The sequence below is a fragment of the Nicotiana sylvestris genome, chromosome 8, assembly GCF_000393655.2.
Source record: "Nicotiana sylvestris chromosome 8, ASM39365v2, whole genome shotgun sequence".
Taxonomy (NCBI): Eukaryota; Viridiplantae; Streptophyta; class Magnoliopsida; order Solanales; family Solanaceae; genus Nicotiana; species Nicotiana sylvestris.
The window spans coordinates 153,072,138-153,144,226 of NC_091064.1; the positions used below are offsets into that span (position 1 = coordinate 153,072,138).

At 37.4% G+C, this 72,089-nt stretch overlaps 2 protein-coding genes across 4 annotated transcripts; both read left to right on the forward strand.

The window, feature by feature from the left end:
- Nucleotides 1-26,430: 26,430 nt before the first annotated feature.
- LOC104227367 (uncharacterized) lies at nucleotides 26,431-30,678 on the forward strand. Of its 2 annotated transcripts, XM_070153385.1 has the most exons (7): nucleotides 26,431-26,604; nucleotides 26,725-26,934; nucleotides 27,371-27,463; nucleotides 29,554-29,661; nucleotides 29,742-30,112; nucleotides 30,196-30,229; nucleotides 30,420-30,678. In XM_070153385.1, the coding sequence occupies exons 2-6, from the start codon at nucleotides 26,911-26,913 to the stop codon at nucleotides 30,203-30,205; spliced, it is 606 nt and encodes a 201-aa protein (XP_070009486.1). In that variant the 5' UTR covers nucleotides 26,431-26,604; nucleotides 26,725-26,910; the 3' UTR covers nucleotides 30,206-30,229; nucleotides 30,420-30,678. The 2 variants fall into 2 exon arrangements, with proteins under 2 accessions (XP_070009486.1, XP_070009485.1); XM_070153384.1 differs by lacking the exon at nucleotides 30,196-30,229.
- A 1,884-nt stretch (nucleotides 30,679-32,562) lies between these two features.
- Nucleotides 32,563-58,067, forward strand: LOC104212130 (carbon catabolite repressor protein 4 homolog 6). Of its 2 annotated transcripts, none has more exons than XM_009761321.2 (16): nucleotides 32,563-32,757; nucleotides 32,840-33,377; nucleotides 42,527-42,693; nucleotides 44,132-44,197; nucleotides 47,381-47,433; nucleotides 47,934-48,015; nucleotides 48,131-48,177; nucleotides 51,032-51,113; nucleotides 52,467-52,559; nucleotides 52,737-52,769; nucleotides 52,894-52,988; nucleotides 53,982-55,086; nucleotides 55,230-55,321; nucleotides 55,600-55,684; nucleotides 57,417-57,543; nucleotides 57,717-58,067. In XM_009761321.2, exons 1-15 carry the CDS (start codon nucleotides 32,665-32,667, stop codon nucleotides 57,504-57,506), a joined length of 2,721 nt encoding a protein of 906 aa, XP_009759623.1. In that variant the 5' UTR covers nucleotides 32,563-32,664; the 3' UTR covers nucleotides 57,507-57,543; nucleotides 57,717-58,067. The 2 variants fall into 2 exon arrangements, with proteins under 2 accessions (XP_009759623.1, XP_009759625.1); XM_009761323.2 differs by having other exon boundaries at nucleotides 55,236-55,321.
- The last annotated feature ends 14,022 nt before the right edge of the window (nucleotides 58,068-72,089 follow it).

Genomic DNA, 72,089 nt, shown 5'->3' on the forward strand with positions numbered 1-72,089 from the left:
GACTCATAATCAATATCAAATGTTTCCTCACAACATAGGACCTCGGCCTTACTCAGTCAAAAATCCTCACAAGCCACTCGGGCAATAGTAAAACATGATTCTCAGCCCAAAAATATCATTTAAAAGATCATGTAAGTGTTAAAACAGAGTAAACATGGCTCAGTACGAAAAGTAGTGAAATATAACATGACTGAGTTCAAGTATAAAGTCAAAATACTGAGGAAATACCAGTAAAAATCCCCGAAGGGTTCAAATAGTTGGCACGAAGACCAAATATGACATTCAACCCAAATAATGATGATAGCAAATAGATTTCAGTCAAATACGCGGTAAAATAGTCATCCGGGATGGACTAAGTCACAATCCCAATAGTGCACGACCCCACGCTCGTCATCAAGTGTGTGCCTCACCTCAATATAGCACTACGATGTGCAAGTCCGGGGTTTCATACCCTCAGAACATCATTTACAATAATTAGTCACCTCGAACCGGTCAAATCTCTAGCTCGCGACGCCTTTGCCCCTCGATTCGGCCTCCACTCGCGTCGAATCTATCCCAAATCAGAACGAGGACGTCAAAATATGCTAAGGGAACGAAGCCCAAGCGAAAATAATCAATTTACAACATAAATTCCGAAATTACCAAAACCCGACCCCCGGTCCCACGTCTCGAAAATCGATAATTTTTACATCAATAGATTCCTTATCTCCCCACGAGTTCTACATATCAAAAGTTCTGAAATCTGACCTCAAATGGTCTTTCAAATCCTCAATCAAATGTCTAAATTCCCAAGCCCTAGTTCTTCAATTTTTGGCTTAATTTCCATGATTATTTAGGTGGAATTCACATTAGAATCAAGTTTTAAGTCCAAGAATCTTACCTCCAAGTGATTCCCCTTGAATCCCTCTTCAATCTACTTCAAATAGCTCCAAAAACGACCAACAATGGAAGAAATAAATCCCACTTTCGCGGACAAGACGACCTTTTAAACCTTCTGCCTAGGCCTAATTTCCTTCTTCGCAAATGCGGTCAAAGCCTCGCGTTCATGAATCACAAAAATCCCGTTGACCAAAACTCTTCTTCGCGAACGCGACCCTACCATCCCGAACGCGATGACTCAGCTTCACCAACCTACGCGAACGCGACCAAGCCTCTCACGAACGTGATGCTTACAATTCCGGCCCTTCGCGAACGCGGGACTCCCCTTCGCAAATGCGAAGGCCAAACCTGACGCCTCCCTTCCTCACCCTTCGCGAACGTGAGGGTCCACTCGCAAACACAAAGACCAAAATGCCTGCAACTGTTGGAACTCAAAATGTGCAACTTTCTTAACTTAAAAATGATCTGTTCAACCCCTCGAAACTCACCCGAGACCCCTGGAACCTCAACCAAAGGTACCAACATATCCCAAAACCTTATTCAAACTTGTACCAATCTTCAAAACACCTCAAACAACATCAAATCAACCAAAACACATCGGATACAAGCCAAAGTTTCCAAATTCCGCTTTTGATCAAAAATCCAACCAAACCACGTCCGAATGACCTGAAATTTTGCACACAAATCCCAAATGATCCAACGGAACTACTGCAACTCTCGGAATTCCATTCCAACCCTTATATCTAAATTTTGCCTATCAATCGGAAATCGCCAAAATATCAACTTCACCAATTCAAGCCTAAATCTACTCCGAACCTCCAAAACTCATTCTGATCACACTTCTAAGTCCCAAATCACCTCCCGAAGCTAACCGAACCATCAGAACTCACATCCGAGCCCTCTAATACATAAGTCAATGTCTGGTTGACTTTTTCAATTTAAGTTTCCTCAAAAGAGACTAAGTATCTCAAACCTTACCAAAATCATTCCGGATTCGATCCGACCAACCCGATACCATAAAACACGGATAAACAAAGCATAAAAAAGCAGAAAAGAGGAAAACGGAGTGGTAACTCATGAGACGACTGGCCGGGTCGTCACATCCTCCCCAGCTTTAACAAACGTTCGTCCTCGAACGAGTCAAGAAACATACCTGAAGCCTTAAACAAGTGAGGATATCTGCTCTGCATCTCCCACTCGGTCTCCTAAGTAGCCTCCTCCACGGGCCGACCTCTCCACTGCACTTTCATTGAAGCTATATCCTTTGACCTCAACTTTCGAGCCTGTCGACCCAAAATAGTTACTGGCTCCACATCATAAGTCAAATCATCATCCAACTGAACCGTCCTGAAATCCAGAACATGAGACGGATCCCAAATATACTTCTGGAGCATAGAAACATGAAATACCGGATGTACACTCGACAAGCTGGATGGCAAAGCATGCTCATAAGCCACATCCCCAATCCTCCGAAGCACCTCAAAAGGCCCAATGAACCGCGGACTCAATTTCCCTTCCTTCCCAAATCTCATAACACCCTTCATGGGTGAAACCTTCAACAGAACCTTTTCACCAACAATGTAGGACACATCTCGAACCTTCCTGTCAGCATAACTCTTTTGCCTCGACTGCGCTGTATGAAGCCTCTCCTGAATCACCTTCACCTTTTCTAAGTCATCCTATACCAAGTCTGTCCCCACTAGCCTAGCCTCGCCGGGCTCGAACCAACCTACTGGAGATCTACACCGCCTCCCACACAAAGCCTTATATGGAGCCATCTGAATACTCGACTAGTAGCTGTTGTTATAAGAAAACTCCGCAAGCGGTAGAAACTGATCATATGACCCTCCGAATCAATGACACAAACGCGTAACATCTCCTCCAATATCTAAATAGTGCGTTCGGACTGCCCGTTCGTCTGAGGGTGAAAAGCTGTGCTTAACTCAACCTGAGTACCCAGCTCTCGTTGCACAGACCTCTAAAACTGCGATCTGAAATGATGGAAACTGGGACACCATACAAACGAACAATCTCCCGAATATAGATCTCTGCCAACCGCTCTGAAGAATAGGCAGTGCACACAGGAATGAAGTGCGCGGACTTGGTCAGCCGATCCACAATCACCCAAATAGCATCGAACTTTCTCAAAGTCCCTGGAAGTTCAATAACAAAGTTCATAGTGATCCTCTCCCACTTCCACTCTGGAATATCTATCCGCTGAAGCAAGCGACCCGATCTCTGATGCTCATATTTCACCTGCTGACAATTGAGACACTGAGCTACAAATCCCATAATGTCTTTCTTCATTCTTTTCCACCAATAGTGCTGCCTCAAATCCTGATACATCTTTGCGGTACTCGGATAAATGGAATGCCACGAGCTATGGGCCTCCTACAGAATTAACTCCCGAAGCCCATCCACATTGGGCACACAAATCCGGCCCTGCATCCTCAACACCCCATCATCACCAATGGTCACATCTCAGACATCATCATGCTGAACTCTGTCCTTAAGCACAAGCAAATCCAGATCATCATACTAGCACTCTCTGATGCGATCATATAAGGAAGACCGAGAAACCACACAAGCCAATACCCAACTGGGCTCCGAAATATCTAACCTCACGAACCAATTGGCCAAGGCCTGAACATCAACTGCAAGAGGTCTCTCCCCAACTGGAATATATGCCAAACTCCCTATACTCACTACCTTTCGGCTCAAAGCATCGTCCACCACAGTGGCCATTCCTAGATGGAACAATATAGTGATATCATAATCCTTAAGCAACTTCAACCATCTCCGCCGCCTCAAATTTAGATCCTTCTGTTTGAATAAGTGTTTGAGGCTACGATGATCAGTAAATACCTCACAAGACACACCATACAAGTAATGCCTCCAAATATTCAATATGTGAACTATGGCAGCCAACTCCAAATCATGAATGGGGTAGTTCTTCTCATGGGGCTTCAACTGACGAGAAGCATAAGTAATAACTCTACCCTACTGCATCAATACACACCCAATACCAACTCTCAAAGCATCACAATACACGGTATATGAACCTAAAGCTGATGGCAAAACTAACACTAGAGCTATAGTCAAAACTGTCTTGAGATTTTGAAAGCTCTCCTCACACTCGTCCGACCATACAAATGAAGCACCCTTCTGAGTCAACTTGGTCAAGGGCGATGCGATAGATGAGATTCACTGAACAAACCTGCGATAATAACCCACCAAACCAAGAAAGTTGCGAATCTCTGTGGTTGAACGGCCTGGGCCAACTCTGAACCGCCTCTATCTTCTTCGGATCAACCTGAATATCCTCACTGGACACCACGTTCCCCAAGAAAGCCACTGAACTAAGCCAAAACTCACACTTGAAGAATTTTGCATAAAACTTCTTCTCTCTCAATCTCTGCAACACAACTCTTAGATGCTCTACGTGCTCCTCCTAACAACGTGAATATACTAGAATATCATCAATGAAGACTATGACAAATGAGTCAAGATAAGGCCGGAACACACTATTCATCAAATGCATGAACGCTGCTGGAGCATTAGTCAGCCCAAAAGACATCACCAAGAACTCATAATGACCATACCGGGTCCTGAAAGTTATCTTAAGAATATTTGAGTCCCTGATCTTCAACTGGTGATAACCTAAGCGGAGATCAATCTTGGAGAACACTCTCGCTCCCAGAAGCTGGTCAAATAAATCATCAATGCGAGGCAAAGGATACTTGTTCTTAATTGTTACCTTGTTCAATTGCCTATAATCAATGCACATCCTCATAGTGTCATCCTTTTTTTTCATAAATAGAACCGGCGCACCCCAAGGTGACACACTAGGCCGAATGAACCCTTTATCAAGGAGTTCCTGAAGCTGCTCCATTAATTCCTTCAACTCCGCTAGTGCCATACGATACGGCGAAATCGAGATGGGCTGAGTGCCCGACATCAGGTCAATACCAAAATCAATATCCCTATTCGGTGGCATGCCCGGTAGGTCTGCAGGAAACACATCGGGAAAATCCCTCACAACTGGAATAGAATCAATACTGGGAGTCTCAGCACCGACATCCCTCACAAAGGCTAGATACGAAAGACAACCCTTCCCAACCATACGATGGGCTTTCAAGAATGAGATCACTCTACTAGGAACATAATCAGTCACACTTTGCCACTCGATCCGTGTATAGCCAATATGACTGTCTTAGTATGACAGTTTAGAATAGCAAGACACGGAGATAACCAATCCATGCCCAAAATGACATCGAAATCCACCATGCTCAATAATAATAGATCCACTCGGGTCTCCAAACCCCCAATAGTCACCACATACGACTGGTACACACAGTCTACAATAATAGTATCGCCCACCGAGGTATATACATGAACAGGTAAAGCAAGAAACTCATGGGTCATACCCAAATAATGAGCAAAGTATGATAACACATAAGAAAAGGTGGAACCGGGATCAAATAATATAGAGTCATCTCTGTGGCAGACTAAAACAATACCCGTAATAACAACATCTGAAGCAATAACATCGGGTCTATCTGGAAGTGCATAGAAACGGGCCTGACTGCCCTCTGATCGACCTCCCCATCTAGGGCGACCCCTAGCTGACTGACCTCCACCCCTAGCTGGGTGGGTGGGTGGTGGTGAAGTAACTGGCTCTGAAGCCGATAATTGACCCTTCTACTGAGATGAGCCCACAAGATGACGAGGGCACTGCCTCCATATATGATCCGTCTCACCACACTCATAACAACTCCCAGGTGCTGGAGAGGGGGACTGAAGGGAACCCCTCGTACCGGAGTGACTAGCAGATGTACTCGGCATAGAAGAGCCCTGAACTAATGGAGCACGGGACGAACTTTGAGCTGGAAGGGCACTAAGTGATGACTGGCCCTGATGAGAACTGTGGGAACCATGACCCGATGACGCCCCACGATAACCTGGGCGAGCTGGTTGAACATGCCTGAATGGACGACCTCTACTGTGCTAAAACTGACCTCTCGACGGAGTACCACTATAACTACAAGATCCTCGAGGCCTCTTGGCCTCCCTCTTCTCTCACTCCTGGCAACGAACAGACTCAATCTCACATGCAATATCCACAACCTCCTCGAAAGTAGCACCAATCACCCTCTCCCTGGTCATGAGAATACGAAGCTGATAAGTGAGGCCATCAACAAACCTCCTAATCCTCTCTCTATCTGTCGGAACCATCCAAATAGCATGACGAGCTAACTCGGAGAACCTCATCTCGTACTACGTCATAGTCATTTCTCCCTGATGCAACTCCTCAAACTCCCTATGCAGCTCCTCCCTACGGGACTGCAACACATACTTTTCCAAAAAGATAACGGAGAACTGCTGCCAGGTAAGGGGTGCTGCACCAACAGGCCTACGCCTCTCAAAAGCCTCCCACCAAGTAAAGGCAGCTCTAGAAAACTGACAAGTAGTAAAAGCGACCCCACTAGTCTCCAAAATACCCGTTGTACAAAGCATCCTCAAACACTTATCTAAGAAACCCTGGGCATCCTTGCCCTCTACGCCACTGAAGGTCGGAGGTTGCAGTCTACCAAATCTCTCCAACCTACGCTGCTCATCCTCCAGCATGGCAGGAACTACATAGTCCTGAGCAGTTGCAACCGGTCGGGCTAGATGTGCCCCCTGCGTCTGAAGTCCCTGCACGACCTTCTTAGGTGTGCGAGCGGTGGGAGTCTGATTGCCTCCCCCGGCCTGAGAAATAGCTGCAGCTGTAGTGGCTGAAATCGCCTGAGTTAGGCCAGTGCAAACTGATAAGGTCTGAGCCAAGGCCTCCTGAAGACCCGGAATCACAATGGGCACAGCTGGTGCCTGAGCTGGTGTTGTATGAGTGTCCATAACTAGGACTTGATCCTAAACTAGGGCAGCTGGTGGATCTGCAGGTGCTGCCCTAGCTGCTCTGCCCCTACCACGACCACGACCGCATCCTCAGCCTCTAGTGGCCACAACTGGTGGAACTGGTGGTCGTCCATCCCGACCAGTAGCGCGTGTCCTCACCATCTATGAGAGAATAGAATAACAAAGTTTAGTACTCGGATCAACAAATTCGCGCGACAAGAATTTCAAGAATATGATGTTTTTCCTAAAGGTTCTGCAAAGCTGCTCATGACTCGTGAGACCTATGTAACCTAGGATCTGATACCAATTTGTCACGACCCTAAACTTGAACTCGGTCGTGATGGCGCCTCTCGTGAAGACAAAGCCAGCCAATTAAACCCAATTCACTTTTTAAGTAGTTAAACAGTAATAAATAGTCTAAGCATGAGCTAATAAACCAAAGTCTAAGCAAAAGATAGTATAATATGCAGAATACAGCCCAAACACAGTCTGATATGGGGTGTCACAAGTCACGAGCATCTAACAACACAGATTACCCCAAAGTAACTACAGAGTTTAGTACAGAACTAAGGACATAAAGGAAAAGAGATAGGGAGGAGCTCCGGGCTGCGAACGCCAATAGCTACCTAAAGACTTCTCGGATCTGCCTGAAGCTGGAAATGATCAGCACTCAGGAGTGGGATCAGCTACGCCTGAATCTGCACATAGGGTGCAGGGAGTAAAGTGAGTACTCCAACTCAGTAAGTAACAAATGTAAATAAAGACTGAAAGCAAGAAAACACGTAAGGCACAGGGCATTCTATAATGAAGTAGTAAAACCATTTAAAAATAGTAAATCAGTTAAAAGATAAGTAAAATCCTTTTTCAACAAGTAAGCAGATAGTTGACAGGCAATTACGGAAAAATAAACACGTAAAGGTTCGCCCCTCGGGCAATGTATCAACAAAACCACCCCTCGGGCAATATCTCAGAACAATACCAGCCCCTCGGGCAATATCTCAGAACAATACCAGCCCTTCGGGCTCATTCTCACATCACAATGGGTACCCACACTCACTAGGGGTGTGCAGACTCCTGGAGGGGCCCCTTACGGCCCAAACGCAATAGCAAGCCACCTCGTGGCATCATCACTAAGCCCTCGGCCTCATATCAATCAAGCCACCTCATGGCGTACATATCTCAGGCCCTCTGCCTCATAATCAGTATCAAATATTTCCTCACAACATAGGCTCTCGGCCTTACTCAGTCAAAAATCCTCACAAGCTACTCGGGCAATAGTAAAACATGATTCTCAGCCCAAAAATATCATTTAAAAGATCATGTAAGTGTTAAAACAAAGTAAACATGGCTAAGTACAAAAAACAGTGAAATATAACATGACTGAGTTCAAGTATAAGGTCAAAACAATGAGGAAATACCAGTAAAAATCCCCGAGGGTTCAAATAGTTGGCACGAAGCCCAAATATGGCATTCAGCCAAAATAATGATGATAACAAATAGATTTCAGTTAAATATGTGATAAAATAGTCATCCGGAATGGACTAAGTCACAATCCCCAACAGTTCACGACCCCACGCTCGTCATCAAGCGTGTGTCTCACCTCGATATAACACTACGATGTGCAAGTCCGAGGTTTCATACCCTCAGAACATCATTTACAATCATTACTCACCTCGAACTGGTCAAATCTTTAGCTCGTGAAGCCTTTGACCCTTGATTCGGCCTCCACTCGTGTCGAATCTATCCAAAATCAGAACGAGGAAGTCAAAATATGCTAAAAGAACGAAGCCCAAGCAAAAATAATCAATTTACAACATAAATCTCGAAATTACCAAAACCTGATCCCCGGGCCCACATCTCGAAATAAGATAATTTTTACATCAATAGATTCCTTATCTCCCCACGAGTTCGTACATATCAAAAGTTCTGAAATCCAACCTCAAATGGTCCTTCAAATCCTCAATCAAAGGTCTAAATTCCCAAGCCCTAGTTCTTCAATTTTTGGCTTAATTTCCATGATCATTTAGGTGGAATTCACATTAGAATCGAGTTTTAAGTCCAAGAATCTTACCTCCAAGTAATTCCCCTTGAATCCCTCTTCAATCCCTTTAAAAAAGCTCCAAAAACGACCAACAATGGAAGAAATAAACCCCACCTTCGCGGACAAGACGACCTTTTAAACCTTCTGCCCATGCCTAATTTCCTTCTTCACGAACGCGGTCAAAGCCTCGCATTCGCGAAGCACAAAAATCCCGTTGACTAAAACTCTTCTTCGTGAACGCGACCCCACCATCGCGAACGCGATGCCTCAGCCTCACCAACCTACACGAATGCTACCAAGCCTCTCGCGAGCACGATACTTACAATTCCGGCCCTTCGCGAATGCGGGACTCCCCTTCGCGAATGCGAAGGCCAAACCTAACGCCTCCCTTCCTCACCCTTCGCGAACTCGAGGGTCCACTCGCGAACGCGAAGACCAAAATGCGTGCAACTATTGGAACTCAAAATCTGCAACTTTTTTAACTTAAAAATGATCCGTTCAACCCCTCGAAACTCACCCGAGACCCCCCGAGACCTCAACCAAAGGTACCAACATATCCCAAAACCTTATTCAAACTTGTACCAATCTTCAAAACACCTCAAACAACATCAAATCAATCAAAAAACATCAGATTCAAGCCTAAGTTTCCAAAATCCTCCAAATTCCGCTTTTGATAAAAAAAACAACCAAACCACGTCCGAATGACCTGAAATTTTGCACACAAATCCTAAATGACCCAACAGAACTACTGCAACTCTCAGAATTCCTTTCCGACCTTTATATCAAAATCTTGCCTATCAACCGGAAATTGCCAAAATATCAACTTCGCCAATTCAAGCCTAAATCTACTTCGAACCTCCAAAACTCATTCTGATCATGCTCCTAAGTCCCAAATTACCTCCCGAAGCTAACCGAACCATCAGAACTCACATTCAATTCCTCTAACACATAAGTCAACGTCCGGTTGACTTTTCCAACTTAAGCTTCCTCAAAAGAGACTAAGTGTCTCAAACCTTACCAAAATTATTTCGGATTCGATCCGACGAACCACATACCACAAAATACGGATAAACAAAGCATAAAGAAGCAGAAAGGGAGAAAATGGAGCGGTAACTCATGAGACGACTGGCCGGGTCGTCACGATAATCGACCGTTTCATAACCTTGAATTGAGGTGTGACTTGGATGAGATCAATTAGCAGCTGCTGGAAAAGAAGTAGAATGGCCGAGGAATATGTTACTTGATATAAAGTTATGGCCACAACCTATGCCAACCATTTCCATGTTCTGTGATAGTGAGACTACAATGTGTGTTGCTCACAATAAAATGTACAATGGGAAATCGAGACATATAAGATTGAGACATGCTTATATAAGAGAATTAATTACAATTGGAGTTATAGCTATAATATATGTGAGATCAAATAAGAATTTGGCTGATCCACTTACGAAGCCATTGGGTAGAGATGTAGTACAACAAACTTGTGAAAGGATGGGGTTGAGACCCTTTAAATTAAATACAAGTAATGAAATCCCACTTTGAGTTAGTATACACTTTAATAATATAAGTTCAATGGGTAATAACAAGTTACTTGTATTGTTTAAGCATTGATCTCCTCTTTAGGAGCCCTAATTCTATTGTATTACTTACTGTTATGTAAGGAGTTAAGGAGTTGTTAAATTCTTGTTATAACAGAGGCATAAAGACAAACTCCAAAGTGCATACTGTTACATGAAAAGGTTGATTAATCTTAATGGAATTATTAATTTCTGGAGTAATAGGGACATAGTACCTAATTCCACCTATATGAATATTGAAGTTGTGCCGCTTCTGGCAAGATTTAAAGGGTTGATCTTGTAAATATTCATGAATTCATGATGAGCACATGGCCGTAAACGTGCTAAAGCGAATACTGAATTTTCTAAGCTAATAAATAACGTTGTGTGTGTGTTATTTTCGATTTTAGCACAATGAGTTGTAGTTCAAATCCTAAGATACCAATAACTTCATCAAAACTTTAAAGTACTTACACTAACGAAAAGTTCAAATTTATATAAGATACTATCTATTATTCACAAGTGTTATAAAGTGAAATAACAAATTAGTAGGGGATTGTAAGATAGTTTGTTATTTTAGAGTTGGGAAGTGGGATTGTTCCCACATTGGAAGAGAGAAGGCTATTTTGGAGCCTTTTATGCACTTGTCTCTTTCATGTCTTTGATTTAGGACACATACTTTTAAGTGTGTACAATTAAGTACACGATATATTTATACATCATATAATCAAAGACTTGGACTTGGGGCTTGGGCGCGTGCCGGGTCGGATCCTTAAGTTAATTATTTTATTTTGTGACAGAAAAATTAATTTATTTGAATTTTAAATTCAAAATTCAAATAAACAGTTATGTCTGTTATGAAAGGATCTGTCCAGATATGTCTGTTTGTGAAACAAGACATCTTTTCTTAAAGGGTCTGTTGGTTGCCTATAAATACACAAGAATTCCCAGTGAAGTGGTATAGAAAATCACAAGTATTATTGCAGGTTTTGTTGTATCATGAAGAGAATCGTTTTGAATTTCCCTAAATTAGTATATAGGCGATAACTCTTTAAGGACAGTAGATTTTCACACCTCAAAGCCATTTTATTTGTTATTTTTTAACACCGGTGATCCAAAAGCATAAAATAAATGTTACTCCACGATAGTAAGAGTGGAGCCTCACCAAAAATATCAATTGGAAATGTGGAGCTGTCCTATCCACGAGGCTCGCACTGCTTAGGACCGGTGCCTGAAAACAGAAATGAAAATTTGGTCAAAGGGCCTAAGCTCCACACTAGTATGAATTATGAACCGCTCAAAGAGTGGGACAAGATAGGAAAAGAAGATTAAGAGATATGCAAAGCGTTGATATGACAAGGGAGCATTTATATCAATTCATAAGTTAAACAAGAAGATGAAATAATAATGTAAAACGTAGTTCAAAGTCATTTCATTTAGCCTTTAAGTTCAACTAAAATCATATGAGGTTTTACTTTTAACGGGAGCACTATACCGACATTGACATAATAGAAACAACACTAGGTGTTTAACCTAGTCACAAGTATTTGACCCTGCTTATCCGGGCGGTTTTCCGTAGTAACATACGAGTTGAATTATCATTACATTTATTAATGATCATTTGCCCACAAATTAGGGGATTTTATCCCAGAAACCTCGGGTTAATCGTGGAATGTGTCCCTACATCGATACATATAATTCTATGGTAACAAATCAAAATTCGAACTAATTTCGATGGTCTCCACTAGTAACTCCCATAATATTTGAATTTCTAAAATAGATTCATAGCTTATAAGCCTCAAAAAAATCTACCTCAAATTAATTTACAATGTTCATAACTGACCCAACCATTTGAATAAGAATCAAATGAAAACCTTCTTTAATTTAATGTAATAAAAAAAGAATTAACAAGATGAGAATCTATCTTTTAGTTGAACAAGTGCCACTCCAATATGTAAAAATATTTCAAAAATATTACACTTTATATTTTCAATAAAATAGCTCATTAATGGCACATATAAATTTATAATGCAAGGATGGTGTAATCTCAACCCGCTCGTCCCCACAAGTTAGGATCCACAATTAGAAGTCATGTTCTAAACAATTTTACGATATGCGATTTGGAGGAAAAGCTCTGTGAAGTAGTAGATTTCAACATACCTCAATATGCTCCCAAAACTTTACCACAAGTATCCAAGGTTTTCAACCAATTACAATCTACATAATTATCCCACACGAGTCAAGAGTTGTTTAACAATACCCAACAAGACCCATTTAGGCCTTTACTCTTGACTATAGGTACTTAGAGTTCATCTTTCCTACCAAATATGTTCCTTCATTCTTAACAATCTTATTTGTAATACTTAACTGCCTATTAGGGTTATAAACAACTAAACAATCTCCATTTAATACCCCAAGTTACTATTCATGTTATATCCAACTAGGGTTTCATAATTACTCACATTCAACTACTTCTTAATTTCATGAATATCATATATACACTCATTTATATCTCATAAATGAGGTTGGAGTAGAAGAATTTACCTTTTGAAGGAAACCCTGGAAAATCTCTTCTTTGGTGTTCTTGATGATTCTTCAAGATTCAAGTGAATTCCTATTGATTGGATCCATGTATGTGTTAGTTCTAATATATAATGATGTTATAACATCATAGATGTATCAAGAAATCATACCTTGAAGTGTATTGGATGTGGAGGGTTGACCCTTTCTCTCTTTAAAATATCAAAGCTTCAAAACCTTGCTCAAATTCTCTCCCCGCCTCCTTCTCACTACAATAAATGTGATATTTAGCTACAAAACTTTTAGCCACGACACAAAATTCGTCACTAATTTTTCACTTTTCGTGACGAAAATTATGTTTCGTGTTTAGATACATAATCCGCATAGTTTTAGTGACGAAACATAAAATTTCGTAGCAAAAGTTTTGTCCACTAAAGTTTCCCACCAAAAAATAACTTGGCGCCATTATTTAATAGCATTAGCCACGAATTTTATATAATTGGTGACATATTATTTTGTCACTAATGATGTATCCAATTTGTGACAAATCATAATTTGTCTTAAAATTGGTAAAACTTTGGACACAAAAAAATTTCGTCACAAAAAATGTGTTATTACAATAGTGACAAAATAAAATTTGTAGTTAAACATGGTAAACTTTAGCTACAAAAGTTTCTAATTTATTATGACATTAGTTTTTGTCACTAATAGTGCAAACAATTAGTGACAATTATTTAATTGTCTCTGTTTAACGTACAGTTTAGTCACAACAAAATTTTTGTCACGAAAAATATGATTTTTAAATGGCTACGACTTGAATTTTGTAGTTGAATAGTACAATTATTGGCGACAAAAAAAGATTCATAGTAAAAAAACTAAAAGATATAGTTTTGTTCATATATGATACAAAAAGTTACTTTAGGACTAATTAACCTTATGACTGAAGCACCCATCTTAAAAAATTATCAAGTTCGAGAAACTTGAATCCCATTTATAAAGTTCTATTATGAAGTCTATATGACCTACAAATGAAAGAAATAAAATTAAAACCATACTCATTTTGATTCAATTGCCATATCTAACTTTAGAAAATATAAAACCAAAAAACCATATTAAAATTTAGTAGAACCCAAGGAACACTTGCTGCTACAAAATTTCATATTGTTTAGATAGGAACAATCTATATATGGACTTATATCTATAACATAATCCGAGCATATGGAGTCCAACATAATACCTCAACTGTCAAATAACTAGTTAATTGGGCCACGCTTCGCGCAGTCAAATATCTTTATTTTATATTTATTTGATTCAAAAGAATTTAGATTTTTATAATGGCAAAAATAAAAAATATATTATATAATGCCAGATGTAACATAAGAAAACATATGAAAAATCAAACAGAAAATCATATCAAAATAAATAAATAAAGCATTCACTACTTCTTTAGATTTCATAATTACAGAGTTTTCGAAGAACACTTCTTTTTAATTTGAGAGGTGAAGTTAAATGCTCATTTTATAGAAAAAAACTTATCATGGAATGTTATGTTTGTTAATATAGATCTAATTATTTTTTTTTATTGGAAATTGGAATAAGATGTTAAGTCGATTGTAGACTTACAGTGGAAGTCTTCCGTAAAATAAAAAGGTAGAGTGTAGTTGCTAATCTGGTCATTTTTTAAGTAATTGTGTTTCCTTTTAAGTCTAAGAGACCAAAAAAATTAAGGGAAGAGCAATATGGCAACCATCTGTTCATAACGCTTAAAGCATTAAGCGGGTAATTTATTTACTCTTTCACTATTCGGAGTTCATGTGATAGACACTAATAAAGTTAACATTTAAGAGAAAACAAAAGGAGAATCTGCTTTAGAAATTTAAAGTAGAATAAACAGAGGACAGAGAGACCTACACAGGCGGATATTACCTCAAGACATCTATAACAACAACAACAACAACAACAACAATAACAACGACCCAGTGAAATCTCACTAGTGGGGTCTGGGGAGGGTAGTGTGTACGCATACCTTAACCCTACCTCGAAGGAATAGAGAGGTCTGAGGTTCCTAGTAATTATTAGTAAAAAGAATTACCAGAAAACAGGAATATCCAATTGGTTGTACTAAAGGATCAATTTATAAACATCTCGTTGAAAACTACAATCCTTTTTTGGCAAAAAACAAAGGTAGAGGTCATATCGACTGCAGTAGCTGTGCTCATTAGGATCATGACTGGCTTGAAGACTTTCAAGCAGCTGGAATCATCTAGTTATTTACGTTGTTGTACCATCATGCACCCAAAGATGAACAGGTGGTGTTATATACCATGAGAAGGTTGTAGTGGTCCCTGAACAATGTGTAGCAGAAAGCTCAGCAGAAAATCGATCTGTTCGTCTGGACAAAATTCCATCACTGACCAGGTTCAACTAAAGCAGGGGTAATTTGTCTTTGAAATCTTAAGAGCCTGATAAGATGGTGCTCTTGAGCAGATATGTGGTGGGAAGGGGTATATAGACATGTCAACCGTTGATGCCGATACTTCTTCAAAGATTAGTGAGGTTGGAATTGCATGTGGAAATATTAATTCTTGACTTGTTTTACACTAGAGCTGAAGCAGTGTACTATCAGAATCAAGTTTATGATGAATACTGCACATATTAGAACAGCAAAGAATTAGTAAGTTGAAGTGAAATACTAATAGTGAATGATTACAGGCCATTACATCAAAGGGTGGTTGTCTTGTTGAAGCTCCAGTTTCAAGGAGCAAAAAGCCAGCTGAAGATGGCCAACTAGTAATTCTAGCAGCTGGGGACAAGGTAATATATATACTATTATTTAGCTGTTTAATGGAACAACACTCTTATTATCTTTGGTTTGCTGCACAACATGGAGCTTGTGAAAAGCAACAAGCCTTGGATTCTTATTAGACTTGGAGGCCTTGAATATGTGTTCCTTGAAGTAATTGAGTTCTGCTATGCTCTCCTTAATGTCATCCATAGCTCTATGCTTGCTTTCCTTTTTAGGAGCCTTTTTGCTATTGGAAACCAACGAACACACAATGCCTTGACACTGCTGACATCAACTAGTACATGTGAAAAAAGACTAGCCAGATTTGGCATGTATTTCTTCAAAAATTGAAAATCCACGTAGACTGAATTTCCTGCTAGTAATGGTGTATATGTGCCAATGTTTCTCTTGACAAATTCAATAACCTGTTTCTCAGCTTCTTCTTCAGTGACCATACTCTTAAGCAATTTGTCAAGACATCTATAAATGGCCTAATTATTTAAAACCTCTCATTCGCCCTATCGCCAACATAATATATTAAAAAAAGATGCATACCCAGCATTTGTGTAATTCCTTGCACACGCTGCTTATAAAAGTGCACCTTGCCAGTATTTTTTGGCTTCCCTAAGCATCTAAACTTGGTTTGACAACTAGGACAGAGAAAAGAGAGCACAACTCTATAAAATCAATAATTCATTGATAACCATAAACACCATCTATAAAGCAGATGTGCAGCAGAACAAATTCTTAAAATGGACTGACCTTGGCGTTCTCCAAGTGTCTTATAGCTTCTTCCTGAGAAGAAGAATTCATAAACAATTGTATGCAACAAAGCCCAGCTGCCACATGATCCTTCCTTGTCACCTCATCATCATCATGCAATCTAAAAATACACAGGACGGAGACATGACATTAGTATATACAGAAAATGGAAGCAAATCGACTAGGCAGCCTATCAGAGAATATGATCAAATTCTGGAGTGAAGCCTGTGGAAAAACAGAAAGATTGAGCTTCTTGAAGTTTACCAAAGCACCTAAACTAAGAAACCAGGTAATAAAGTTAACATTTAAGAGAAAACAAAAGGAGAATCAGCTTTAGAAATTTAATAAAGTTAAATAAACAGAAGACAGAGAGACCTACACAGGCGGATATTACCTCAAGACTTCTATAAATGGCCTAATTATTTAAAACCTCTCATTCGCCTTATCGCCAACATAATATATTAAAAAAAGATGCATACCCAGCAGGTTACTGACCTTACTATTATGAGGTTACATCATAAAAACCAATGTCGTCGTCATCATCATCTGTGATATCGACTTCATCGTCATTAGTACTATTATTACCTTCATTCCCCTCATTCTCCTCATGATCACTGATGTACTCTACCATTGTGTCATCCTCTTCGTCAGAATTTTCTTCGTCATAACCAACTTCATGTTCTGTTTGAGCCTCCAATTCAATTACAGATGCATCTAGGGTAACCGAATCAACATCATCTCTATGTAGTTGACTCAACATATTATCCGTATCATTGACAATTGAATTACTTTCAAGTGAAACATCTTGATATACTTCATCATTTGTTTCGCCATTTCCTGTCTCTGAATTTTGCATCTCTGGCACATCATATAAGTGTCTATCTTGAAATTTTAGGACAATTCGCCAATTTTCTCCCAATTTCGGATCATCAATATAAAATACTTGCCTTGCTTGAGTAGCTAGTACAAAAGAATCATGTTCATACCAAAATCTATTAACATTGATGCTCGTAAGATTTTTATCTTTTTGCATCCCTGTCTTCTTGCGAAGATCAAACCACTTGCATTTAAATAGCAGAACTGGATTGCCATTAAGATACTCTAACTCAATCATGTCAGTTATAATACCATAAAAATCAATCACCTCATTTTCGTGATAGCCTTCAACAACTAGACCGCAATTTTGACTTTTACGTAGTTCATCGCGTCTTTGAATATGGTACCTAACACCATTTACAGTACACCCATTATATGTTATTCCACGTACATCAGGTCATATTGCCAAAGGATATAACTGATTGATAGACACAGACTTTTCCTTATTATATAATTGCATAATCTACAATGAAAAAATTATTACTTTTAATTAGTAAAGAGGAAAACAAATTAGAATTTAAACACATTAAGATGATTCTTATCTTAAAAAGTTACTTACTTTCCTTTTGAACCATAAAGGAAATTGTTCTCTATGTTTCTCTTCTATATTCGCAACAGCTTGCTTCATCAACTCTTCTTTATGCTCCCTGCAAAATAAATTACTTATAAATTATTTAAAACAGAAAAATAACAATAGAGAGAAAAATAACATACCGAAGAAAAGGTTCTACTTCTTCGCAATTATTCAACACATACCACCGAGCCATATCGAAATCATTCTTTGGTATGGTATCATAGTTTCCATCTCCAAATGGTCTAACACTCTTTGAGAATATGTCCAGAACAACTTCATCTTTGTTACTAGATCCATCATCATTTCGATCTTCACGATTAAATCTAGTTTCGATGCCAGTAAGATACATAGAGCAAAATGTCAAACATTCATCAATAAGATAGCCTTCTGCAATAGAACCTTCTGGTCGTGCCTTGTTTCGCACATAACGCTTAAGCTTGCACAAAAATCTTTCAATTTTGTACATCCAACGATATTGTACTGGTCCCCCATACATAGCCTCTCGTGGTAAATGCACAGCCAAATGTACCATAACATCAAAGAAAGCAGGTGGAAAGATCATCTCAAGCTTACACAATATTAAAATTATGTCCTTTTCTAGTTGTTCTAAGTCATCTTTTCTCAAAGTCTTGCAACATAATCGTTGAAAGAAATCGCCTAACTCAATCAATGCTGAAGAGACATATTTGCAAGCATGGATAGAAATGTATCCTAATCCCAAACATTGCAGCTGGTTTCTAGCATCATAATATGACTTAGGAAGTGTCTCACCATTTGGCAGTGCCTCCCGTAGTAACTCTAGCAACATATCAAATGACTTATTACTCCAATGATTGTACACTTTCAAGTGTAGCAACTTCACAAGGAATGAAAGCTTTGAGAATTTCTGACATCCCGGGTATAATTCATGTTCAGCTTCTTCCAACAATTTGTCAACCTTTTTGGCTTCCTTCTCACTCATATTACCATATATATTATTACCAGTTGTTGTCTCCTCCGAAAAATTGGTAAATGATCTTCCACTGGCATCTTCTAACATAGCGTTAATTCCATCATTGTTGTCATGTTCTTCATCTTCATCTTCGTCTTCGTCTTCGTCTTCATCTTCGTCTTCGTTGTAAATTGCTTCATCTTTATCTCTCCTTTGTGATTGTTCCCCATGGTATATCCATTGCACGTAACTTCCCGTAATTCCTTTTATCAACAAGTGATCATACACTACATCTTGTGTTTGAAAATCTATATTTAAACAGTCTTGGCATGGACATCGAACTTTAGAATTTCGATCAAAGTTTGACTGAACGAGTTGCATAAAAGATTGAACACCCTCAATATATTTTTTAGAGAACTTCCGTTCATGCATCCAACCTTTATCCATGATCAACTGCACAAACATATCGACAAAGCAAGCTAAGTCAGCCATGCAGTTATAATTGAGTTTTAATTAAGCAAAAGAGAAATGCATTTATTATCTTTCAACATGTCATAAAACTTCTGCTGAGAGAATTGGCCACACAATTCCGTTTGATCCAAACTGTTCCTTCATGTCTAGAATAGCTAATAGAACTGTTAGTTAGCTAATTACATTGGATTAGCATTAGTAATAAATAGTTAGCTAAATAAATTGAGCCTGTGTATATACACCATTGTATAGCACTTGGGAGTATCAATCAATGAACGAAATCCTATTTCTCACTTCTCTCTGTTCCATTCCCTCTTCTTCTCTCTATTCTCTAATCCCCATTTCCCCTTCTAATGCTTTTCTTAGTGAAGGCAGTCCCTCGTTCCAGTGATATTTGCTTGTCCACTGATTTCTTAAAATTTAATGCAACATATGACTTCCTAATTTATCGTTTTCCTCTGAATCCCAGCCCAAGTTAAGTAAATAAGTACCCATCTATCCACATACAAAAAATCAAACTTCAATTCATTCTTATGACAAATCAATTCATAAATCAAAACTCAGTATTCGGATGTTAAGAATTAAATAGAGAGGAGAAGGCAGCGATAGAAATAAAAGAGGAGAATTTACCAGAGTGGTCTGATAGCGAACAAGGGGATTACCAAGAGCAACGAGATGCAGCATCAGGAGAGGGCTGCAGCGACAATTCTTTTTTTTCTTATAAAAAGGACGGACGAGGGGAGATGTTGAGGACTTGCGGTAACAATTCCTTGTTTGACAAAAAGAGTGACCAACAGATTTTTTTATAAAAATAGAAGAAAAAATGTAATCCATAACCCAAGCAGATTGGAACTCCAATTAAAGTTTATGGTATCAAAGTTTGTAGAAGAAAAATTAATCAATTATGCTCAACTTGCTCATATGCGGAAAAGTGAACAAAAATATATATTTGTATATTTTCATTCATGCTATATTTACACAATACTTGAGGTGTTCATTGTTCAATCTGATTCAATTTTTTACCTAAAAAGCAACTAAATCAACAAAGTTAATTTTTTGTTAATTTTTATTTGGTCTTTTAATTTTCCCTATGATAATAGGCTAGATTCGTGTAATTTGGCGACTGTTTATGCCCCAGCTTAATTATGTTTCACTGTTATTTTATATGAGTGTTCAATCACGTTTTATATGGTGATTAATTGAATGGGCCCTTGATTAATCGTGTCTAATTACCTCATATTGCTTGAGAAAGAATATTAGGTTAGACTGCTATTGAACAACACCACTTTTAGGTAATTGAAGAGATTCATTACTTGAACTAAAGGTGAGTTTAGAGATAACGAAACTTTGGTGGGATAATTTAGAGCTACACATATTGCCAGCTAGAGTAGTTCGAGAAAATGCTCTAGTAAATTATCGTAGTTGATCGAGAGAAAATTACGATAACTCATAGCTCTTAAACCTCATAAAGTAGTACGGCGAGATTATAGCAAAAGAGTTAAAACCTAAACTAGAAATTGAGGAAATCAATGCCCTAAACCTTTTTACCCTTGAATTATCTTTAATTTAGCATATTGTTGTTTTTAATATCATTTGAAATAGTTAAACAAAAACCCAAGTTGATTGATAAAAATCTTGCATCTGGAAATTGGTTGAGTTGAAAATAGCATTGTCAAGAGTTGTAATAGATAGGTTAGTTCCATGAGGATTCGACTCCGGAATTAAAAAAACGGATTATATTTGCAACGACCGCTTTGTCTTTAGAAGGCATAGTTGGCCGTGATCACTCTATTTCACATGTTATTCTAATTTAATCAATTCAAGTTATTACAGTAAAGAAATACATTTATTTGTGAGTAGATATTTTCGGTAGAATAAAGTATCTATAATTTTTCTTTTTACAAGTACAAATAATGCAATAGTGTTAAAGTTAATATGAGATAAAAATTAATCATACTTAATTTTTAGATAAATAAAAAATAATAGTTTCTTAAATACTATTATCAAACTACACATTTTACCTCCCTAACATAAAATAATTAATAAGATTCATCAATACTGTAATTTAAATTAGTATTCCTTCAAGATTAAATACATAATTACTTTCAAATTTGACATAGAACTTAAGACATGAAGATTAGCGGTGGGCGTTCTGGCAGTTTGGATTGGATATGAAATTTTCGTTTTGGTTTTCGGATTGAAGAAATGACAATCCAACTCCAATCCATATAAACTCGGATCGGATCGGATTTTTTAAGTTCAGCAAACCGATACCCGACTGGTCGCTTTGAGCTTTAGCGCATCGTTCGGCAGTTTGAGGCCATGAACATCTTCAGTTCAGGTACTATGACTTGTGCACATGGTCGTAATTCGAATTCGGGAAGTTTGAAGTCGATTTGGAAAGAGAATTCTCATTTCAGAAGCTTTAAGTTGGAAGAATTGGCTAAGTTGTGATTTTTGAATAAACGACCTCGGAATCGAGATTTGAAGGTTCCAACAGGCCTTCGTATGATGATTTTGGCTTTGGGCGAATGTCCGGATTGGGTTTTGGATGACTCGGGTACACGTTGTTTTCGTATTCATACTACGTTCGAGAGTGAACAACTCAACCTAATATACGTCAATGATTTATATTAGAGAAGAACTCTAATTGCTTCTGCGATCCCTCTCATAGCTGCCAACATCCGCTTCTGCGCTGCCAACATCGCACCTGCGGTGTCGCAGGTGCGTTCCACTACTCCGCTCCTGTGATGAACGCCCAACACTGCCCAGCCCCCTTTCTAGTCGCTTCTGCGATGAGTTTCACGCTTCTGCGATGTCGCTTCTGCCCAAATGTTGTTCAGAACAGCAGAAAAATTAGCAGCTTCAATGTCCAAAATTAACTCCGCTAACCTTCCAAAATCCACCCGAGGCCCTCAGGACTTTAACCAAGTATGACAACATGTCCTAAAATATAATACGAACTTAGTCGAGGCTTTAAACCACATCAAACCACGCCGAAATTACGAATCACGCATCGAATCGAATTATGAGTTTTCAAATCTTCCAACTTCTATATTTTGCGCTGAAATATATCAAATCAATCCGGAATGACTTCAAATTTTGCACGCGAGTTATAAATGATGTACCATAGTTGTTCCTATTTTCGGAATCAAAATCCGTCCTCATTATCAAATTTCCACCCTCGGTCGAATTTTCCAAAAAAAAATTCTATTTTCCAACTTTCGCCAAAATGTGTCGAATTGTCCTAACTCTTACGGACTTCCAAATCCGGACACACGCCTAAAGCGAAAATTACCATACGAAGCTATTGACATCATCAAAACTCCATTCCGACGTCGTTGCTCAAAAGTCAACTCTCCGTTCAACTCTTTCCATTTAAGTTTCAAAATGAGAATTTTTCTTTAAATTTAATTTCGAATCTTTTGAAAACCAAACTCGATGGCACACACAAGTCATAATACATATTACAAAGTTGCTCGGGACCTTAGGTTGCTGAACGGGGCGTTAATTCTTACGACATATTGGGTCATTACATCTTCACCGTAATCATCCAAATACATTATTCAATTAATGAAATCATTATCAACCAAATGCACAGAGACATTAATATGGCCGATAAGAAGTAGTAATAATAAAACCATGTCCAACTAGAAAGTATTCTTATTAGGGATGTATATCAGTCGGTTCAGTTCGGTTGTGAATGTTATTGGCTCGATATATCGGTTATCGGTTTATAAATATGCTAAACTGATAAGATAGTGATTATCGGATATCGATTAATCAGTTGTCGATCATTACAATTTACCCGATAAGATAACTTAATTTAGAGGAAAAAGTATAGTGTACAACACTAATTAATCTTATAACCTTGATTCCTTCACTTATGTTCTAAAGAGTGAACAAAAGTTTTGTGGACATTTGGGGACCAATCAGCAGAATATACTGAACACTAGGAATATTAGAGGATCATAATTACAACAGTTGCTTTCCTACAAAGAACTAAGAATATACTGAACACTAGGAATATTAGAGGATCATAATTACAACAGTTGCTTTCCTACAAAGAACTAAGAGGTTTTGTCAAGTCTACTTATCCAAACAGAGTAGAAACAACACAAATAGTAGCCAAGAGCGCAAAAAATAATTAGTAATGTAAAATTTTATATAGTTATAATTTCTAAATAGGTATTTATATAATCAATCTGGTTCGACTTTTACGATTAATTTTTGCTTAAAACCAAATAATTAAATTTTATATGTTCTTAAAACTAAAAATCAAAATCAAATCAAATAAAGAATGTTGATTTTTTTTTCCAGTTTTGGTTCAATTTCTCGTGAACACAAAGATAGTTAAATCAATTCTTGAAATAAATCTTTTGAATATTGTATTACTGTAGTACATATTTGATATAGCTTATTTATAACATAAAGTCATCCAAAATTGGGATATGTACTAAAATAAAGTTTCATTTTAGTATTATTTTCACAAGGTAAAGTTTCTTTTTACTATTTTTTTTACATAAGTTGGTTGTACATTTGTAGTATTATATGTATATAAGTTGGCTGTATATACTATTTTTACATAAGTTGGCTGATATTTTAGAATTAGTGGGAGAGAGAGATAAAGTTAGGGTTAGAAGAAAATTCAGGGTAAAGCACTTCTCCACTCCCTTCCTTGGCATAACTCTTCAACCTCCTCCATACCCACCAAGCTCGTCCATACCCACCAAATAGAATTCCACAACATTGTAAATTGGAGAAAGAAACCGTCTTTTGGCGCTGGTTTTTGGGATTTTTGGCTCCAAACGAATGTCAAGATAACCACTATATATATATATGAGAAAAATGACTGGAAAAAATACATTGCAAAGTGAAGCAAAATTTCTGAACAGGTATGTATCATTTCACCTACTCTTTGTTTGAATAAGATTCAATAGATTGTAATTGCCACAATCATATATCAAATTATTAATTCATTAATTATTTGTGGCATAGACATTGATATGCTTTTATTTTGTCTCATATGATCAATCTAGATGAGAATAAATCAATTAGAAGATTTTGAAACAGAAACTCTTTAATTTACTGTGTATATTTAGAGTTTTTAGTTTACTGTGTATATTTATAGTTTTGCATGGTGTACTGAAGGGGAAATATTAGATATTATCATAGTAGGCATCTATTTTGTGTATATATTGACGTTTTCTGTCTGGTTTTGAGGGAAGAGTGGATGGATTGTGGAAATATGGTATTAAAGCTTCTGTTTGAATCAAATCATGCTTCTTGGTGGCCCTTGGGAATTTGTTTGATCGGATAATGGCACTTTAAATTTAGATGAACTGAAACAAAGTGTTTTAAGGTGAATATTTTGTAGGGTAATTTATATTTTTGTTGAAACCAGTAAACATTCCTTCACTAGGCTCAATCTTTGTCAGACACACAGCTTCTTTTAAATCTGCTGCATGTATAACTTATAAGATCTTTGGTATAAGTTTTTGAAAAAAATTAATATTATGGAAAAATAAAGGAGCTGTTGATAGTTCCCATACTATTTTTAGTTTTGATATGTCTTTATAATTTTGATATCGCTGCCCAAGTAAGTCTAGTGCCTCTTCTCTTGCTTTTTCTTGCCAGTCAGTGTGCCTAGAAGAAAAATAGTCCATGAGAGCAATGTCTGCATTGTTTCTTGTTCAGCATTCATCAATTATTTCTTCAAATATGAGCTTCTCTCTTCCAGCAGTATCATGATTAGCTTTCAAAAGCATTCCAAGATAATCTGTTGTAATGTTGTCCATATTGCTTACCATTGCACACACTCTTTTCTTGATTATCTCTGTGAAAAGTTGCTGAATTTTTCTTTCAACTTTCACCATTGAAAAACTTTCATTTATACGATATACGTTTTTGAAAACATAGTTGATGTGCCTTCAAATTAGAAAAATTTCTACATAAATAGATCTTTGGTATGTTATACTAATTACTTAACTCGGCTAGTGATGCTTCAATAGTTCAATAAATTTTAGGAGAAGAAGATAGTAAATTCGTATTAGGAAATGATGTGCATCAGGCTTTCCAGATTGATGATTTATGTTCTTTTTGAGTTTTTCTTTAGTTATTTCTAACTTTTGGTTTGTTAAACTAATAGATTTTACATCTAATGAATATACTAAAATTATATAGTATTTTTGGTAGAATTCTACAAATCAATGGCATCAGGCGGACGTGTCTCTAGACAAACCACAATTACAGGTGCTTCTACTCAAGCAAGCCGATTATCTGATCCATCAAATAGTAATAATCCTACTCCTAATACAGGTAATACGTACCTTTTATTATATTGACTAGGAGTGTATCTATTAATTATTGTTTGTTCTCCTTTTTAATTTGATGCTTATTGCTCATTGTTGTCAGTGTACTATTTTTTGTTGTTTATTCTTATGGATCCTTTTTTTTGGCTTGTTCTGTGCATTCCATATTGTTTTTCTATATGCAACTAGTATATCCTGCACTTTCTAATTCAGAGTTTTGGTAGTACTATTTTTATTGAAACCTTTGCTGTAAAATTGAAGTAATTTCTTATTGTCAGGTCAATTATATTGCAATTCGAAGGTATATTGGGGATTTTCATTTCTGTGGAAGTCATTATCTGATAAATTACATTGCACCCATTCTTTCTTGTTGGTTTTAGCAAATACTAAGAGTAGCCAAGAACTTCACACCTATTGCTATATTATTTTTGAGTTTATCTTTATAAAACAAACAGATTGTGTTTAAAAGAGGGGATGTAAACAAAGTTTCTGATTGTCGCCCAATAAGAAGTTTCAACAAATTCTTACTTTCCTCAACTGGAAAGAAATAACAATCTTTATATTCCAGCATCTAGGATTCTTTTGTGTTTAAGTTGGAACCAAATATATTAATATTTGAAACATTCATTAATGTTAAACTTGAAACAGTAGAGTTTTCATTTGTAGCATGACAATTAATTACTAATATATATACATGGTTACCATTTAAAAATTTTAGCAAGTATTTTGAACTGATTTTTACTTTTTAAAATCAGATGATTCAACTAGAATCAGGAAAGGTCGTGGAAGGACAATGGGAAAAGGTCTTGAGAAAATGAAGAAGTCTATAGGGAGAAAGATGGTTATAGACATTCCAGTTGGTAAAGGAAGGCCAGTTAAGGCAATTCCATCAGCAAAGCTATCAAATGAGTTAGGAATTATTGCTCGCAACTTTCTTTCGCTTCCAAACAAGTGGAAGGAACTCACAAGAGATGATAAGGATGCAGCATTAATTAGATGCCATGTAAGGATTCTATATTTTGGTAAATTTTATTACATTATAAATATGTTAGTTTTTAATCTTTTACCAGCAAAGGAAATTTTGATTGTTTTGTGAGTGTCTTCAAAACTTCTCATTTTGCAGGAGAAGTTTGAAATTAACTTGGACGAGCATTACACCAAAGATAGTTGTGAGGATATTCTGAAAAATAGAAGCCGACAATGACGGTACAAATTAAAAAAGCTATTTGAAAGTGCAAGCTCCGAGGAAGAGGCTCGTAAAATTGAAGTGCCAGAGTTGACCCCGGAAAATTGGAACAGGCTCTGTGACATGTGGGCGAATCCAGAGCATAAGGTAATTTCTATTCATATTTGTCTCGTTATATCTTTTTCTGGCAAACAACATTCACGATTTCTCAACCTTTTTCTTTAAGTAATTAAGAATACGTACAAACAAAATGTACAGAAGATATTTTCAGAAAATATTTTTCTCTACTTTGTAGCTGCAACATTCATTCATGGATGATATGGCTTACATTGATATGAGTAGACCCTTACAGAAGATACAAATAAGAGTAGAAAATAAACTGGAAGTAAAAAAGAAAAAAAAAGGATTCTTTAAATGCCTCTGAAAATTGCAACCTTTGAGAAGAGCTTGACGTGGTTCTTTAGTTTATGTCCACTCTTTTATGCTAACATCTGAGAACTTATAGTGCGAAATGATAATAAGCTTTAGCATCATATTTGTTTCATTATAATTTTATTTACTTATATTTATATATTCTTTGTAGAGACGATGCGAGATAAACAAGGTCAATCGAACAAAGCTGAAATCTAATCATTTCATGGGGTCAAGAGCTTTTGTAGCTGCTCGTGCTGAAATAGTAAGTTATACTATTTTTATTTTTTGGAACTTTTCCAATCTCTATGCTTGGTAGGCGAAGACTGAAATCTCAAGGGACACTTTTAATATTCAAAATGGTGAAAAAAAAGAAAAGAACTTGCACATACTTTTAAGTATTGCTATTTTTCATTCATAATTCAAATCAAGTTAGTTTCTTGTTGTTGTTGTGCAAGTTTTTTTATTGCAATTGTTGAGTATTCTAGAGCTTGTTTGGCCTATTTATTGCTGTCGAGGCTCTGTTTGTGACTCGTTATTGGATTTCTAGTTTTCTTATATGGCATTTCATGAACCGGTTAGCTTCTTTTGCTTTGTTGATATCTGGTTTCCTCTTGTGAGGATCATCTGCCGTGTTGGCTCTGAACTCCATATTTGCACTAGGATCAATCACTGCTTTAACCACCTGTTTCCATGTTAATGTAGTTTATGAGTGTTTTGATAACATAACTTAGCACTTAAAACTAGACATATAACTTGGTTAAATATTAGACATTTCATGCTCTTAAGTAGTAAATTACTAGAACTTGACTGTTAAGCTCTTATTATGTTTTGGTGTAAACTGGAACTTGTAAATGATGCTGAAATCTTGTTAGATCTCATTTCCTAATTTACAGCCCCAACGTTAGTGCTGATACTCAATAAAACTTACCTTTTCTAAGAAAAAAGAAGTAGAAAACTTGATTCTCATCAGACATTCCATCAACTATACTTTTATATTTGAAGATTAATGTATCCATTGATTTTAGTTAATATCTTATCTCTTCTCATACGGAAGGCATATCTTCTATGTAAAGCAGTTATTTTTATTTTATTTATGTTTGAGTTGTTCGAACTCGGAAAGCATTCTGTGTCAGTTCTTCCTCTTCCTTTGTATTTGCTTTTTTTTTTGCTTGAGTTCTATGATCCCTGCCTACATTAGAAAGTCAGATGTGTGGGATGAGAATTGCTAAAATGGGAGAAACTTATCATTTGTATAAAAAATAGAGAACCTGCTTAATGTGTAGTACTTGACTCTTTGAAACTAACCTTGCCTCATATGTGTAAATATTTTCACAACCAGACACCAAACCTATTCATAAATAAGAAGTTTTTATCTGTTTGTATATGTTATGCAGTCATCTAGATATCATGCCCTCCAGTTGCCCATGTAAGAAAGTCGCGCTTCTATTAAAGTCAACAATGATCTGAATCACTGCTCTTTTTCCTTCTTTGTCTGGTTTAAGTTGTCGACAATATGAAATGAACTAGAGAGGCTGCATTTAGGATGTTTGATTGAACTCTTTTTGTATTAAGAATAACTTAGATAGTTAGATGCGTGTTTAGGGTCTTTGGTGGAGTTACATATTCGACTTTGGATCAATGTTTGGACCACGGGAATATGAGAAAGGGTCCCAAGGATCAAGGGGAGTCTGTTGTGAAACATTGAAGCCTATTTAGTTATTTCTAAGTTTGAGATGTAATTTATAGTGAACAAAGTCATGGTGAATTGGTAATTGAGAGGTGGGGACGTTTCTGTGCAACTTGTTTCTTTCGTTTCTCTTTACTTTTCTTTAAATCTTTGTCAGCATGCTTTAGTTAAACTTTTAATTATCAAATATTAGTATCACATCTAGGACCTTAATAACAAGGAAAACCAGTTCTCTGTCTGCGTCATGTATTCTATAACAACTGTTAGTAGTAGTATTTTAAGGCTCTTAAAATATATTGAGCTTTCTGATATAAAACCTTTATTTGTTTCCTTTCTCTGAGTTTATTTTTGTATAAAAGGGCAGTCAACATATAAAAATTCTGTCTTGTTGTTAGTTGGGAAGCCATAACTACTCTTCATTAGTTGTCTAATGTTACTTGTCACATCAATTTCTGACTCTGCAATGTTCTGTCTTACAAAACTCTCAAAAATGGTTGCCTTGACAGGAGTTGGTATAGGTAAAAAGCTTTGATCTACATACATTCATTACCTTTTGTTGAACCTGTAATCTAATCATGTCAATGTGGTTGAGGTTCAATCACCCTAGGCATTCATTACTAAGATGATATTTTAGTAATATTTCATATTATTTTCATATTGTGTAGGGTGTGAAGGAACATGAAGGAGTAGAGCCAAATAGGATTGAGTTCTTCAAAAGTACCCATTACTCGAGTGAAAAAGGATGGTCATCTCCAGAGGCTGAGATTAACTACGTAAGTAATATTTTAGTAACATGTCACATGTATTCATTCTATCTTATAATTAATTTAACTGATATAATATTTTTATGTAGAACAAAATGAGAGATTTGAGAGCTCGATCTGTTTCTGAAGAGAATCCAATGACTATTGATGAAATTGTTGATAATGTACTTGGTACAAGGTCGGGATATATTAAAGGTCTTGGTTATGGTCCAAAGCCTAATACAACTACAACAACAAAAAGAAGGACAACAGAATTAGAGGATGCTCTTAGGAGGGCAAAAGAGGATGCTGCTACTACCCAACATGGTTTACAAGAACGTTTGAATGTAACTGAAACTGAGGTAGCAAATCAGCAGATACAGATAAAAACATTAACTTCTGAGCTGGGTACTCTAAGGGCACGCCAAGAGGAAATATTAAACCAAATGAAGCGTCATTTTATTGGCTCATCACCATCAAGGTTAGAAGTACTACATCTTTAAATGATAAATTCAAGTATAATTCTTTTAGCATCTAAGTTCGAATGTTTTTTTAATGATACAGTGAAGATTGAGCCCCACCAGATTATCAACTTTGGGTACACTAAACTTCACACTATTTAATTTTTTTCTCATTTTTATTTACTTGTATCACAATTTATTTATTTGTTTCACCAATTAAACTCTACGTCTAACAAGAAGTTGTAGTTTATACCAATTATATCTTATTTATACCATGATACCATAAAGTATTAACTTAAATCATAATTTTTTCTCTATTTTATACAGGTATATGGAGGAAACTATTGGATCAAGACTAATTGCAAGTGAAGTGTCACTGCATTCCTCCACTTCTCAGTCCTAGTTTAGGAGTAATATTTCTCAATTAGACTTACTTCCCAGTCCTAGTTTAGGAGTAATATTTCTCAATTAGACTTTTACGTTGGACATATTTACTTTAACTATGTTTCTTTTAATTTAAGGAGCTTTTATTTCAATATAGTTTTAATATTAGTTTTATGATCAATGGTGAATATTTTTGTTATTACCTCTGATTGTTTTTATTTTTATGTTATTACGTTGATTGTTTTATTATGTTATTTCAAATTCGTATTACGTCAATCTAAAACAAATACGAATATAAACGTCATCAAACATTTGTTATTAGTGACAAAAAAGTTCACTTTTATATAGTTTTTAGGAATATCACATTTTCGTTATTATACAAATTAAGTTCGTCATAAATTCACTATATTTAGTGACAAAATAATTTATGTCCCAAAATCATCTTTTTATTGACTACGAATCAATTTTGTATTATTTGACAATTGTAATTGTCACTAATTATGATAACTTATAGTGACAACTTTGTTTTGTCGATAAAAATATTCTTTTTAGTGACAAGATGGTAGTTTTAACTATAAAATTATAATTGTCACTAATTATATATTTAGGGACGAAATACTTTTTTGTAGATAAAAGGTAGTCTTTAATGACAAAATTACGGTTTTCAACTACGAAACACACATAGCTTTAGAGACATTTAACGTCGTCACTAATTAAACTAAATTTTAGAGACGAGGCAGTTTCGTCGACATTAATGCACTTTTTAGTGATGAAATCATACTATTAAGTACGATTTTTTTGTACTTTTTATGACAAATAAATCCGTCATAAATATTGCGTATTTAGGGACGAAAAAGAATTTCGTATTTAATACTTCATTATTTGGCGACGAAACACAAAGTTGCCTTTATATGTTATTAGTGACAGTGTTTTAGAGACGAAAGATTGACAAAAAAAATTCGTCATAAAAAATCTTTGGTGACGAAAAGTGAATCATAGGTGACAAAATAATTCATCATTGATAATCAAATTTGTTGTAGTGTCTATTTATAGAAAATGGGTTTCATAGGACCTGATGGTAAACAATCCCCACTTCCAACCGAGAGGTTGTGAGTTCGAGTCTCCCCAAGAGCAAGGTGGGAAGTTCTTGGAGGGAAGGATGCCGGGGTCTATTTGGAAACAGTCTCTCTACCCTAGGGTAGGGGTGAGGTCTGCGTACACACTACCCTCCCCAGACCCCACTAAGTGGGATTATACTGGGTTGTTGTTGTTGGGTTTCGTAGGACCTGAGCGTAGCTACGCATCTAAAGTCCCTTTTGTTTTCCCTCTGTTACTGGTTACGCATGCTAGCATAGCTACGCAACCTAGTTACGTCTGGCTACGTAGCTACACTCCCTAGCTACGTCTGGCTACGTAGCTACGCTCCCTAGCTACGCACAGCTGAAGCTTCTCCTTCTCATCTTTTCTTCTTCCTGGTTTTAGCTACGCATGCCAGCGTAGCTATGCATCCTAGCTACGTTGGCTACAAAAATTCTTTTCCTCCTTTCTTGCTATACCCTCCAAGTCATGCATTTAGCCACTCAACCTAAGGACCCCCAACCCTTATGACCTTATGTTTAAGTATCCCAACGACCCTGCTACCCTCGGATGGGTCCGTACGTACTTTGAGGTCTCGCTAAGTATTCTCTTAAGCTCGAATTAGGCGTAATCTTGTTAGAAAAATTTCTGGCACTTTAGACGCATGACCCAATCGTAGGGGTTAATTAGGTGTTATCATGAGTTGGTCACGTGGTCGTGTCCAACGTCACATTGGAATGTTCATGCCCATGTTTAGATATGCATGAAGTCAAGAATAATCATAGTAATTTATGAGATTTTAACGATATTTTTTGGTGTTCGTGGTTAATCTTTTTTTCTATAATTTCTATTAAATTTAATAGTTAGAACTTGTTAAATATTTGACAGAGGCAAAGATGCCAATTTTTAACAATTTTAAGATAAAAATTGCTCAATAATTTGTCTAAGGGACTGTTTCAAACCTAACCTCAAACTTAAATGACTACTTTTATATTTTCCCTTTCAAACCACCATTAGCAGTTAGACGTGTCGTTCAATGGAAGCAGTTGTATCACATTGCAATTTACAGTTTCCTTTCACTAGTCACGGTTGAAATGTTATTGAAACATTCATGAAGCACTCTGCTCCTTCCCTCCACCTCCTTGCAGCCGCTGCTTTCACCGACGCCGCCACCGCCAACGCCGCCATGTCCTCTGCTCAACCAGTAAGAATTCTCCCCCCGAATGCAAATCTCACATTAACGTCCATTTCTAACCTATTAACAAAACTCTCCTGACCCGTTACAGTTCCGAGGTGGCCGGAGCCGCGGCCGGAGAAACTTTTCCGACCGTCCTTCCGGCGAACAAAGTGAGCAAAACATTGCAACTGGAGACTCTCACTTCCATTCTGTTCGTGAAACCAATAGAAATCTCCGCCCTTCCCCAAATTTTCGACCTTTCCGACCTAGGGAACCAACGCCGAGTTTTCATCCTAATCAACAGACTTATGGACAATTGCCGCCTCCTCAACCGCGTCAGCCTTTTCTTCACAATCAGCAATCTTATAGAGCAATGCCGCCACCAGCCGGACTTTATCAAAATCAGCAGTTCAATAGAGCAGTGCTGCCACCGCCACGAGGACCACAATATTTCCGGAATCAGCAGTTTAATAGACCGAACTTTTATGAGAATCAGCAGTTTAATAGACCGAACTTTTATGAGAATCAGCAGTTCAGTAGACCGAATTTTTATGAGAATCAGCAGTTTAGGCCGCGGCCATCCCCTCCCAAGGCATTGAACTTTCGGAATTGGGAGTATGCTAGAACTGGACCTCCGCCTCATTGCGGTAAATTTGTATATTTCTTCAATGTTACGTTTACTTGAATTCAGGTACATCAACTGTTAAGATGGTTGTGGTAGTTTGATAACCAGTTAAAAGCTAGTCAATTCACGATGAATCCTCGTGCTTGAGATTGAGACCTAGTTGCAGTTGTGTTTTTTTGTTGCATAGATGGAAGGACATACATGAAGTTAAAGAATCCATGGAACTGACTTGATATTATTCGAAAATTGTAGTATGTTTGTATTATGAGTTTGTCATAAGATGTGGTCTACTTGGAAATTCTTTTCTTTGGTTTATTGGGTAACAGTGTGTGGTGAGAAATGTGATGTAGAATAGAAGAGGATACCTCTTTGTGTTCAAGGTTGATTATTCTTTAAAATTAAACAAAATAGGACGTAATTGTTTCATACAACGTGTTGATATGCAAATGGAATGGAGAAGAGTTTCACTTTCGCTAACCAATATGATACTTCCATTTCAGTTAAGGCAAACACATTTAATTGCTAAAATTGAACATAGTCTTGTAGAAGAGCATGGAGACAACCTAAGTTGCTCCGATATGGCAATTTAGGTGCCGCACCCTTGTCGACACGACACTAGGGTGGGTGGTGACTACGACGGACGGAAAAATTCGAGATGAGATACAATTTGATTCCCGAAATTAGAACCAAAACTAGGGTAAATTTGAAGAATATAACATAGCTTATCTAGGAAATCACTCATTTACTTATCTACAACTTGAGAATAAAAAAGAAATCCAAACTTTACAAGCTATACTTAAGTATTCTACAAAACTTCTCATAATTTAGAGATATTTTTATATATATTTTTTGAATTACTCTTAGCCGGATATCCGTATCCGTATTCATACTAGGATTCATATCCCCGAATCTTAGAATTTACATCTCGAAGGATCCGACCTCTAGATACGCACCCGCGTCGACACCCGCGTCGACACCCGCACCTGTGTCCGAGCAACTTAGGAGACAACTAGAGGTAAAAAAGAAAGAGAAGAAGAGGAAGCATGTCCAATTGGTGCATCCAAAAAAAGATGTGCACTTCTTTAAATTACCTAGCTTTGATGTACTATCCTAGATTTGGCATCGAGACTTTGTTAAGGAATAATTGATTAATAAGGAGGTAAACTAAATGCTTCCTGTCGTAGCAGTGTTGTGAAGCGAGGAAAAGCGACAACCCCCATTTCGCTTAAAGCGAGAAGCGAAGCACTCACTTTTTTGAAGTGAAGAGGAATTTAAAAAAAAATTAAAATAAATATTGCATAGACAACACATGTAATTGTAAGCAAATATTCAACACTTCAATGTAAAAACTAAAGAGTAGCATCAATTAAAGCATAAAACGAGCATCCTATTCTTCTACAAGATTGTCAAATTCTTATATTCCACTATCATTATTATATTGCTCGTTATCTTCTTCAACTTCTTCTTCTTCTTCTTTATCAACTAGGGTCAAAGTATATAAAAATTAGAGGAAGGCCAGTAATTCTCAGTTAAAAACTGGGCAGAGAAAGAAGAACCCAAGGATTGGCATCAATTCTGAGAAAGAACCGATGCTAAAAAAAAATCCACCAGCATTTCGCTGCTTTTTGGATGTTTAAACAGTGAAAGAAAAAGAAAAAGAAGAAGAAGAAGGAGGAGGAAAAGCAGAACATACCTCTTGAAGTCTTGAAGTACTTGAAGTTGAAGAAGAAGAAGAACCCTAGTTGATGCTTTCAGATTCTTTCAGAAATCAGAAGTAGATGAAGAAGAAGAAGTCGACTAGACCAGTCGCTGCTGTTGGAAGAACCCTAGTCGCTGCTCTTTTTAATAAAATCGCGTCCAGACCAGTGTTTTTAATCACAAAATCGCGTTTTTAATAAAATAGGGTTGGGACTCTGTTTTAAAACAGAGAAGCAGGCGCTTCTACCGCTTCGCTTCATTTTCCCGCTTCTCGCTTTTTACTGGGAAGCGATCGCTTTTTCTGAGCTGAGTCGCTTCACCCTGCTGAAGCGTTCCCCTTCACGCTTCGCCTCGCTTCTCACTTAAAGCGATGAAGCGGGTGCTTTTTTAAACATTGTGTCGTAGAGATAGGTTAGGTGCATGTCATGCATTCAAACCCGGTCTCAAACAAAAGCTTGATATTTAAGTTGAGAAGGGTAGAGGGGCGTGCCATTCTCTGCCGAGATTTGAATCGTATTTTTTAGTTATAAAAAAGGAAGAAAACAACAGGAGGAATCTGAAAGTAGAGGGTCTTGGTTATCATTTTGGGAAGGAAAAGCACCACTAAAAGTATGCCTTGGCTGTATAGCTCAAGATGATGCTTTCTTGACACGAGAAATTAAGAAAATGTTAATATTTGCAATATATGCTATATGTATTGCGCATATATAGAAGACTCAAAACACTTATTTATACATTGTACAACAGCAAGAGAAGGTTGTAATATGTTTTTAAGCCTTAGGAGATCAAATAAGTCATGCTACACAACTTAAAAGGAAGCTGTGATAAGTAGCCACTTGGTGAAAACAAAAAAAATAGTGTTTTAGAAAATATGGATCACTATACAATGGTGCATTTGCCGAAGTATTTGAAGAGAAAAGAACCAAGACATGCTTGGGAGAAAGGGCTCCTCTCATACAATTTTCCATAGCTAATTGTATAAATCTTTTAGCTTATTCGTGTAGATGTGATGCAGATTAAGGTAGCCATCAAGGACTTTGGTGCATTCTTTCGACTAGCAAGAGTTGAAACACTTAGAGGAGGCGTGGAAAGAAGATCTCAAGGCTTTAAGTATGCTTAAATGGAAGTTTAAAGGAAGAAAGGGTACAAGATCAATTGAAGGTTCCTTTGTAATATGGGTATCTTAGTAATTTGACCATTTAGCTCTTTAAGACTAGCTTAGGTTTTCATTTCTTAGCCTAAATACCAACCCTAGTATAAATACTTTATTCTTTAGGGAATCTAGCTTAGAATTATGAAGATGAAACTCTTTGTGAGTTGTGGATTTTTTCCTTGTCTCTACAATGAACCTCTCTTTGGTTACATCATGAGAACTAGTTCATTTATGAGTTAATTTCTATTTCTCCCTTTGGATTTGGTTTTGTAATTGACGGTAATTAGTTTATTTTAAGTATCTTTTATTGTTCTTGGGTTTTACCTATTGCGTTCCTTACTTAGTTTGATCCTTTATTCTTCTATCCTTGAACTAGTGATTTATAGTTGAATTACAAAGTGGGTTAACTAATTCATAATTGATTTCTTGTAATTCCTTAATTTTTTTTTGATAACCATAATATTCAGGCCGAGGAATTAGAGAATTAGGGTAGGGGTAAGGTCTGCCTACACATTACCCTCCCCAGACCCCGCTTGTGAGATTCCACTGGGTTGTTGTTGTTGTTATAGTACTCGGGCTAGTTTGCGTGCACCTTGACGAGTAACACTAATTCTCTAATTCCTCTATCTTTACTTTATTACTTACTCCCTCTGTTTCATATTAGATGATGTACTTTCCTTTTTAGTCTGTTCCAAAACAAATGATACATTTCTAATTTTGGAAATAATTCAACTTTAAACTCTTCATTTTACTCATTTACCCTTAATGAGAAGCTTTTATAGCCACACAAATGTCATGGCCCCACAAACCTTTTACCCCTTAAGCTTTTAAGACCACAAGTTTCTAAAGTCTTTTCTTTTTTCTTAAATTCCGTGCCGAGTCAAACTACCTCATCTAATATGAAACAGAGGAAGTATTCTCCTTTTTGTTCTAGGTATTCTTGTTGAAGAAGTCATCTTCAATTCCCTAGAATCTACTGGGTCCGATCTACATCAAGGTGGAATATACTAAATGATGAGGAGGATGCTATGAATTTTATCTGTTTCCTTACCTGCTGACGTGTAAAATGGAAGTTGGATTGCTTCCGCTGTAGATAGAGCTTCTGCTTGATGCTATTTTTCCTTGTCACAATAACATACCTAGTGAAATCCCACAAGTGAGGTCTGGAGAGGATAGTGTTTACGCATCTCTTACCCCGCTTTTGTGAAGGTAGAGAGGCTGTTTCCAATAGACCCTCGGCTCAAGTAAAGAATAATCCCAGCATTCATGAAAAAGAGATACTGTAGTGAAGAAGCCATGAAAAAGAAGCAGTAACAATAGCATGAACATAAGACAACCGAAGCAAAAACATGTAGTAATAGAAATGAAAGAATAAGAAAATACGAGAGTAATATTAATACTATTTGTATGGAGAAGGAAAACGCGGGACTACCTGCTAACCTACTACCTTAATCCTCGACCTCCACACCCTTCTATCAAGGGTTATGTCCTCAGTAAGCTGCAAATATACCATGTCTTGCCTAATCACCTCTCCCCAATACTTCTTTGGCTTACCTCTGCCTCTCATTAGACCCACCCTTGCCAACCTCTCACATCTCCTCACTAGGGCTTCTGTGCATCTCCTCTTGACATGTCCGAACCACCTCAACCTCGCTTTACATATCTTGTTCACCAAAGAGGCCATTCCTACCTTATTCCGAATATCTTCATTTCTAATCATATCTCTTCTAGTATGACCACACATACATCTGAGCATCCTTGTCTCCGCTACTTCATCTTCCGGACATGAGAGTTTTTGACTGGCCAACACTCCCCCATTACAACATAGTTGGTTGAACCACTACTCTGTAGAATTTACTTTTAACTCTTGGAGGCACATTCTTATCATACAAGACCCCAGACGCAAGCCTCCACTTCATCTACTCCGCTCCAATGCGATGTGTGACATCATCGTCAATCTCCCCAGTACCTTGGATTATAGACCTAAGATACGTGAAACTTCCTCTCTTGGGGATGGCTTGTGTATCAAGCCTCACTTCCATGTCATCCTGATGAGCTACGTCACTGAACTTGCATTCCAAGTATTCTATTTTTGTCTTGCTCAACCGGAAACTTTTAGACTCTAGGATTTGTCTCCAAACCTCCATCCTATAGTTAACACCACCTTTCGTCTCGTCAATAAGTACTACACGGTTTGCAAATAGCATGCACCATGGCATCTCCCCTTTAATGTTCCTTGTCAATTCATCCATCAGCAAAGCAAATAAAAACGGACTGAGAGCTGATCCCTAGTGTAACCCTATCACCAATGGGAAGCAGTGTTTTGAATAGCGTGAGGCGACAAATAGCGATGAGGGCCCGCTTCACTGAGGCGAGAAGCGAGAAGCGAAGTGCTCGCCTTTTTGATGTGAAGCGATAATTTATTAAAAAAAATAAAATATTAACTTTGCATGTGTGCGTGTATATAATTAATAGCAATAGTATATTACTCCCTCAGTTTCAATTTATGTGAACCTATTTGACTGGGCATGGAGTTTAAGAAAAGAGAGAAGACTTTTGAACTTGTGGTGTAAAATGAGGCACATATATTTTGTGTGGCTATAAATCATTGTATAAAGGTAAATTGTTTCCAAATAGGGAAAGAAGTCATTCATTCTGGCACAGACTAAAAAGGAAATAGATTCACATAAAGTGAAACAGTCAAACGAAGGGAGTAATAAATATATCAATTAAAAACTCAGGTTTGAAGAAGCTATCTGCCTCTGCCCATGAAGGAATTGAAAAACAGAACAAAAAAAAAAAGAAGAAAAAGAAAGGAAGGAGGAAAGAAAGAATGAAAGAAAGAAAAAGCTCTCTGCTGCCCGATCAAAAACAACATAGCAAAAAAGAAAAAGAAGAAGAGAAGAAGAAAAATGAAGAAAGAAGAAAGAAGAAAGAAAGAAATGGCAGAAACTCGAAGAAGAAAGAAGAAAAGAGATGAAGAGAAGCATAGCTGATAAAGAAGCTTGAAGAAGAAAGAAGAATCGCTAATGTGACTAGGTCGACTTGAAGGAGAAAGAAGAAGAAATCACTACAACAACAACAACAACAACAACCCAGTATAATCCCACACGTGAGGTCTGGGGAGGGTAATATGTACGCAGACCTTACCCCTACCCCGAAGGGTAGAGAGGCTGTTTCCAGGAGACCCTCGGCTCAAAAAAACAACAGAAGTCGATATATTAGTACCACAAAAATGCATAATAAAATAACAGCGATACAATAGATATGAAATACAGAATACGAAATACGAAAAAGATGGCTGGTATAGTAAAACTAGCAGGTAAAGCCCTGCATCAATAGACGACCAATGACCTTCTTAGTCTAACTCCTAACTGGCTAGTCTCACTCTATTGTGCTGTAGAAATATTCACAACTCTCCCCTAACCTACAACCTTAATACTCGACCTCTATAATTCCCTGTCAAGGGCCATGTCCTCAGTAATCCTAAGTCGCGCCATGTCCTGTCTGATCACCTCTCCCCAATACTTCTTAGGTCGTCCTCTACCTCTCCGCGTGCCCACTACAGCCAGTCGCTCACACCTCCTCACCGGTGCATCAGTGCTCCTCCTCTGAATGTGCCCGAACCATCTGAGTCTTGCTTCCCGCATCTTGTCCTCTATGGGGGCCACACCCACCTTCTCTCGAATATCTTCATTCCTAATCTTATCCATTCTTGTATGCCCGCACATCCACCTCAACATCCTCATCTCCGCTACTTTCATCTTCTGGATGTGTGAGTTCTTTACCGGCCAACATTCAGTTCCATATAACATGGCAGACCTAACCACTGCTCTATAAAACTTACCTTTTAGTAACGGTGGCACTTTCTTGTCACACAAGACTCCCGACGCTAACCTCCACTTCATCCACCCCACCCCTATATGGTGTGTGAAGCCCTAAATTTTTTCTTTTAATCGCTGGTTTGCTGCCTTTTTCTTATCTTCTTTTTTTAAAAAAGCGACGCTACAGGGCGCCTCTCGCTACACAACGCCTCTCGCTTCGCCTTTTTGAAATCGCCACGCAACAGAGGCAAATAGCGCTGGAGGCTCGCATCGCATCGCCTCATGCTGTTATCGCTGAGGCGAGCGCTATTTACAACCCTGATGGGAAGTGTTACGAGTCTCCTCCCACTGTCCTTACCAGTGTCTTGGCTCCAACATACATGTCCTTAATCGCTCTGGTTTATGTGCCAGGTACACCTTTGGCCTCCAAACATCTCTATGGAACTTTTCTTGGGACTTTGTCGTATACTTTTTCCATGTCAAATAACATCATATATAAGTCCCACTTCCTTTCCATATACTGCTTCACCAATCTCCTTACAACGTGACTTCTGTAGTCGAACATCCCGACATGAATCCGAGCTGGTTCTCGGGAATAGATACAACCCTCCTCACCCTCATCTCCACCACCCTCTCCCAAACTTCATAGTATGGCTTAGCAGCTTGATACCTCTATAGTTATTGTAATTTTAGATATCAACCTTGTTCTTGTACAACGGAATCATTGTGCTCCACCTCCATTCCTCGGGCATTTTTGTTGTTCTAAAAATGACAATTAACAACCCAGTTAGCCACTTCAAACTTACTCGGTCCGCGCTCTTTCAAAATTTAACCGGGATCTCGTCTGGTCCAGTCGCTTTTTCCCTGCTCGTTTGGTTCGGCCGGAACCTATTACTATCCGCAGATGCGAACACACACACTCACAGAGCGAGAGAGGGAGAAGCAGAGAAGGAGGGAGACAAGCAGTGTAGAAGACTGGTCATGTCGTCGGACTCCAACCTGAAAAGGAAAGAAGAAAAGAGGAAAGAGAGAGAAAGGAGAGAGAGAAGAGTAGAAGAAGAGAAAGATACCTTAGATGTGCTTAGTTACCATCGACGGAGAAGAAAAAGAGTGGCAGTGACAGCTATTACCGTTGAGAGAGAGAGTCTACAATATGCAAACGAAGGCAATTTTCAAATACTCGGGGGTCAAATAGTCAAATACTAGTTTTGTTTCACTCCGCAGGCCTTCACTCTTTGATACTTCAACCTTTTGTTTGCAACTTAATAATATTATGCCAAATACTTGAATTGACACAGATAACCCAAGTTACAGATAATTTAGTTGAGGAAAGCAACTATTTGGTGGACAATTTGGAAAGAAAGGAAACTGAGATGCTTTGAAGATACAACCAACTCTCCACAAAAGATTAAGATGAAGTGTATTCTTCTTTTTTGTTTTTGGTGTAAATTGGAATATGTAGAGGATCCTGATTCAATCCTAGATGTTTTGAGTTCCTTGTAAGAAGAACAAGGACTATATTTTTGCTTTTTCATATTGTAATTGCCTATTTTGGCTTCCAACACAAAGTTTGTGCGATGATTTTTTGAATATACTGGACACTTTACCTTCTCAAAAAAAGAAGAAGATAATTTAGTTGGGGATGTGGAAAAAAATAAAAAATAAAAAATAAAAAAGGCCGAGGATGCGAACTTTCCAGCAGTAGTGAGGCCTCAGCAGATATTTGTTTCAGAAGATGCAAATTAAACTTTCAAGAGATAAGTTGTTTTATTGTGCAAGTGCCAATACAAAGAAGATCATACCTTGCTGAGGGAGCTGGTGTGGCACTCTTATTTTGCTGCGACTCAAAAAAAAAAAATTTGAAGTCATCAAATTCTTAGTTACAGAGTACCATAAAACAATATCAATTATGAACAAGGTGTTAGTCTAACCATTTAAGTGTGTATGAGATGAACCCCTGACCTATCAATGCGTTAGCGCTGCGAGAGTTTAGCCTCATGATCAAGTCGAATTTGTAGAGGTTGTGTTTCCTCGATGCTTGCCCTCGTGAGTTCCATTTTATCTTTCACGATGTTGGGGACAACTAACCACCTATTGTGAACAGATAAGTAGGATGGGAACATGGAACATTTAGAAAGCTCCCTTTTGGGTCATGCTTGGAAGTTTGGAATATATTCTTTTAAGCCGTCCTATCCTGGAGTGGGACCTCTAGGTTTCTTCTTAGAAAGGGAAAAAATATTTAAATCATTTTATTTGCTCCCTTTCTTACCACTATATTGGAGCATTCGCTTAATATATATTCACAATAAATCATCCAAGTTAGCTGAAATGTTGTTGGAGTTTAAGATTGTAGCGTGCAAAATATTTGACTTCTTCGGTGCCACTTTGAGATACTTGTTTACTTTCAATTTCTGTCTGTATGTCATAAGTTTTTGTTTACTAAGCTAGGTCTCGATCAAACTGATGAATGTTTTACTATGCTATTATATACTGCAGAGCGATTTACAGTCTTGTCATACAACATACTAGCTGATTACCTTGCAATTGATCATCAGAGAAAACTTTACTATCACATACCACAACATATTTTGGACTGGGAATGGCGTAAAAGAAGTATTCTTTCTGAGCTTGGATGGTGGTCAGCTGATATATTGTGTTTTCAGGTTATGACTCTTGACTCAATTAATATTGTTTTGCCTTCTACACTCTTCGAATTGTGGTTCAATCACAGTGATGTTGTGGAATAGGCACAGATTGATGCGGTATGATGCTGGATGTATGGAAATTTTTCTAAAGTCTAATATACGTATTTGTTCTTCCTTCCAGGTTGGTACCAAAGGTGTAGTACCATCTGTGAATTGGTAACTCTATATTGAGTTTGTTTTAAATGTATGTATTTGGGCTAGCAAATTTTAAAGGCGTGTCTGAAACAAAGAGATTTTGTACACACATATAGTGAGAAATAAGAGTTAGTGCAAGGCATGTTGGTGTGCGTCCTCTCCGGTCAGTGCAAGGCATGTCAGGTTTTGTTAGTTGGAAAGTATCAATGTCTGGGTGGTGCTGGGTTGCTGCGCAACATTCACAAAACTAAGGACGACTCAGGAAGTACTCACAATCACTAAAAAGTTGTGTGACAAAGAGATTTTTCTCGTGGAAGTCATCGGTTAATGCTTAATAAGTAATTCCTCTCTCCGGTACCATGTGATAAAGAAGAGACACTAGAGAGAGAAATGACACGCAGGGGCGGCTCTAAGGTAAGGTCGATAAAGCACTTGCCTTAGGCCCCCAAGTATTAGGGCCGCAAAATTAGAAAACACTATATTAGTATTATATCGAACATATAATTTATCCAATTATTATTAATAATAACATTGCAATTGTTGCATTTTTTAAATTTGATTGTGGTTGTATGATTGAGTGAATAAATAACGATAAATTTTCTCTCATTAAATTAAGTAGTATATTTACCTTCTCATCAATTCGATTTCACTCTCTAATTTCAACGCAGATTCTCTGAGTTAGCTATTTGTTTTTGTCATATATTGATGCATACATCAGAACGCAAGTTCTTTTGTTTCTCGGATTTTTAAATTAAGAAATTCTCGAGGACAGTGGCGCAAGATTCGAACTCGATGGAAAATGAGTCCACCCCTCTACCATTTTCCACTTAAATATCATACTTTTGTCCCAGGAGAGTTCGAAACCGTGATGTGAGCCTAACCTATGCATCACGCGTTTGCGCTCTTACCACTAAACCAAAATCATGTGGGTTTCTTTTTTGTCTCATTATCGTATGAATTTTATGAAAATTTAAGGGCCTTTTAATACTATTTGGCTTTAGGTTACCAAATTCGTTGAGCCGCCCATGAGAACACGTAGAAACTTGTCTTACATTTGAGTCTTACATATTATGTGTGTGTCTATGTATGCATTTTCTTTTCCTTGCAAAGCTTAATATAATCAATCTTTTCCCCGTCTCTTCCATAATCTTTCCAATATGTTCGACCCCTTAACTTCTACGTCTTTGTTTCATTGTTCTGCTTGTATTCACTTCGGGAAGTAACAATCCTTGGTATGGCTTGTGATGTTTCCTCCTTCCAGGAGGTTGACAGATTCCAAGAGTTGGAGGCAGAATTGAAGTTGCGTGGATATAATGGCATCTGGAAGGTTTTTTATGCTTTCGTGCTATTCTTCACTTGATAAGTATTTTTACAATTAATTTGTTAGTGAACTTACTGTTGATTAATATGTTGTGGAGCAAGTGCCAGAGGGAGGGTCCAAACCTATCCTAAGAGCAATATATCTATAATCTCCCAAGTTTCGTACATTATGATATGCAATTATGCATCAGAAATCACCATTTTGTTATGAAGTGCAATGTAAATATGGGAATTTGAACCTTCAAATACGGCATATATATAATTCGTAAATATTCGCTGGAAAGTTCATTAGGCTCTTTAAAAATATTAAGATGCAAAAAATTGTTCTGATGAGAAATTGTTCCTACCGAGTAATACTAGGACCTAGGTATAAAGTTATTAAAGTCAAAATGAGGACCCAATGATAAATTTAGTAAACATCTTGGATGAAAGGTTCCTTTGCCATAGTCTATTCCTTGGTTTGTGTAAATCCACTTGCCACTTGTATCTCTGAATATCCTCACCCGGATGTAATCTCACTATCTATACCCGTTTACATATAGCTCTCAGTCTTCTTTCCGGGAGGTAAATCAACAATCTCCCATGTTTCATTCTTCTTAACTGCACTCATTTCCTCCATCATCGCCCTCTTTCCAGTGAGGGGTACACAAGGCTTCCTTTCTCGTCTTTGATATGTAGTTTTGGTCATTCTCTTTCCCCCTAAATGTTATTGATGTGCTGATTCTATTGTTAACTCAAGCTTCGAATATGTTGAGCATCTATTTTGCTCCGTGTTTGCTCGCTGGTTTGGGAACACCAATTGTTGAATGCTACTTCTTGGTTGGTGGAACCACAAGGTCCTTAATCCTATGGCTTCATATATTAATAAGGTCATGCCTCCGTTAGTTTGCTGAGAGTTGTGGTGGTCCAGGTGCAAAAATAAATATAGTTCCAAACCATCACTCGATAGATCCAAGGCATTAATCATATACTCCTTACCTCTCTTACTACATTCTAAGTTTGGCAAGGTTAGACTATGAGCTGGAAGAGTATCTATCATCTTTGTGATGCTTCAATACTTGTATATCTGTCTAGCCGCTCTTTCTGAGAGATGGGTGAAAAACATCCCCTTGGAAAGCCTAACGACCCGATGGTCAGCGTAACAATAATGACATTTGTCAATATGCTACCACCTGATTATTAAGATCACGATATATTACAAATGCATGAATATTTTTGATAATGGTAACATGTATATTAATAAATAAAACAGCACTAGGGCAGTGCCAAACCATATTTACAAGGAACAAAAACCAGCTATGTCAACCTAAGATTACCTAAGATTACAGTGCACCTATCAGGTCTATCAAAGATTCTGGCTCCTCTACACAACTTTCTTTACACCAGAAATGAAACAAAAGTAAACACTTTATCTTGATTTTCTGTAAAAAATTGCTTCTGTCTTCAGAAGTTCTTAAATTTCTCTCCTTCCAAACTGTCCACCATATGCACGCAGGAACCAATCGCCACCATTTCTTCTGTCTCACTATACCCCCATTGTAATTCCAACACTGCAGCAATTCACAAGTGTTAGCTGGCATGCTCCATTTAAGGCCCACAATATTAAGAAAGAGCTGCCACAGTTGGTCAGTAAAAGGACAATGAAGAAACAAATGGCTATTAGTTTCTGTAGCTGTACCACATAATAGGCATCTAGAGCATAGCTAAAAACCTCTTCTTCTCAAGTTCTCTTGGGTTAGACAAGCCTTTCTTGCAACTAACCATGAAAAGCATACCACCTTGAAAGGTGCCTTTACTTTCCAAATATACCTCCAGGGCCATTGTTCTAACTGTTGGTTTGAAGCAGCAATTAGAGTATATGCGGATTTGACTGTAAAATTCCCACTTCTGCAAAGGTTCCAACAGAGTTTATCTTCAGTTTCTCCAAGACCTCGGAATTGTTCCAAGATATTAAAGAAATCCACAACCTTCTGTAATTCCCAATCATTCAAGGCCCTTCTAAAAGTAACATTCCATCCTTGCTGACCCCAGGCAGTGTCTAAAGTGGATGTAGGCGATGTTGCAATGCTGAAAAAATCAGGAAAAAGTTCTTTGAGAGGACCATGTCCTAACCAGTTATCACTCCAGAAAAGTGTTTTCCTTCCATTACCCACCGTTATGGTTGTATTATCAGCCAGAGTATTCCAGTGAAGTCTGATTGACATCCATACCCCAACCCCATGTGGACTATTAACAATGTTAGAGCACCATAGTCCATTTTGTCCATACTTGTCACAGATGAATTATAAATGCATGAATATTATCCTCTAAATTCTTCAAAGCAAGGAGGGGTGTATAATTTCATCTGTTAATTCGCTAAATTGGAACCATTAGGTCATTTCTTTGATCAATTCTAAAACCTCGGATTTAAAGAGGACTGCTCTCGCATTTTTCTTTCCATCCGTACACGTTAAAAACTCTCCTTTCCCCAGTTGTCATGCGGAATCTCAAATTCCTGAGCTCCATAGTAAGACACATGTTCGGAAAGTTGACATGTCGAGAAATGTGGAATCGTCGGATCATTTTTTCTTTGATAAGGTAAAGTATAAATCTAGAAGGATCTTTAACACTTGTAGCCCTTTTGAGAAAGGGGTACGCAAACCAGAAAACACATAGAGTGATACATAGGGCTCAATTTGTCTTGTGGAGGGGATCGAATTTTAAGAAAGCACGTGCATCCGTAATATGAGGTTTGCATAGTCATCTATTTGAAAGAGAGTAAAATGCCCAAAGATAACGTGTAGAGGAGATTGCTTACCAACAGTAAGAGTCATTGTCTTCTTAATCAGATAAGCATCCAACATTAAATTGGCTTTGTTACCCTCATTTCTTCGGCTCCTCCATTGATAGCAGGAAGCCTCCTTACCCATAAACCCTAGGACTCATTTATTTTCACCTAAAGCCCAACTTTATTATGTAAAATCCTTCATCTCTACCTCCTAATAAGTAATCTAGACTTTGTCTTGCAAGAATCAAAATGAGTTCAGGAATAGGCAACCATTTAAATTTTCCATATCTGATACTTGCATGTATACTTTTACCCACAACTAGCACTGAGAACCTTATTACTCTTGAACTACAAGAACAAATGCATAGTTTGTTTAGTGTATAATAATACTTTCATATGCAATGTGGAATATGTTTGATGTAGAGGCGCACCGGAGATCCAGCTGATGGTTGTGCAATATTTTGGAATGCGTCAAGGTCAGGAAATTTTATTCTTTTGCAGCCTCAAATCCGAAGGATAGTTTAAATAGGTGATGCTGTTATTAGACTTAATTATGAATGAGGAAACAATTTTTTTAAATTCTTTTTGTGTCTGTTTTATGTAAACATTGGTATCGTAGAATCCAATCTCATATCATGTCATTGCCAATTCCATAGTATCTTTGTCACCACACGTCTGTGTCTGGATTCTCTACTCCAGTTGAGTTGGAAATTTGCTTGATATGCTCCAAAGTCATTTAAGCATGTTGGTAGTAGTATTGTTTAGACTGTTTGGTAAATATTAGCCGAGTGCATGTTTAGAGATTCAGTATTCCAGGATATTAAGTGTTACTTTCACAGCACTATTCATTGATTTGCTTTATCATCTTAATATTTAGCCTTTATGGTTTTTTGGCAATACAGTACTTGCTGTGGAATCTTGATTACTAGTTCATGATATTACCTAATTGGAAATACGTTGGAATGTTTTATGTTAGATTCAAGTTGGTGCATGAAGAATTTATTGAATTTAAAAAGTTCGGGCTTCGGGATAATGTAGCCCAGATATGTGTATTTGAGGTACATAAATTCTTTCAAGTATATTCTTCATTGCTTTAATGTAAGTCTTCAAATTCAAAACTTGCTTGTGCTTGTTTTAGAAGTTCCTTTTATTGTGTTTATCTCCTGCTTACAGTCTCTGGGTCAGCAGAATAAGAGTGTCACACCAGCTCTCTCAGCAAGGTATGATCTCCTTTGTATTGGCACTTGCACCGTAAAATAACCTATCTCTTGAAAGGTTAATTTGTACCTTTTGAAACAAATATCAGGCCTCATTACTGCTCGAAAGTTTCGCATCATCGGCCTTTTTCTTTTTTATTATTTATATTTATTTTTTTCCACATCCCCAACTAAATTATCTGTAACTTGGGTTATCTGTGTCAATTCAAGTATTTGGCATAATATTATTAAGCTGCAAACAAAAGGTTGAAGTAAGAAAGAGTGAAGGCCTGGGGAATGAAACAAAACTAGTGTTTGACTGTTTGACCCCCGAGTATTTGAACTTTGGTTGCGTATTGTAGACTCTCACAACCTTAACAGCTGTCATTTCCACTCTTCTTCTTCTCCGTCAATGGTAACTGAGTACAGATAAGGTCTCTTCTCTTCTTCTCTTCCTCTCTTCTTCTATTCTCTTCTCTCTTTCTCTCATTCTTTCTCTCTCTTTCCTCTTTCCTTTTCTGGTCGGAGTCCGGCAACATGACTAGTCTTCTACGCTACTTGTCTCCTTCTCTCCTTTCCCCCTCTCTCTTTCTCCCTTTCTCGCTCTGCGCGTGTGTGTTCACGTCTGCGGACAGTTTCAGGTTCGGGGCAGAACCAGACAAGCAGGGAAGAGCGATCGAACCAGACGAGATCCCCATAGAATTTTAGAAGAGTACAAAAATGCCTGAGGAATGAAGGTGGAGTACAAAGATTCCGTTGTATAAGAACAAGTACAACGAATCAGTTGTACAAGAACAAGGGTGATATCCGAAATTGCTACAACTATAAGCTATCGAGCTACTAAGCCACACTATGAAAGTTTGGGAGAGGGTGGTGGAGATGAGGTGAGAATGGGGTGTGTCTATTCCTGAGAATCAGTTCGGATTCAAGTCGGGGCATTCGACTATAGAAGACATTCACATTGTAAGGAGATTGGTGGAGCATTATAGGGTGAGGAAGAAAAACTTACATATGGTGTTTATCGACTTTGAAAAAGCATACAACAAAGTCCCAAGGGAGGTTCTCTAGAGATGTTTGGAGGCTAGAGGTGTGCATGTCGCATACACTAGGGGACATGTATGTTGGAGCCAAGACACGGGTAAAGACAGTAAGAGGAGACTCGAGACACTTCCTAGTGGTGATGGAGTTACATCAGGGATCAGCTCTTAACCTGTTTTTATTTGCTTTGGTGATGGATTAATTGATGTGTCACATTTAAGGGGAGGTGCTATGGTGCATGCTATTTTCAAATGATGTAGTACTTATTGACGAGATGCGATGCGGTGTTAACCATATGCTAGAGGTTTGGAGATAAACCCTAGAGTTTAAAGTTTTCCGGTTGAGCAGGACTAAAACAAAATACTTGGAGTGCAAGTTCAGTGACATACCTCATGAGGATGACGTGGAAGTGAGGTTTGATACACAAGTCATCTCCAAGAAAGGAAGTTTAAGTATCTTAGGTTTATAAACCAAGGTAATTGGGAGATTGACGATGATGTCACACATCGTATTGGGTAGGGTGGGTGAAGTGGAGGCTTGTATCCGGGGTCTTTTTTGATAAGAATGTGCCTCCAAGAGTTAAAGGTAAGTTATACAGAGTGGTGGTTCGACCGACTATGTTGTATGGGGTGGAGTGTTGGGCAGTCAAGAACTCTCATGTCCAGAAAATGAAAGTGGCGGATGAGGATGCTGAGATTGATGTGTGGGTATACTAGGAGGGATATGATTATAAATGAAGATATTCGGGATAAGGTGGGTGTGACTTCTGTTGTGGACAAAATGCGGGAAGCGAGGTTGAGGTAGTTCGAACATGTCAAGAGGAGATGCACAGATGCCCCAATGAGGGGGTGTGAGCGGTTGGCAATGGTGCTACTAAGGAGAGGCAGAGGTAGGCGAAAAAAGTATTGGTGAGAAATGATTAGACAGAATATGGTACATCTGCAGCTTAATGAGGACATGACCCTTGATAAGAGGGTGTGGAGGTCGAGGATTAAGGTAGTAGGTTAGTAGGTAGTCGCACACATTTCTTCTCCATCTAGTAGTATTAGTATTACTTCCGTAATTTCTTATTCTTTTATTTCAATTACTACCTGTTGTTTTTTCTTCGGTTATCTTGTTTTCATGCTATTGTTGCTGCTTCTTTTTCCATGGCTTTCCCACTAATGTATCTCTTTTTCATGAATGCTGGGATTATGCTTTACTTGAGCCGAGGATCTATCTACATACTATCCTCCTAGACCCCACTTGTGGGTTTTCACTGAGTATGTTGTAGTATCCGAACAAGACGAGAAAGGGATAAATGAGTTTTAGGATTGCCTATCCCAGTCCTCTTTCTTTGCAGCAGCATTCAAGAAGCGTCTCTCTCTTTCTCTCTCTCACACACACAGAGTTTTCATATGAAATGCTCCTTTACATAATTCCACTTTGTGTAAGGAAAGATAAGTGCCTAACCATAGTCTCTGAGTGTAAAGATGGCTATGCAGGAAGTCTGAATCTCAGTCATGGGTTTTTATGGGTCGCACATATTTTAGTGTTTGTTCTAAAATATTGTTGTATCATTGACAACTGTGCTATTCCAATATTTTTTGCACTGGTAATTGCTAGATAAGCTGGTTTAGATATTCTCATATTCGTTTTTCAAGTCCCTGTTCAATCAGATTTATCCACATAGATTGGCCAATGATAGCAGTTGATTTTGTGTTGGATACTCATTGTTGCTCATGTTTTTACAAATGTGGATGCTGTTTGGAACATTTTTTCTTGAGTTCGTAGCATGAGCTTGTTCAAGTTTCTTTTCCTTATTCTTTACCTGCTGAGTTAGTGTATTTTACACTTGCAGACCTGGTCACTCCAATAAGGTTGTAATTTGTAATACTCATGTGCTTTTCAATCCTAGAAGGGGAGAGATTAAGCTTGGACAGGTACTTATTGTCAATAGATACTGTCTTTTCACGCATCATTGTGTGCATGAATTTATCTGTAAGTCAGTTATCATGTACTTTTGTATCCTATGCTTGGCATTTATCTAGTCATATGTTGCTCCGCTTCACACGATAGAGACCTGCTAGATTGTAGTCTGTCATGTCTGCATATCTGCTTCTTGTCATGGCTTGTTAGTTTTGTTCTAAAATTGTATTATTTAAAGAGAAGTTAGTATTCATCATATTTCTGTGGTTAAGTGAATACAAGCTCTATGTTTATCGGAAGTATTTAATAGAATAAATGGACATGAATTTAGAAAATGAAAGTCCAAGGGTGCTGTTCTTTCTTTGCTCCTTATGTTGTAACTCGTTATTCTCTTTTATTATCTACATCCGTAATTTATAGCGTCCTATCCGTAATTTATAGCGTCCTATCATTACAATTGGCGTGCTGTTCCCTACATATTGGTATGGCAAGGGTAAACATGAAGATCATCTGAAGTGTATTTTGAATTATGATGTCTCTAAATAGCTTTCTATTAACTTTTCTTCCTCATCATTTTTAATACAAGGACATGAGGGCATCCCTGTTTGGCTTTGTTGTTTTTGTTTTTGTTTTTTCCCTTTTCTTTCAGAAAATATAGTTTTCTAAATCTGAATGTTGGAAAAGTTAATATTTCATGAAGAAACAAAACATTAAACAGCTCCAATCTCGGGAAACCAGTTAATCCTACTATGAGATAAACCTACTGCCTTACATTAGAAAGGCAAGGAAGTAGCTATATCCCCCAAACTTGATGGGAAAATATAATCTAGAAGGATTTCACTATTCTGATATGAGGACCTATTTTCCTCAGATGGTTTTTATCTTTGGAAGAAGCAGATGTTTATCAAGAAGCATCAGCACTGCACCTAAACTGTTTACTTGATCCCTTCCTTACTTAAAAAGCTTCAGGAAGGAGTTATTTTTGTAAATATCTCCAAATTCTGCTAAAAAAACAACAGCAACCTCAAAAGTATATGTATCCAAACACAGCATTTAAAGAGTTGCTATAGGAATGGGTCCCTCTTTCTGCTAAATGTATGGTGATACTCATACATTGCTATCCACTTCTAAGATAGCATACTTGGCAACTGCCTTGCTTGTCTATTCCTCATAAAGTTGGTTTGTATCTCCTTTAAGATAGAATACTTGGCAGAACTGTCTTGCTTGTCTATTCCTCATAAAGTAGGTTTGGTTTCATTTCATTATTAATGTACCTGTTTTAAGTTTAGCATTTTTAGCCGCAACGAAGAGTCCACTTGATTGGATTCAGTATTTCGTTTAGTGTAAGTAAATTTTGCTGCAACCAGGTTAGGGTGCTTCTGGATAAGGCTGATGGTGTTTCAAAACTTTGGGACAATGCTCCTGTTGTGATCTGTGGAGATTTTAACAGTACACCAAAGGTGGGTTCATTGATTCCCATTGAAACACTTATGACATGTTTCTCATTAATGCATATTTTCTCCTCTTACTTTCTGTGGTTCGTACTGAATTTTATGTTGTAGTTTAATAATTCTTCTTGTCTTTTTCCTCTTGACAGAATCCTGCTTTAATTCCTTATTCTTTTTTCCCTTTACCAGAGTCCATTGTACAACTATATTGTCGAGGAAAGGGTAAGCTTCATACAATGTTTTGTTTCTTGCTGCTGTTCCCGACCCCCTTTTTCTTCTGTGCCTTCTCTGGGGGAAATGATGATTCTTTGCTTCGGGATGCATTTGGGGTACTTTGTTCCTGCAGCTAGACTTATCAGAAGTGCCTCGAGATAAAGTGTCAGGACAGGAGTCTGCTACAATTAATACAGTGAAACGTAGCAGCCTCAATCCTAGTGCTAGGTATGGACTTCTTACCTCAATTAAATAATTATCTGGTGATTTCATGGAGACTTGACCTTTGCCTCATATTTCCTTGTACCAGCTTATGTATAATCTTATAAGATTTCTACTTCAATTTCACGATGAACTAGATCCCATTTCCAAGCTAGTTTTTTTTTTTTTTTGGGGGGGGGGGGGGGGGGGGGGGATATATGAAGCCTATATGTCATTCTGCTCTATTTGGGTCCATTTCATTCCAATACATCTATGTAATATATCTTTGAAGGTAAATTTGAACTTTTAAAAACTAGAGGTTCTTTAAAATTCACTCTCATCCCTACACTGACATAGTTTCTAATCAAACTAGACTGCAGTTGATGTAAGTGTAACGACAAACAACAACAAGGCGTTAATCCTAATAGGTGGTATTGCTAATATGGATCCTTTGTTTTCATAGTCTTAGCTAAGTCCGTCTTGATTAGAGTGTTTGTAGGTCTTTTAGGACAACTTAGCTCCATGTGATTTTAAGCGTACCTCTTCGCCATTTAGCACCTTAAAGATCATTGTACTTGCACATATCGACCAGTCTATTTGGAGATTTATGTAGAACATGCTAAACTATCTCAAGTGACCTTCTTTCGTTTTACCCTCTACGTCTTTTACTTGCATTCTGTCTGATCCGATAATCTCTAATCTTGTCTATTAATAAGAAATAACTTACCAAATATGGTGCACATTGTTTCTGAGTATAATTTTGGTAAAGATAATAAAAATGCAAGGTCATTAGGGGTTGTCCACCTATCCTTTCTTTGAATTTGTTAGTCACATATTCATGCTGAGCTTGACACACTAGTCTTTTAAAAAATGACGGGGGATTTCTAATTTTCATATTAAGGGTCTCATTTCTATTCAGTGAATCTGAAAGACTGAAATCATATTTACTTTACACCCTTTATCGCTTTCAGGATTCAGTCTTGATGTTTCTAAAACTGGAATTCTTTTTTTATACCACAGACACCAGGATGCAGTTGACTCTGCTCAAAGCTCTGCACTGGCTGCTGAGAGAGAAGTAAAAGACAGTAAGATGACATTAGATGAACAAAAGCTCGATTCTCCAGAAAAACATTCAGCAAGTGGATCTTCTGTATGTATCTTGTCTCAGCCTCAGAGTTCTGTGGTATATGAGTCCGGCAGTTCTTGTATGGTTAACCCATGCTCCGAGGGTACGAATGAGTTACCTAGAGAAACTCATGGTAATGTTTCTGTTGGTGTCTTTAGAGAAGATCCAAGTAGTTCTCGTGGTGAAGGTTCATTGTTTCCAGTTGAAGGTACGAGTCATGAAGTAAGTTTACTAGAATCTTGTCAAGAAGATGAATATGATAAAGACACTCAGGGTGGATGCAACGATGCCAACCCTAATGCGAAATCTTGCTCTTCTCACAAAATTTTTGAAGCAGAAGTGTGTTCCGGAACGGCATATAGACAGAAAGATGGACAGTCCAAAGTAGATGATTTTGGTTCTGAAAATGTTATGAGTGTTCACGGACCTACAATAGCCCATTGTTCAGATATGTCATCGTTGGGGCTATTTTCTGATTCTTCAAATGTACATGAAGTTTCTCCTCTGGAAACCTCTGAAAGTGTATCATCAATTGGTAAAGAGAGTTGCACTAAAACATCACATGAACATAAAACCTCACACGCAGAGACATGTTTTGATGTTTTGTTGGGCGAAAAGATGGACAGCTTGTCACTTAATGAGGTCTCTGGAGGCACAAAAGAAGATGAACTTTTAGGCCACGATCGTGAAACATTTTTGTCTCAGTTAAATGGTGAAGATGATTCCTTTCCAGCTCACTCTAACCAATTTCAAAAAACTGCTCTTGAGGAATTGAATGATTCCTTCGAGAAGTGTTACGGTTCCTTAGAGTTGCGTCCACTAGGAGACGAGATAGCAGATGATGTTCCTGATTTGGATTCTGAGGTTGTTGACATGGAGAAATCTACTTATGATCCATCAGCTTGGACTCCAATGGATTTAGAAACTGCTACAGGCAATGCGGATTGCACAATAATGGAACATAATCTGAAGTTGGCAAGTTCATATAGGGAAGTAGAGGTAGCTCTTATTAGACTAAGCTTGTATTGTCAATGTGCTATTCCATATCTTATGGTAAATGTGTATGATATATTCTTCTATTGGCTGGTAATCTGGCTTAATACTTGCTCATTTTTTTATAACTGCAACTCACATCTTCGTAGTTTCAGGATTTTTCTGGAACAAGAGATTCAACAGGAGAACCTGAGGTGACCAGCTATCACAGGCTTTTCATGGGTACAGTTGATTATATATGGTAAGTATCTTTAAATATTCCCCTAGCTTCTGCTGCCTTTTGTTTAATTCCATCATTGAGGAACAAAGATAAGATCCCAGATTGATTTGTAGCATTGCCATAGTTGTTCATGACAAATTTGAAATGCTCCTGATATTAGGATTCATTTAGAATATGACCTCGATGTGTTGTTTTATATATGTTAGATGCATATGCATCTCTGTGGTTGATGCTTTTGGTATTCCATCAGTTAGAACTCAAGAATAACATGGCAAACTAATTGTTCAAATTACACTCAGGCGTTCTGAAGGTCTTCAAACTGTGAGGGTGCTTGCTCCCATTCCGAAAAACGCCATGCAATTTGTGAGAGGTTTCCCTACTAAGGTATGTTGGTAAAAGAAAGTACAAATAGTTTCTTCATAGAACAACAGTTCAGATTCATCCTTGCTGCACAGAACTTTGTTTTGGTTATGCATGGTGGATAGCAGTATGATCTCCTTTCATATAGTGGTCTTCAAAATTTTTTAGTGCTATGAATACCAATTTGGATTTTAATTTGCAACAGGGTTGAAATACAACAAATCGTCCTGAAATACTAAATCGCACCTGCTGCCTTATGAACAGCCTCGAAGCTACTTTTTTGACACATTTATTACAGATTTAATCCTTGAAAATAAATAATTTCGCATCAGCATCAACTTACTGTCATACTTAAGAGAAGCTCAGTTACGGTTTCCAGGTCAAGCTGGACCTGGATGCCCTTTGTCAAATAAAGCCGTCTGAATGAAGTTTCATGAGACTGTTGAGGCAACTAGTGTGAAACTACGAGAATAGAGAGATGTATTGATGGTTTGATGGTATGAGTACTTAACACTTATTTATAGGTGTCAAACACATACAAGATTTGTCCAATGTGGCAATGTCTAACTTAAAAAGATATCACTCTAAGGGGTCGTTTGGTATGAGGTATAAGAAGGTATAAGGGTGGTATAAAAAGTAATTTATGTATTCCCGCATAGGTTTGCTAGTATTAGCAATGGAGAAGTTTATTTCAGAAACCAAATGTTGTATTTGTTGGAATTCACTTTAGTAATGCAGAGTTTTAAGTCGGAAACCAAATGTTATTAGTTACTCCTATATCGGATTTATTTTCCTTATACGACAAACCAAACAAGCTTTAAACATTCTAATGACAAGGACAGAGTCTGTAGAAGCACCATTTGAGTTATGCACATAAACCTTTGAAGAAATTCACATTAATTGGCTGGTAGTTGTCCTTTTGAAAGACAAGTTGGGATTTCTAAAGGCTGACTGTGATCACTTAAAGCATGAGAAGAAAGATTAAAAGCTTTATTCACCTCCTTGAAGTATTATAGATAGGACTTCTATTTCTCGTTTCTAATTTGTCGAGTAGCGCATAGTAATATAAGAACTGAAATTATTGCATGATAAGTATTTTCTGAACACACTAAATTTTGCAAAAGCTGTCAGTTTTCAATCTTCTAACAATCGCTGTTTTTTTTTCTTTTTCTTTCTCCGGTTCGTGTTTGAAAAGCGTACGATCTATCAAAAGGCAATCAACAATGCAATTGAAAAACATGCATAATCTATGTACCAAACATTTCTGTGTTAAAGTGCCAACCGTGTTTACAGTGATAGCTATGGGATTTTGTATGTGATATAGAGTGGGAATGAAAACACATGATCTTATTAAAGCTGTTTATGCGGCTCTTGTTGGCAAGCATGTGCACAGGGCTTATGACTCAAAGGTTTGATGAGAAAAAGTAATATTGGAATCAGTTAAGTTGGCTATGAACCATCCACTTTCATGGTAGACATGGATCTTTTAAGGATATGGATTCCCAGTAGTTTCAGTTAGCATGGTTGAGATCTGCAAATGCCTTGTCCTCTTTTATTGGGCTGGATATGCATCCACACATTACATTAATAGATAGACGTGAAGTGGACAAAGTTTATTACTCTATACAAGGCAGTCGAATTTGCTCATTCTGTTTTGGCTCTTACATTTTTCTATATGCAGTTTTATTTAACGACTTGTCTTTTAGCCATGTACTAAACAATTTCTTTTTTCTTTTTCTGCTTTCCTATTATCCAGAAGTGGGGAAGTGATCATATTGCTTTGGTTTCGGAATTGGCTTTCACAAATGATGCATCGGTTCAAGATACTAGCGTCCAAAATCAATAAAATCCTGTGCACTCTAAAGGACTGTACGAGTTTTCAGGTGAATAGAGGTTGAAGCTTTCTCATGCAGTCCTTGGAAGAGCATGCTCTCTAATTTTCCACATAAATGTTTTAATACTGTCTCTTTAATTTGGAGTTTTATCCTTCAATTGGAGGAATTTCTACCATTTATAACCTGATGATCCAACTCTTTTGTTGCTTCATCTCTTGCAGTGCGTAAAACTTTTTGTTCTTCCAGCGAATGAGGGGTGAAATTCATCATCGAAGGGTCTTCAAACATAGAGACGAAGAAAAGACAAAGGGGGTTTAAGGGTGCTAGGGCGTTCAAAATGCTAGTGCCTCAATAAGGTATCGACAGATGAGTTCATGGGGACCAGCAGAGTATTTTATCTTGAATTTTGAAGGATTTTTGTTCATTAGCTTGTTTATTTTTCTTTTGTTTTATTCTGTGCCCCGGAAAAGAAAAAAGTACTATTGTCATTATTCAGTTAATTAACTGTAAAGGTAGTCAGAGTTGACTTTTAGAAAGCTTTTTGTTCTTCGAAAGACAGGATTTTCCTCTTATCTGAGCTATCCTTTTTCCTTCAGAGTAAACACGTATTGTCGTAATAAGATCCTTGGTAAATTTAGAGGTTATTAAGTATTATAGTATGATACTTCAGGTGATTTTAGAGCATGTTTATGTGTATATGTGCATGCATGTATATATACTATATAGTACAAAATACAATTTGTTAGTGTACCCATTTTCTTTCCACCTAGTGCCCTCGCACCTTACTAAGATTTGTTCTGGAATGGGTCGTCAAAACGTATTCCAACGATTTATTGATCTTCAGGTCCACTATATCTTCGTTAACGAAGATCCACTATATCTAACTACTGACGAAAAATGACTTTCAATTGCATGTTTTGATCACAATGCCAAGCTTTTGTTTACTAAAGATTCTTATGGATTGAGATGGTCGAGAGGCGAGATAAAACTGCGTGAATAGTTCGTTGTATGTCAAAAATAGAGGAGACCCTGTTTCATATTCTTATCTGGTACAGTATTTGATAATGGTTACTTTCTAGGTGACCTTGATTGTGCCCTCTTTCTAGGTGACATTGAAAGCAAAGCTAATTTTTCTAATCTGTCGTATCCCCTGTTCTTAGCTCTTGAGATCTAGTTAAAAAGATTATGGAAGACCGAGTAAATTCTTAACTCGCATCAAAACGTCCATGGTCATTATTGATACGCTGTGCAGTGTCTTTACATCTTATGAATTCCATGCCCGATTGGTGGCTGAATGGAAAATTTTGGCAGCTATGAGTGGGTAGAAATGGTACCAGGTATATGCTTTTAGCACCTATATTAAAAACATATTCAATTTTTAAAAATTATTTGAAGTTTAGCCAATTTTGAAAGTTTTTTGGATATGAAGTTTGAATTGTCAAAAGCAAAATTTCAGACATTCAGGTTTAAAGTTAGGCTCTGCATTCAAACTTTAGACTCGTAATTGTGGACTTAGTTTAAAGTTTGAAGTTACATTCGTAGGTAGTTAAACTTTAAAAACTTTGCAAACTTCGACTATTCTTTAAATAAGAATCCTAAAAACAACTATTTGTGCACTTAGTGCTTATAAATCAATTGAAAAAAAAAACGAGTGCACTAGACTGTAATTAGTTTTGGAACACCTTTGCATCCTTATCTATATCTATCTATCTATCTATATCTATATCTATCTATATTATTATAATTATAATTATAATTATTATAAAATCATGAATACAATGTCGGTTTACAAAAATAACCTTATAATATTAAGCATAATAACTCATAATAAAAGGACATAACCGGAATTCTAGATATTAACCTTATAATCCTATTAATTTTAGGACATAATACTACACGACTTATCGTATAAAACTTTCCTTATTAGTATCTAAAGTTTATCTTTTCTATTGTTTATTATTATTGTTTCTTTAATGCCTAGCTCACTTAGAATAATAACTTGTATGTCTTAATCATGTAATTCCAATTAATATAAGTATGGAAATCACCTTATGCAGATTTCGGAAGGTGTTTAATATGTTCCTTTTTTATTTAATTTGAACCCCTTTTAAATATAATATCTTTTTATGTTAACTTTTAATATTTAATATTTTAAATTAATAATAGTTTGCCTATTAAATTATAATTTTTTAAAAATATACATGAAGGTTTAATAACTAATTTTATAAGAATTGCCCATATTGGCAATACATTACCACTCTATAACGTCCAATACTAGGAAAAAATAAAAATAATATTAATTAGACTGCATAAAGAGTTAAAATTAAGAAAAAAATATCCCCATAATAATATATTTTTATATTATATTTGAATTGATTTTCTACTCAAATAATATTTTATTATTATTAAATATAAAGTAAGAACAGATCCAGTATTCAGTGTCTTCTTGCTTCGTGTCGGAAACAAAGAAGAGCATCCAATAAAAGATGATTTTGCTTCTTCCTGAACACTTGGTTATCAACCCCAATGGTAATACTAGTGTAATTAATAAGAGAAATATTTCTATCATTAGATTAAAACGGAATTTGTGCAAATTACATGAAGAACTAAAAAGATATCTTAGCTAGCAGGAATGAATATGTTGATCAACTAAATAAAAGGTTCATTGCAAAATTTTATAGTAAAAATAAAGTATTTTTCTGTTTTTGACTCGGCAGAAAATGATACCAATAATTACTACCAAGAAGAATACTTAAATACTTTAATACCAAATGGTCTTCAACCGTATATGTTTGTTGTCAAGTTTATTATTTCTTACATATATTAGTGTCACCGTATATATAACAGACTAAGTTAAAATTGATCTTCCATTGAATATAGGTTGATTTTGAAGAAAAATATGCATGTCATGCTACTGAAAAACTTATAAGATACGCCGAATAGCTTATGTGATAGCACACATATTGTATATAGAAGTTTTAATAATAATGTCATACATGCAAAAATTATAATACTGGTCAATGTGCTTCTAAGTATATTCTTATCCCTGAATTCAACTTTCATCTTTCGAAACTAAGGAATATCCTTTTAAATTTGTGCGAAAATAATTTTTAGTATGTTTATGTTTTGCAAATATAATAAGTAAAGCATAAGGACAAACATCCTAAATATTGGACTATATTTACCGCAATATGTTTTCTTGCACGAACAACTTTATGTTGCACTTTTAAGAGGGGTATCAAGATCGACAACAAGAGTTCTGGTTAAGAGGGAGCAACCAAAGCATTAGGAGAGAACATACACAAAAAGATATTGTCCACAAAGAAGTGTTCGTTAAGATGCCATCACATTAAATACTCTTAAACTATAATACATAATTATCTAACTAACATGACAAAATTGATCATTTGTGTAAGTTTTGATGATGTCTTTTTATTTTAAATTCATGTATTATGCTAATGTAATAATATTTTTTGGTATTTAGATGATTGTTGTATTATTATACATAAAATTCTTTCATTAATTAAATTGTATTGTTCCTTCATATAAATAAATGTTTAAATCATCATGTGCCATTATTAACGTGCAACACACGTTCATAGATACTAGTTACTATAAAAGCACGAATGTTTCACACTAAATATTGAACGACTAAAATATCCCTGAAATATTAATCGACTTTTATACCCCTTTAGTCTTATTTTACTATATTTCTATTGGTTTTTTTGGTAATTTAAAAAATATCATAATTACTTTCTATAAAAACAAGGATTAGTAATAAAGTCAAATTTTTTTGGTTCGACATAAACTCAAGTCAATTCCAAAAAGAATTCATATCCTTAGTAGTTGAATTGGAGTTACTTTACAGTGAGACCAAGTACGAATTCGAATAGGAAATGTACATAACACAATCCACATAATGTTGTACACGGAACAACACAAAAGATTTAAACTATCCAATTAGATTTTTATATTGCTCATTTCTTTTCATCACAAATACAGATAGTCTACGTAAGTTTATCCCTGTTATCTAACCATTGTTATAATTAAAATTAATTTCTCGCAAAAAAAATAGTAATAAATTAATATAATGTGATATTCATCTACATATTATTTTTGTAGAATAAAAAAAAGATAACAATTTTCTCTTAACGAAGAGTGCTCTTTTTCTCTTTTGGTTTGTTTTAAAAAAGTGACAGTATTCTCTTAACTGAAAAGTTTTCGGGAAAGAATTAACAAAGCTTATATGAGATTTGTACCGTGTGAACTTTTCTTGAATTTTTCAATACTATCTTTTTAAATTTCAAAATATATAATATAATATTCTTTTGTATGTTTTTTTATTTTTCTTCATTTGTTTGTTAAAAAACTAAACAAAGAAGAAGATATTGTCTCTCTACTGATTAAAAAATTTCTAGAGTGGGAGTTCATTACGTATTTTTTTTTTCTTTTTCTGTTTATTTATTTGAATTATCCATAAACTTTATTTGTACTTTTCTTCTTTATTTTATATAAGTGATTATGGTTAAAAAAAACTAACCTCCTTAATGATTTTGCGCTAAAACTTACATAGATTTGTATCGCTGACCGACTTTTAAAGTTCTATTTTATATTTTAGATCTTTATGGAAAGAGTAATACTACCGTCTACATATAAATCCAATTTGATTCACCTTTAACGTATTAATTTTTACGCTAAAAATAAAAGTAATATCAAGAAGGGATGAAAAATGAAGAGCCAACTCAGTGAAGACCTTCGCTGAATTCTTGATATTTCATATATGGATAGTATTTGTCCAACTCAAATAGGTAGATACAGATACCTGAACAAGAGTATACCATTGCATCACAAAAATATTAATATTGTTACATTTTGCAAGTGTTTTTACAAATTTAATCACATAATTTTAAATGTGTCAAAACTTTATTAACGAATCGGTTTGGTTTATATGTATATTGTTTCTTTTATGTTACGAAATTGGTTATTGAATCTCATATGTATTTGAGTAAATTTTTTGAATATCTATGCAATTGAAGGTTTAATACTTTCGATATGCATTTCGTACTATTTAACACATATCTACATGCAATTGTATTATTATTATTATCATTATTATTATTATTATTATTATTATTATTATTATTATTATTATTATTATTATTGTTGTTGTTGTTGTTGTTGTTGTTGTTGTTGTTTATTATTACTATTATTATTATTATTATTATTATTATTATTATTATTATTATTATTATTATTATTATTATTATTATTATTATTATTATTATAAAAATACAAAATTTGAAGGTGAAATGTTGATGACTAAATATCTAGGTGTAATATTAACGTGCAATGCACGTTCATAGATACTAGTATTATATTAAAGCACGAAAGCTTTTAGCGAAATATCATTTGCCTTTTTTGTCCTTTAGAAATGAATTTCACATTGGACACAATTGTAATTTAAGTTACTTTCCTAATATTAGGATATTTAGGGTACCTAAAATTTTGGTTACTAAATATTTCCATATCGAACTAAGTAATAAGTCCTAATTTCTAGCCTTCACCATAACATGTTAAATCAATAGAAAACGTTGGTATTACCACCCAATAGAGTACTATTAATGAAATAATATACTAAAATTTAAAACTAATACCTTTTCTTTTCATTTCAAACTTAATTTTTATCACCAAAAAAAAAAAAAAATGAATTCTGAAGCCCCTCAAATTTTATGTAAAATATTATAAGAAACACTTCATTTAATAGTTATTTAATTATTTTTTAAATATTTAAGATCTTAAAATTAATTAATATCTTACTTACTATTTTTTTTTCTTATTCGAACCATATGGAAAGTTGTGGGATTATATTGGGTGATTGGTGTTGTTGAACCATGTAGAAGGTTATAATATTTAGAGATTTATTAATATTTCCCTTCATATAAGCCGTACACATAAATTATAAATAAATGATTTAAAAAATAGATTAAGGAAGAATAAAAAAAATTAAGAAAGAAGAGGTATGGGTTATTGGATAATAACGTAGATAGTTCACTTTTTAAAAATATACAAAATTACTGCACCAATAATCTTATTCAATATTATACTTTTAACTTTCAAAAGTTTTGCACTATTATAATTATGACCAATGTTCAGCAGAAATCAATAAAAGGCACAAATTAACAAAATAATTTATGAGATTCTTTAATTTTTAATCCATGATGTATTTAGCTAAGCATGTATCAACTAACTTTCAATTGTTGATCTCTTACCAGCTTGCTCTATTTCTTTCAATGTCTTTTCTTGTTTATTATTATCTGTGCGTTGCACGTTAATAATCATACGTGATTTTAAAAATTTATTTATATGAAGAAATAATAAAATTTAATTAATGAAAGAAATTTTATGCATAATAATGCAACAATCATCCAAATGTCGAAAAATATTATTACATTAGCATAATACATGGATTTAAAATAAAAGAACATCATAAAAACTTACACAAATAATCAATTTTATCATGTTAGTTAGATAATTATATATTATAATTTAAAAGTATTTAATGTGATAGTATTTTAACGAACACTTCTTTATGAACAACAATTTTTTGTGTATGTGTAACGACCCGGCCGGTCGTTTCATGAGTTACCACTATGTTTCCCCCATTTCTGCTTCTTATTGCCTTGTTCAGCTATATTTTGTGTTACCGGGTTGGTTGGCTCGGGTTCGGAGAGGTTTTGGTAAGGTTTGAGACACTTAGTCTCTTTTGAGGAAGCTTAAGTTGGAAAAGTCAATCGGATATTGATTTATGTGTCAAAGGGCTCGGATGTGAGTTCTGATGGTTCGGATAGCTTCGAGAGGTGATTTGGAACTTAGGATCATGATCGGAATGTGTTTTGGAGGTACAGAGTAGATTTAGGCTTGAATTGACGAAATTGGAATTTTGGCATTTTCCGGTTGATAGGTGAGATTTTGATATAGGGATCGGAATAGAATTTCAGAAGTTTCAGTAGGTCCATTGTGTCATTTGGGATGTGTGTGCAAAATTTCAGGTCATTCGGACGTGTTTTGGTAGACTTTTTGATCGAAAGCGGAATTTAGAAGATTTTGAAATTCTTAGGCTTGAATCCTATGCAAATTTGACGTTTTGATGTTGTTTTGAGCATTCCGAAGGTTGGAAAAAGTTTGAATGATGTTATGGGATAGGTTGGCATATTTGGTTGAGGTCCCGAGGGCCTTGGATGAGTTTCGGGTGGTTAAACGGATCATTTCAAGTTGTGGAAAATTGCAGAAAACTGATGTGTGTGTTGCAGACTAGTTGTTCTTCGCGTTCGCGAGTGGACCCTCGCGTTCGCGAAGGGTTAGGATGGGACGATGTGAAGTTGGCCTTCGCGTTCGCGAAGGAGGTCCCGCGATCGCGAAGGGTTGAGCTCGTTGGTCATCGCGTTCGCGAGGGTGATGCCGCGTCCGCGAAGGGTTGAGTTGCTGAGGCATCGCGTTCGCGTAAGAGGAAATTCTGGTCAACCTAAGTTTGTGCTTCGCAAACGCGAGGGATTTGACAACGTTCGCGAAGAAGGATTGAAATGATTGGGCAGAATGTTTAAAAGACCCATTTCTGCGATTTTGGATCTAAGTTCCTCCATTTTTGGGCGATTTGAGGCTTTTTGAAGAGGATTGAAGAGGGAATCAAGGGGGAACACTTGGAGGTAAGATTTATAGACTTAATACTCGATTCTAATGTGATTTCTACCTAATTAATCATGGAAATTGTTGAATTTAAGCTTAAATATTGAAGAACTATGGCTTGTAATTGGAGACCTAAAATTAGTGATTTGAGGGATCATTTGTGGTTGGATTTTGGTGATTTTGATATAAATGAACTCAAGGAGTGATAAGCAGTCTGTTGATGTAATTTTTATCATGATCCGAGACGTGGGCCCAGGGGTCGGATTCGGCCAATTTCGGGATTTGTGTTGTAATTTGATTTCTTTCGAGTGAGATTTGTTTCCTTAGCATATTTTGATGGTTTTGCACTGATTTTGGTTAGATTTGGAGCATCTGAAGGCCGATTTGAGAGGCAAAGGCATCGCGGGCTAGAGTTTGGACCGGATAGAGGTGAGTAATGATTATAAATGTTGTCCTGAGGGTATGCAACCCCGGATTTCACATCGTTGTGCTATATTGAGGTGATGTACATGCTAGATGGCGAGTGTGGGGTCGTGCACCTTTGGGGATTGTGATTTAGTCCATCCCGTATGACTGTTTTACTATGTATTTGATTGAAAACTGTTTGGTATCATCATGTTTTGGGCTGAATGCCATATTTGGGCCTCGTGACAACTATTTGGACCCTTAGGGGATTTTTACTACTATTTCCTTACTGTTTGATTTTATATCTGTACTTAGTCATGCTATATTATACTCTTTTCATAACTCAGCCATGCTTACTTTATTTTAACACTTTAAATGATATTTTGGGCTGAGCATCATATTTTACTATGCCCGAGTGGCTTTTAGAAATTTTTGACTGAGTAGGACCGAAGGCCTGTGTTATGAGGTTATTATGGGATCGGGCTGCACGCCGCATCAGTGTTGTACTGATTATGATTATGAGGCCGAGGGCCTGAGTTGTACGCCATAAGGTAGCTCGATATGAGGTCGAGAGCCTATTTGATTATGCCATGAGATGGCTTAATATTGCGCTTGGGCCGTAAGGGCCCCCTCCCAGAGTCTGTACACCCCCAATGAGCACGGGTACCCATTGTGATATGAGATATAGCCCGGGGGGCTGGTGTTGTTCCATGTTATTGCCTGAGGGGCTGATTTTATGTGTTTATCTTTTCTCACTGCTTCTCATTTACTTGTTTAACTGTTAAAAAAGTGTTTTAAAGAAGCTTATACTGAACTAAGGTGTTTTTTACAAGGTTTCACTGTTTTACTGCATTTTACTGGTTTTACTCTGCCTTTCTATAGCATGTTGTTGTGTTTTACGTGATTTCTTATCGCTCAGTCTTCATTTATTGTTATTACTCACTGAGTTAGAGTACTCACTTTACTCCTTGCACCGTGTATGCAGATTCAGGAGCTTCAAGTCCCGCCAGTGAGGGTTGATTGCTCCCAGCAGGCCATTCAGAGTCCACTAGGTAGCTGCTCGGCGTTTGCAGCCCAGTGTTTCTCCCTCATATCTTACTTTCTGTTTCTAGTTCCGTAATAAACTGTATAAACTCCTTCAGACTCTTAGACACATGTTTAGATGCTCATGACTGGTGACATCCCCATGTCGGGCTGTGTTTGTTCCGCAAATTGTATTGTTTCACTGTTTCTTTGATTTTAATCATGTTAATGACTTAAATTATGTTATTTTAATTGCTTAAAATGAATTGGGTGTTGTATCGTGACAAGTTGGTATGACGACCGGGTTACATAGGTCTTCATGAGAGACGCCATCACGACCGGGTCTGGGTTTAGGATCGTGACAAGTTGGTATGAGAGCCTAGGTTACATAGGTCTCACGAGTCATGAGCATGTTTAGTAGAGTCTCACGGATCAGTACGAAGACGTCTGTATTTATCCTCGGGAGGCTACAGAACCTTTAGGAAAACTTCATATTCTTGAAATTCTTGTCGTGCAAATCTGTTTATCCGAGTACTAAACTTCTGTTATTCTATTCTCTCACAGATGGTGAAGACACGCGGTACCGGTCAGGATGGACGACCACCAGTACCACCAGCTGTGGCCACTAGAGGCCGAGAACGCGGTCGTGGTCGTAGTAGGGGCAGGGATGTGGCCCAGACAACAGCTAGGGTTGCACCTGCAAATCCACCAACCGCCCCAGCTCAGGATCAGGTCCCAGTTGTGGACGCTCCAGCAGCACCAGCTGTGTCCATTGTGATTCTAGGTCTTCAGGAGGCCCTGGCTCATATTCTATCAGTATGCACTGGCCTATCTCAGGCGGTCTCAATTACTACAGCTGTAGCTACTTCTCAGGCTGGAGGAGGCACACAGACTCCCGCCGCTCGCACACCTGAGCAGGTCGTGCAAGGACTTCAGACACCGGGGGAACATCTAGCCCAACTGGTTGCAGCTGCTCAGGACTATGTAGCCTCTGCCATGCCCGAGGACGAGCAGTGCAGGTTGGAGAGGTTTAGTAGACTTCATCCTCCGACCTTCAGTGGTGTAGAGGGCTAGGATGCCCAAGGTTTCTTGGACAAGTGTTAGAGGATTCTTCGTACAACGGGTATTCTAGAGACCAGCGGGGTCGCTTTCACTACTTTTCAGTTTTCTAGAGCTGCCTTCACTTGGTGGGAGGCTTATGAGAGGCGTAAGCCTGTTGGTGCAGCACCCCTTACATGGCAGTAGTTCTCCGTTCTCTTTTGGAGAAGTATGTGCCACAGTCTCGTAGAGAGGAGCTATGCAGGCAGTTCGAGTGGTTGCGTCAGGGAGAGATGACTGTGACGCAGTATGAGATGAGGTTTTCAAAGTTAGCTTGTCATGCTATTTTGTTGGTTTCGGTAGATAGAGAGAGGATTATGAGGTTTGTTGATGGCCTCACATATTAGCTTCGTATTCTCATGACCAGGGAGAGGGTGTCTGGTGCTACTTTTGAGGAGGTTGTAGACATTGCTCGTGAGATTGAGTCAGTTCAAAGCCAGGAACGAGATGAGAGGGAGGCCGATATGGTAGTTATGCTGGTGATCCTTTGAGAAGTCAGTTTCAGCACGATAGAGGCCGTCCATTCAGGCATGCTCAGCCCGCTCGCCCAGGTTATTGTAGGGCATCATCGGGTCATGGTCCCCGTAGTTCTCATTAGGTCCAGTCATCAATTAGTGCCCTTCCAGCTTAGAGTTCGTCCCGTGCTCCATCAGTTCATGGATCTTCTATACCAGGTGCATCTGCTAGTCATTCTGGTGCTAGGGGTTCCCTTCAGTCCCCGTCTCCAACACCCTGGAGTTGCTATGAATGTGGAGAGATGGGTCATATGTGGGGGCAGTGTCCTTGTCATCATGTAGGTTCATCTCAGCAGAGGAGTCAGCCATCGGCTTTAGCACCGGTTACTTCACCACCATCCACCCAGCCAGCTAGGGGTGGAGGTTAGTCAGCTAGGGGTCGCCCTAGAGGGGGAGGTCGATCAGGTGGCGGTCAGGCCCGTTTCTATGCACTTCCAGCTAGACCCGATGCTATTGCTTCCAATGTTATTATTACAGGTATTGTCCCAGTCTGCCACATAGATGCTTCTGTATTATTTGATCCTGGTTCCACTTATTCTTATGTGTCATCATACTTTGCTCGTTATTTGGATACGCCCTGTGAGTCTATTGTTTCATCTGTTCGTGTATCTACTCTAGTGGACGATACTATTGTTGTAGACCGTGTGTACCGGTCGTGTGTGGTGACTATTGGGGGCTTGGAGACCCAAGTGGATCTTTTGCTGTTATGTATGGTGGATTTCGATGTTATATTGGGCATAGATTGGCTATCTCCGTGTTGTGTTGTTTTGGACTGTTATGCTAAGACAATGACATTGGCTATGCCGGGTGTGCCACGAATCGAGTGGTGAGGTTCGACTGATTATGTTCCCAGTAGGGTAATTTCATTCTTGAAGGCCCAGCGTATGGTTGGGAAGGGTTGTCTTTCGTATCTAGCCTTTGTAAGGGATGTCAGTGTAGAGACTCCTAGTATTGATTCTGTTCCTATTATGAGGGATTTTCCCGATGTGTTTTCCGGCAGACCTGCCGGGCATGCCACCAGACAGGGATATTGATTTTGGTATTGATCTGGTGCTAGGAACTCAGCCCATTTCTATTCCACCGTATCGTATGGTACTAGCGGAGCTTAAGGAGTTAAAGGAGTAGCTTGAGGAATTCCTTGATAAGGGGTTCATTCGGCCTAGTGTGTCGCCTTCGGGTGCGCATGTTCTATTTGTGAAGAAGAAGGATGGTACTATGAGGATGTGCATTGATTATAGGTAGTATAACAAAGTAACAATTAAGAACAAGTATCCTCTTTATTGCATTGATGATTTGTTTGAGTAGCTTCAAGAAGCGACGGTGTTCTCCAAGATTGATCTCCGTTCAGGTTATCACCAGTTGAAGATTAGGGACTCGGATATTCTTAAGAATGCTTTCAGGACCTGATATGATCATTATGAGTTCTTGGTAATGTCTTTTGGGCTGACCAATGCCCCAACAACGTTCATGCATTTGATGAACAGCGTGTTCCGGCCTTATCTCAACTCGTTTGTCATAGTTTTCATTGATGATATTCTAGTGTACTTGCGTAGTCAGGAGGAGCACGCGGAGCATTTGAGAGTTGTGTTGCAGAGATTGCGAGAGGAGAAGCTTTATGCAAAGTTCTCCAAGTGTGAGTTTTGGCTCAGTTCAGTGGCTTTCTTGGGGCACGTGGTGTCTAGTGAGGGTATTTAGGTTGATCTGAAGAAGATAAAGGCAGTTCAGAGTTGGCCTAGACCATCCTCAGCCGCAGAGATTCACAACTTTCTTGGTTTGGCGAGTTATTACCGCTGGTTTGTTCAGGGATTTTTATCTATCGCATCGCTCTTGACCAAGTTTACTCAAAAGGGTGCTCTATTCAGGTGGTCAGATGAGTGTGAGGAGAGCTTTTAGAAGCTCAAGACTGCCTCGATCACAACTCTAGTGTTAGTTTTGCCAGCAGCTTCAGGTTCATATACCGTGTATTGTGATTCTTTGAGGGTTGGTATTGGGTGTGTATTCATGTAGGAGGGTAGAGTCATTGCTTATGCTTCTCATCAATTGAAGCCCCATGAGAAGAACTACCCTGTTCATGATTTGGAGTTGGTTGCCATTGTTCACGTGTTGAAGATTTGGAGGCATTACTTGTATGGTGTGTCTTATGAGATGTTTACTGATCATCGTAGCCTCCAGCACTTGTTCAAGCAGAAATACCTCAATTTGAGGCAGCGGAGATGGTTGGAGTTGCTAAAGGATTATGATATTACTATCTTGTACCATCCGGGAAAGGCCAATGTGGTGGCCGATGCCTTGAGTAGGAAGGCGGTGAGTATGGGAAGTTTGGCATATATTCCAGTTGGGGAGAAACCTCTTGTAGTTGATGTTCAGGCCTTGGCCAATCGGTTCGTGAGGTTGGATATTTCGGAGCCCAATCGGGTATTGGCTTGTGTGATTTCTCGGTCTTCTTTATATGATCGCATTAGAGAGCGCCGGTATGATGATCCCCATTTGCTTGTCCTTAAGGATAGAGTTCAGCAATATGATGCCAGAGATATGACCATTGGTGATGATGGGGTGTTGAGGATGTAGGTCCGGATATGTGTGCCCAATGTAGATGGGCTTCGGGAGTTGATTCTGGAGGAGGCCCATAGCTCACGGTATTCCATTCATCCGGGTGCCACAAAGATGAATCAGGATCTGAGACAACATTTTTGGTGGAGGAGAATGAAGAAGGACATTATGGGATTTGTAGCTCGGTGTCTCAATTGTCAGCAGGTGAAATATGAGCATCAAAGACCGGGTGGCTTGCTTCAGCAGATGGATATTCTAGAGTGGAAGTGGGAGCGGATCACCATAGACTTTGTAGTTGGGCTCCCACGGACTTTGAAGAAGTTCGATGCTATTTGGGTGATTGTGGATCGGCTGACCAAGTCCGCACACTTCATTCCTGTGTGTAATACCTATTCTTCATAGCGGTTGGCAGAGATCTATATCCGGGAGATTGTTCGTTTGCATGGTGTCCCGATTTCTATCATTTCAGATAGGGGCACTCAGTTTACTTCGCAGTTTGGAGGTCTGTGCAGCGAGAGTTGGGTACTTCGGTTGAGGTGAGCACAGCCTTTCACCCTCAGACGGACGAGCAGTTCGAACGCACTATTGAGATATTGGAGGACATGTTGCGTGCTTGTGTCATTGATTTCGGAGGGTCATGAGATCAGTTTCTACCGCTCGCCGAGTTTGCATATAACAACAGCTACTAGTTGAGTATTCAGATGGATTCATATGAGGCTTTGTATGTGAGGCGGTGTAGATCTCTAGTTGGTTGGTTTGAGCCGGGTGAGGCTAGACTATTGGGGACAGACTTGGTGCAGAATGCTTTAGAAAAGGTGAAGGTAATTCAGGAGAGGCTTCGTACAGCGCAGTCGAGACAAAAGAGTTATGCTGACAGGAAGGTTCGAGATGTGTCCTACATGGTTGGTGAGAAGGTTCTGTTGAAGGTTTCGCCCATGAAGGGTGTTATGAGATTTGGGAAGAAAGGTAAATTGAGTCCTCGGTTCATTGGGCCTTTTGAGGTGCTTCAAAGGATTGGGGAGGTGGCTTATGATCTTGCTTTGCCACCTAGCTTATCGAATGTGCATTCGGTATTTCATGTTTCTATGCTCCGGAAGTATATTGGGGATCCGTCTCTTGTTCTGGATGATGCATTTAGATGGTGATTTGATTTATGATGTAGAGCCAACAACTATTTTGGAGCGTCAGGTTCGAAAGTTGAGATCAAAGGATATAACTTTAGTGAAAGTGCAGTGGATAGGTCGGCCCGTGGAGGAGGCTACCTGGGAAATCGAGTGGGAGATTCCCAACAGATATCCTTACCTGTTTGAGGCTTCAGGT

Excerpts from the sequence above, each read along its gene's own strand:
- LOC104212130 (XM_009761321.2), top strand. The coding sequence starts at position 32,665 with ATGAAGCACTCTGCTCCTTCCCTCCACCTCCTTGCAGCCGCTGCTTTC. Across the intron at positions 51,114-52,466 it reads GAGAGATTAAGCTTGGACAG|GTTAGGGTGCTTCTGGATAA; the intron begins GTACTTATTGTC and ends TGCTGCAACCAG. Across the intron at positions 52,770-52,893 it reads ACTATATTGTCGAGGAAAGG|CTAGACTTATCAGAAGTGCC; the intron begins GTAAGCTTCATA and ends TTGTTCCTGCAG.
- LOC104227367 (XM_070153384.1), top strand. The coding sequence starts at position 26,911 with ATGTGGGCGAATCCAGAGCATAAG. Across the intron at positions 26,935-27,370 it reads GGGCGAATCCAGAGCATAAG|AGACGATGCGAGATAAACAA; the intron begins GTAATTTCTATT and ends TATTCTTTGTAG. Across the intron at positions 30,113-30,419 it reads ATTGGCTCATCACCATCAAG|GTATATGGAGGAAACTATTG; the intron begins GTTAGAAGTACT and ends TATTTTATACAG.